Source organism: Lepisma saccharinum, chromosome 19 (genome assembly GCF_977018435.1).
Source record: "Lepisma saccharinum chromosome 19, izLepSacc3.1, whole genome shotgun sequence".
In the NCBI taxonomy this organism is placed as follows: Eukaryota; Metazoa; Arthropoda; class Insecta; order Zygentoma; family Lepismatidae; genus Lepisma; species Lepisma saccharinum.
In genome coordinates, this window is record NC_139247.1 from 28,848,058 (window position 1) to 28,920,146 (window position 72,089).

Sequence of the window (72,089 nt, forward strand, 5' to 3'; positions counted from 1 at the left end):
TTTATATACATATGGGGAGTGTTACGGTTAGGTAGAAAACAATATAGATAACATTACCTTTTCCTCCAAATCCGAATAAGAAATCGTTTTTCCCTCGCCCACTTGGCTGTTCAGCGAGTTCCAGATTGAGGTCCATCGATTCTGCGTCCTTAAGGTTCCTTGTGAGCTTCAAGGCAGCGCCCGGATATATTGCAGACAGGTCCAGCTTCATGGTGTGGGAGTCGAGGAACTTGTTGATGCTAGCAAACAGCTTGCCATTCAAGCTGCTGTCTCCACCGCCTGAACTTCTTGGGATACTAGCTTCGAAGTCCTCATCGGACATAGCACGACCACTCTCAACATCCTCGCGGTAATTGCTGTTTCGAACGAACGACAAACTATCAACCACACTCAGATCACTGGCCCTAGCGGCTCTTTCGAACACTGTAATCGCCCTGGCTTTGACGCACGATACGAAATCTGTCTGTATGCACTCGGTTAGTATGTTGTAGACAACGTTCCAGTTGCCTTCGAATGTCGATTGTTCTTCCGTCCTGTCCGACGACCGCTGCTGGTACACTGTCTCAGGGTATGCCGCTACCATGCTGGTAGTGAGGCACACCACCGCTGCCAAGCTGATGATCATAGTTGAATGCCGAAAAACCCGGTTACAGTTCACCCCCCTGCAGGTGTGATCTTTGATATAAACGCAGAACAGGGAACGAACCGTTTTTCTCAGCTCCACGATAACAAATGGCCAACTTAGACTTTCACAAAGTCTTTTTGTACCGCTCCTCGATAAGGTAGAAATTAGTACAGGCCTGAAGAGCACACACACACACATACAAACACACACGCTCGTCTTGCTATATGGGGCAGAAAGTTTTAAAGGGGGCGTGATTTCTTCTTTTTTGGAACGAACGATGAAAATTATTCTCACTTTATCCCACAAATCCCCCTGAGCGTGAAAGTCTACCGGTGTTGTCTTGTTAGATATATCATTACATCAACCACTGGAAGGCCCTCGCGGCCAGGGTTGCCAAATGCCAGAGGACAAACACGCTAGATTCCAGCTTAAAAGTCACCAGAAAAGCAAAGTTATAAAGTCACCAGAAAAGGCGCTACATCATAAAGAAGTGAATTATAGCGTAACATAATGTATTTTCCTTTATAAAGCATCATTGACATCATCATCTGACAAAGGAAACGTCTTTTTTATAAGGATCCTGGGCCGTGGATAGTTCGTTCAACAATTCCGAAACGTATGCATTGTTCCGATTGTATTCACAACTTCCTGTGATAAAGTGGAATTGTGATAAAAGCCGTAGCTACGAGTTGGGAAAGGGAGGGGGGGGGGGCGAGTGCAATAGCCCCGGGCGCCGAAGTCAAGAGGGCGCGAAAGGTACTAAAGAAAATTGGAAACAATCTAGCGGCCTAATTCTATAAAAGTAATATTAAGTGTATGTCGTCACTATGGAATAAAATAATATTTGTTATTTGAAGTACACAGTTACAAATGAATTACATTAATGTAGATTTTTAATTCCCCAGTGAAGCTATTATAACTCATTACAAATTGAATATAACGATAATAATCTTCGCACCAGAATTTACACCAGCCAAAAACACCAGAATAACAAATTGGCGGGAATAATAAAAAGTTGGTTCCAGTCCGACGTCTCAAAACACCAGATCTGGTGAAAAAATCACTAATTGACAACCTTGGTCGCGGCTGCTCGACAAAGGAACTCAACCACACAAAGCAGGAACTCTGAGGGGGAGGGGGACGAGGCATTCCGATATGATTCAGAGAGTTCGGGCTTCACGAAGGGCTGTATGTGGCGCGTGTGTAGTAGATATGCACCCAACACCAATTTCTGCTGCACGTAAGATCGTGAGGCATGGCCAGCGGCGCATGTCCACAAAACAACAATCGGAGAATATGTTACTCGGGGTTGCCGTGGTCTTCTCATTACATGTTTCCAGTCAGCTGTCGTCCCATTCGTCTCTATCGAAATGGGAGATATTACAACATTGTTTTAAATTCCAGGAAAGCAAGGGAAGTACTTACGCCGGACGTGTTCATTGTACGAAATCACTGTTTTTTCGTATATCAAGAGCGGGCCTCCATGGTGGAATGGATAGCACAGTCGAAGGGGTTTTATCCTGGGTAGTGCAAGGTCGTTTCATTTTTTTCGCTTCTCGCCCACCGTTCCGATGAAACAGAAAGAACATGGTGAATACCCCTCATCCCCCCCAAAAAAACATAGGAAGGAGACATTGGAGTCCAAGAAAAATGATGGAGAATATTACAAGTGCAGATTTTATTTAATTTCTCTTGTAACGTTTTGGTATTATCCTCCATTTCGAGACGTATTTCATGGCGTATCTTTCATTAATATATGTTAAAACTTATAACGTTTTAAACATGGGCGTAACATGGGACCTAACTTTGAGGGGGAGGGGACAGAATCGTACTTGGAGCTTAACTTAGGGTGGAAATCTAAATCCAAAGTTTTCAAGGCCATAAAAATATCATCCACAACAATTTTGATAAATAAATGTTACATTTGCAAAATCTTAAAATTTACTCGCTAATTTGCTCCTCAGGTTTCAAGAGGTTAACAAAAGTACCACTAACTTGTAAATTTACATGAACCGGAAAATTTTTGGGTGGCAACTGACAAATGCCGTTAAGTTACGGCTATGGATTGAAAGCTTATAAATTAGGCTACAGCTTTGATTCAAAACAATTTCCTGCCACTAAATTTATTCAAAAGTTACCAAAAAAAAACTTTAAATAAGCGCTAGAAAAATTACATTTTTTAATATATTTTGAAAAATTATGGCAAAACCACTGACACTATCGACAAATCAAACACATCTTTTTTGTAGCCCATCTACAGGATCAAGACTAAAAGAAGATCTGTTTTTGACCATTAGTTACGGAGATATAAGTCAGGAGTTAAGAGTCTGCGAATCTGAAGTTTCAAGGAGGATGTAACTTAGGGAAAACAACGGGGGGAAGGGCCGGGAACTTTTGGAATTTTGCACTTATTGCAGTGGTCTAACATGTGGCCAAAATTCAGCTTCTACGCAATTATACCCAGCACGCGACGTATTTTTCATACATTGAAGGGGGCTAGGAGAAAATAGGGAACAATTGCGAATATAGTTTTCCTATAATTTAATCGAGAAAACGATTAAGTGGCAGTCCTCTCATAATATTGACTGCGAAGGTTCGAGATCCATGTTGAAACTGGCATCCTTCTGCTGCAACACATTCCTGGCATCTCCGAAGGAAATTGACATTTACACGTGCAAGTTCGTCTACTGTAATTCTCCCGATTTCTCGTACAATACTCTCTTTTAACTCACGGATGGTGTGCGGATTGTCTTTGTATACTTTATTTCCCCATTTTTCGTTCCACTTTTATTCATAACTGACCCTGTTACTCTAAATTTTTTTTGCGAGGTTTAATATGAGCGACTGTCGTGGACCCGTTCACCGGGAAAGACAAGCGCTGATGCCGGGGGGGCTTGCCGCCGAGTCTCGTAGCGAATGTCAGGGAATGCTCTGTATATTTTAAATTTAAATAGTTACACGTATGAGCCAATAGATTTAGATTTCGAGAATCACAAAATAATATTATATATATATATATAACGCGGGAACACATAGAGGTCACTATGTATTTTATGACATGTGATTATATTTTGTTGTCTACCAACGAAATTCTAAATTGGGTGAAGCGTTTTTTTCAGTAGTTCTAAAATGGTTCTGTCGACGCTGGGAGAAGTATAACAATCTGTCACCAGGACCTTTCTAATTATAGCTTATCGCAATTTATGAATATTTATTTAAGAAATGTCAATTTGGTTGACTATTAAAGCTAATAAAAATTAATTTTTCTTTAACTTGACCTCATTTGTTAGCCTTATATGTTCCTATCACAACACGTGCTAAGAGGGCGGGTACCATATCAATTTCGAACCGATATAAGTACAAATAACTTGATAATTCTTCTGATCATTAGAGCGACATACGTAATTCTATTTGCATTTTGCCAAAGATTTGTGCCATAATTTGCATGTATTCTTATCGAGTTGTTTCGAGTACAATTATTCATGCAGAAGTATTAATTTGCTTCAGCCTGAATCATTACAAGAGAGCTCTTCAAATACATAGGGTGACCAGATATTTGTTGACCAAAAAGAGTATAGTCTATAGGTTGAAGGTGCGCATGCATTTTGTTCTTTCACGGGGTCCGCAAAAATCCCGCGCGACTTCTTGACAGTCTAATTATCCTGGAAATTATGCAAAATTAAAACTTCCTTTTTATTTTACACTAATTTTGCACGAAAAACTTTATTTTGTGACTATATAATATCTATTTTAATATTCTGATGCAATTCTTGAATATCCTAAAGCAAATTTCTTGGTATGTTGATGCATATAATTGGAGGAGAATATTTACACACCAATATTGATCAATATTTTGAACAAATTTTAATTATTGCAATTTTCAAATGTCGGTATCGGTATCGGTGGGAATCGGTAAGAGTATCGGCATCTGTATCGGTATCGGATCAAGTGGTATCGGCTCAGCCCTAATCATTATCATTAAATTCCAATGAATTTGAAATATGTTTTGCTTGTTGATGGCATATGAAAATTACACTTGAAATTGTTCATAGGAAATTCTTGAGTCAAGGAGTAAATACTTCAGTTTGTTGACATCTTGACGTTTTCCGTCCTGTGGATTTTAAGGCATTTTTACACGTAAAATAATGAATGAAATGAAATAGCAAGGAAAAGAGTATATTTGGGGATTTTTGCAAATTGAAAAGAGTATAGAGTATATGAACCTCTAAAAGAGTATAATACTCTTAAAAAGAGTATGTCTGGTCACCCTAGTCTAGTGTATTAAAATATAATACGTAATAATAGTATTATGAACGTCCAGTCAGCCACATACAGCACCATGTCAGAGTGCACTAGTCATAGAAAATATTTTAAAAAATAACACAATAAGCATTACATTCTCTATTACTATCCAATACAAATATTAAAGATAAAATTCCACCAAATACTTTATATTAGTATAAAAAACATGTGAGGGGAGTAGTTAGCGAATCGCGCTACTAAGCCAGAAGCCACGGGTTCGACTCCCGGCCTAGGTTGGGTGTTCTTTGCGAGTGTGCCATCATCATATCTTCGCGATTAGCAAAAAGGGACAATGGCATTAAAATGAACCAAATCAATAAAAAAAGCATGTCAGTCAAAATATGAATATGAATTAAATATTTCACATGTCTGCAGTGAATAGTTGTAAATTTGCAAGAATTATATTAGAAATTTAGCGTCCACTAAGGGAAGTTGAACTCATTTATTGCGATAAGTGATGACCATGTGCGAAAGAAGATTGCCTGCCTACAATACTGCACACAAGTTTCTGTGTCATTTTCTCATTTTACAAAATCTTTCCCTTATTGAGACTAACTAACTAACTAACTCTCTAGCCTTCTCAAACCCGAAGGTTCATGGCTGCAGCAACACAAGCCTTCCATCTGTCCCTATCTTGAGCAAGATCTATATACTCTTTTCCATCCCTACCGATTTCCTTTAGGCTCATCTCAACGTTGTCCCTCCATCTTCGTTTTGGCCTTCCTACAGGTCTCTTACCATCAGGTTTCCCAACAAGAATCCTGTAAACTCCTCTTTCCTCTCACATTCGTGCCACGTAGCCTGCCCACCTTAGTTTCCTTGTTTTAATTATTCTAATAATATTTGGACATGAATACAAATTATGTAGTTCTAAATTATGTAACCATCTCCACTCACCTGTCTCCTCATCCCTTTTAGGTCCAAAGATTTTCCTAAGGATCTTATTTTCAAATACTCTCAATTTATGTTCCTCTTTCAATGTAAGGGACCAAGTTTCACACCCATATAATACTACAGGCAAAATTACTGTTTTGTATATTTTAACATTTAGTTTCTTAGATATTAAACGAGAAGACAAAAGTTTATGAATAGAGAAGTAACATGCATTTCCTGAATTAAGCCTATTTTTTATTTCATCTTTAACGACATTTTCATTTGTTAATATTACTCCTAAGTATTTGAATTTGGAAACTGGTTCAAATGAGTTGTTATCAATAATCAGATTTTGATTATTACCTAACCCTTGGTTTCGGCCTGTAAGCATATATTTAGTTTTCTCTTTGTTAACTTCCAAACCTATTTCTTTAGCAGTTTTGAAAAATATTTTAGCATTATTCTTAATTGTATTTATATCATCCCCTAATAAGTCTACATCATTCCTTATTGAGAAATAACCAAAATATACTAACCACGTTTCATAGTTTCGATCAAAGTATTCTAGTCCAAGCGTTTTTCATAGAAGTCTTAAAAGTTACTTTTGTAGTGGCTGCAGCCTATTGATGTTAGTGGTAGTTGCTCCCGACCAAACAACTCCTGCATGGCTCAATTTTGAAACAACAATTGAAGATAAATAAGAATTATTACTTTAAAAAAAATCGAATTGCATAATAAGACACAACTGATTGCATAGCCATCAGTTACATATTCTAACAACGCATTTGATATGATAGTTTTGCATCCAAAATTACCCCAAGATGTTTAAATTCATACTGAACTTCTAAATTAAATAACGAGAAACGCTTTACTAGGTTTTGTAAATTTTTGAATTTTGTTTTATGTATGGCATTATCCTTACCATTGATATAACACCAAACGAATATTGTATCAAATTCATCTTGAAGCAGTGTTAACATCTTGATCTGACTAAATTCTTCTGAGCATTTTTATATCATCTTCATAAAGAATATGTTAGAGTTCTTACCATTATAATATCATCAATATTGGATCCAGTGAAGGTATCTGTAATACATCACTTGTAATTTCTGCTTCATTGGAAGTAGCATATATTAACATTACTCTAAACTTACTTCTTCCTTCGAACCAATTAGTTGAATATTGGTGGTAGACCCAGTTAGTCAGATTTGTAAAACAATATTTTACAGTTCACAGAATGAAATGTCTTACTTAACTCAATAAAAACTACACCAGTTTGAGACTAATAGATCTTCGACAACATAAAATAGAAGTTGTTGATCTCTTAGACATAGAACCAAGTTGACTAGTAGGAATACAAGATTTAAAAGCAAATGCTAACTCCTGACACATAATATTATAAAATTACCAAAACTTGTTGAAAAAAATTCATCCATTCTCTAGTAGTACTTACTCTAATTTGTGGGTTAAAGAGAATCGTCATACGGTCTATTCAAGTGAACACCAAATAAACCGTAAAACAAAATAAAATAAAATACTTTTCATACTCCAAGATAATTTTTTCGAAATGTTATTCCCATATTGGTGTATTTTTTAAACGAAATTCAAATTCTACCTCAGTCACAAATTTGCATGTAAAGAAATATAATTAGATAATCATGTATCTGGTAGAATTTTTAAAGATTACAAAATAAGCTATTTTTCATTCGATATTAAATTTCACGATTTTTAATATTTAACGTGTTAGGTTAGATAGTTTAACATTAAATATTTAACATTAAATGAATGAAATACTTTTTTCTAAATAGCATCAATTCGATTGTTAGGAAGTAATTTTAATACGACATATACATCTCGATCCATCCCAAACTCTACCAGACGGGGGTGAGGGGGACTTTGGAAGCCTTTGCCGTACGGAGAGGTTACATTTCGATTTTTTTAAATGAACAACTGTGTTCTAAATTTCGATTATCTAACGAAGCTTTGCAAAATTAAAAGCAAATTCGTCATGCTACTGACGTTTCATTCTTTCGTAAAATTTGTGGGTTCAATTTGATGTTTCTTACTTTCATACTAACAAGGAATTAGTGTGTATTAGCTATGTATGGATATTTTATTTGATATAGATACACCACCTTTCAATGAAGTATTAATTCATAAAAAAAACAATTATGAGTTTACGTTAGGTGGCCGCGGTGGATCAGTCGGTAACGCGTCTGACTACCATACTCAAGGTCCCGGGTTCGATCCCCGGCCGGTTCAAATCCGGGAACTTTTCTAACGGTGGAAGCGGCCCCGGCGCCTACCCAGCGTCGAATAACATGGGTACCTGGGGGAAACCCTGGGGGGTAAAGGCGGTCAGGGGCGTGATGCTGATCACATCAGCCCCACTCACGACCGGATCAAGAAAGTGTTGGGCGTTACCACCACACCCCCTATACGCCTTCATGGCGTGGTGCTATGCACAGGGGAACACTTTACACTTTTTTGAGTTTACGTCATGCATTTATATCTTTCCTCTGGCCATTTCCTCGATAATGTAAGTTATTTTATGTTTTATCTATAGCCTACTGTTTAAGAGTTTTCTAACGAATTTTGTTCCTTCGTTGGATGTGATCGTGTGTGTGTGTGTGTGTTTGTCCGGTTGCAAACATGCAACTACATATTGCTTGAAAATATATAATAATTTACTACATCCATTATGTAACTCATTCGATCATTTTGTAATGCATATGGACACGAATGTCAATTGGGCGCATCAAGCTGACAGATATTTGAATACCAATAAAGTTAACAGAATAATAATGAGTAATAAAAACTCGTTTATGAACATGCCAAGAATAATTTTAATATTAACAAGTTGTATAATGACACAATGAGAGTAAAATCAGTGAGTTTACATCTCACAAACTTTTGTTTTCATTTATAACATGTTAACATTTAGACGACTTAATGATCAAACTATGAACAACTTTCTCTGAATACCTATTATCTTATTACTTACTATCGTGATACGTATTTGATTGTTTAGGATATTAACTCCACTGAGTAACTTACTGCTGATAAGCTTGCACACTTCTTGACGGATATTACCGAAAGCTGGTATGTGAAGAATTTCAACAAATTGCTTACTATTTCTATTGGCGATGTAAGAATACTCGCATTAAACTAATTTAGTAGTTCAAAGTGTCTGGAATACATATTTATTAAATTCTAATGCTGAATTCTTACTGAATAATTTATAAAACGTATTTGTTTAGAACGGGTGGTAAGAAAGCTATAGAAATACAATAACGGTCAACAATATTTACAGGTTTCTCGTGATATAATGCATTACTACATATTGCATTGTATTTGTAATGTACAAGGGACGTTAAAGTCAAACCTGGAGTTTTGAGTTTATTAAATAAGAGAAGGAATTTGAAGGAGTAGAAACTGCATTTATATTTGACATAATCCTCTGCTACATTTATACACTTATCCCAGCGTTTAACTAATGCCTGGAAAGCTTCGGCATAGAAAGATTTGTCAGTACGCCTGCAACATCCAAGGATTCACTTCACTTCGGGATCACCACTGACGCACGTACGGCCATCTTTTAATCGTTTACACTTCTGCTGAGCGTCTCAACGCCATATTGAGCTTGAAGTCTTCTGTAGGTCTCCGCGGATTTTACGCCTTCGTTCACAAGAAACTTCATTACTACACGCTGTTCCACGCACAAACTAACATTGTTGTCTGCCATCTTGATTAATGGCCTGCAACATATGCGCTAAAAGTCCTGGTTTGACTTGAACGCCCCTCATATTGCTTGATTCCAGATTAACCTTAACGATGAGGATGAATGGTGATTTGATTGAAGATGGAACGAACTCAAGGAAGGATCGATGTTTTATTAATAGGGAACGGAATTTTAGGTAATTAAATGTTTTTCTGCGATAAGATAGAGACCCTCATTTTTGTCAAAATTCTGATCATAGCCTTATATGTCAACACAGCAAATTTTATTTTACATAAAAACACATCTTTTCTAGTTTTCCGTATGTAAATACATGTTTTGCGAATTTTATTTTAAATACATAAAATCGCTTATTGACTTCATCTACATCGAAATCCTCCAAGGGGAAATGTTTATTCTCCGCACCTCTTTCATATCGAGAGTGTTTGGACCTCGCCTACGATCCTATTGAGGGAAAATATTTTCCCCCCACCACTGGATCTAACGCACAAGTGCTAATGTCTAAATGTACAGAAATTTTTCGGATAAATAAAGATTTTCAAACTTTGTGCCAAATTGCACGTGTTTTGGAAGCTGAAGTAGAGGGAGAGGAAGCTTTGGAAAACTTCAGCGTTAGTGGCATTTCGTGCTTCAAATATGCAAGAATGGTTTCTTGTGACTTGGAGCGATCTTTCTCACAATATAAGATGCTTTTTAGAGATAATCGTCACAGATTTACAATGGAGAATTTGGAAAAAAAAAACTATGGTGATTCACTGCAACTCCTCCAAAAAATAGCTCTCTTAGAGGTAAGCATTTAGAAACTGATTTCAGGTGTTTAAAATGCATGTAATATTTTGTTTTTGTTACCATTTTTTTTGTCACATATTTTCCTGTTTTTATCACATTTTTCAACATTTATGACACATAAAGAAATAAATATTTCTGAGTTTTTTAGCACATAAAGTTCCGTTCCCTATTTATTAACGATGGTAATTCTGGATCCCTTGCGTAGCTATTAAATTAGCACTTGCAAGTATTTTTGTTCTCGGCGCTTTTTAGACGCCTTCGAGAGGAGAGAGGGTTGATGAAATGAAAAGATGCCAATAAACGGTCGTTAAAGGGAAGTGGGTGTTAATTACCATTTTTTCGTATGTTAAATGATATTGTAGATATCTGTATGGGGAGGGGAGAAAGTGGGGACCCCCTCCGTCCTCCCAAGTTAATCCGTCTGCATTCTATATGTCACAGAACCGAAAAGAAGGAACTATGACAAAACTTTTAGTTTATATAAATATGAATACCATGCCAAAACTTTTAGTTTATATAAATATGAATACCATGACAAAACATAGTCTTACCAAAAGGAACTTAATGAATAGGACTTACTGTCATTTTATTTCTGGGATAATAATTGTGATCGGAATATTTTCAAATAAATAAGCAAAATTATAGAATATTTGAAATCGATTGGTAAAAAGAAGTTTAATAAAATACAAATTAAATACCTGATATACAGGTACAGTAATACCAACAGTGACAACACCCCAAAAATGAGTTTGGAAGCATAGGAAGAGGCGGACTATTTTCTGTGGGATGGCAATCACATTTGATATTCCCCTAAATGCATAATTGGATAATAATGAATTTATTTATTTAGTGTTTTGCTTTCTGTGAGAGTTGTAGGTGGAAGAGACTGGTTTACTTTTCCGGCGTTAGTTCCTTTCGGCCTCTTTGCGTAGTTATCGAATATAAACTTAGAATAGAAACAGGAACAGGTACGGAGTTCTGGAAAGACACTAAATCTTCAATTCCACACCGCATTTTCCCCGCGGCGATCTGTAGGAAAGGTCTGTGAGCTGGATGGGTGTAGGAAGCAGAGAAAACTTATCGTTACACTTATAGTAGTATTATTTTACTTGTTCTCTTTGGAATATGAAACTTCCGGTGGTGAAGAAAAACACATGAACAAAAATAGGACAGGTTGAAAATTTTGTTTGTGGTGGGAAAAGTAGATTTGATTAACCGTAACTTGAAGTTGTTTCTCCACAAGGAATACATGGAATTCTGTAAATACTTATTTATCATATTTGCTGCACTTTTTTTTACTCTCTTTGCATTCTTACCTCCAGTTGGTTACAAAGTGCAACACCGAACCGTCTACTTTGTCGATTTGGTGTCACGTAGTGCACTTAGCTTCTACACCGTTTGCACTATGTTCTGCACTACGTGAGAAAATATTGTAAGGGGCAGTCACATTAAAACAAAAAAGTCTCCATATGATTCGTTTTAATAAAGACATTAGTTCTTTTTATTCGTGTGAAGTGCCGTAAGTTTCGTAGTGTCTAGTGGTCTATTTCAGTATTGGGAAACACTGGAAAATGGTCTAAAATTGATTTATAACTTCATAATTCATCGTCTTCCTTGAGATGAAACTAGTGATATAAATATTGAAGTTATTAGATAATAATGTAAGTGTCGAAAATAAAATGTTTCGAAGAGTTTAATTTTCTTGCAAAATAATATATGACGTGACAACGAAAGTCACTTAGTGTTGTGCAATTATCCTATTCCTATGTGTTTTGGACAACACATCGACCACCTTCGGTACGTGGCATTCCTCCTACTCAATAGCAAGGACAGCCAAATTAGACAAACTGGCATCCAGCATTCTGTTTCGAGCAAAGCTTTTCAAAGGTTTCAAACACGAAAAGGTACATTAATACTGAGAACTGTGTGTGTTACAGAGATTACAGTTAGAGCGTGAACCTCGTGAAATGCCAATTTATACTTAGCTAGGAACTTGTTCCATCGTCGTAACGTTGAAGAGTATTTAGGCAATATCTGCATTTCAACTTGAAGGGTAATGATACCACAGGAATAAAAATTTGCACATGAGTGTTATCTCATAACTCAAGAAATATTCTGAGCCTGATACACTTTTCACTCGACCAGTCAGTCATAGAACTAGTTCCATCGTTTGTTTGTGATACACAATTACAGGTATCTATGTAGTTCTCGGAAAGAAGCTATTTGATATATGCAAAGTATGTGAAGATAAATGCAAACATGTGTACATTTTGTGCCACGGAAGTTCAATATTTAGGATTTTGTCTTTCTTGTAAAGGGATAAGCTATCTGTGGAGAACTTAGAAGCAATTATAAAATGTGCTCTACCTAGTAATGTCAGTCAACTGAAGTCATTCTTGGGAGGTATTTCATTTGACCATAGTAATGTACCCAATTTGCCAATGTGTTAACCTCATTTGCATGAATGGCTGAAGAAAGTACATTAGTGGGAATGGACTGATATTCTTCAACAGGAATATGAGTTAGTAAAGGAAATGGCGCAGAAAGCAGACATCATTTGTCCTTTCGATGCGAATTTGAAAGCTGTACTAATTAAAGATGCAAGTCCTGTAGGAATAGGTTGTCAATTGTGTAACATGTACAAAGGTAATTTACGCACAGTAGCTTGTTCATCAGCAACGTAAATGACGCTCAGAAGAACTATTGTGAGTTTGAACTGGAAGCTTTAGCTGTAATACATGGCGTAAACAAATTTCACAAATATTTATATGGAAGACCATTTACCGTGTACAGTCATTCTCTTCCTGCAAAATATATTTTTGGGGAGAAAGCTAAAATTCCTGTTACGGGTAATAGTAGACTTTAAATATGAACTTTGCCCGCGTGGATTCGAATTCCATCCTCGTCGCCAAATTGCTGTATTAGTACTACCAGCCACGGTAATATAATATATTATGCTGGTTCGATTTAATATAAAATAACAATTTATTTCATAACTGAAAATATTACATGACTAACTTCCCGCTTGACAACCAAATGAACAAGAATTGAATATATACATACAAAAATATTATAACATCATAGATGTTTCACAATCTATCTACTGCACAAAGAGCGAACCTACGTACATCTAATGATTGAAGAGCAGTGAATCCTAAAAAGCGTTATTTTACTTGCCACGATACAAATATCGGACAACAACTGACACCTGTTCCTTACTCGCAACGTCTTTGGCTTATTTTGCTGAGAATAAGTGTAGCCATTACACAGATTAACTTATTTTGAATCGAATTGTGAGCATAAGTTGATTTTTAAGGTTCAAGTTCAACACATTTCCGAAAAATATCGTCGCATTTTGAAATTTTCTTCAAGAGTTCCAAGAAATTTCATCTGTTAAAGCTTGCCTCAGACTCATGATCATCTCGAAAAACAAGATCCTGAATAGTTAAGATACCACATTGCATCCACAACATCTGATACGTAGTGTTGGTTTTCTTGAACCTCCTTTGAATATCCTTCACTAATTAGCAGTGGCGTCTCGTGGCCTCAAATTTGGCCGGGGCTTATTTTTTAAAAAAATTTAAAATATAATGACAATTCACATGAATTACAAAAAAAGGTATTTTTTTCTTTTAGACTACAAAACTGGACTTACTTTTTTGAAATAATTTAAAATGTAATGACAAATTACATGAATTACAAAAAAACGGGTATTTATCATCTTCTAAACTACAAAACTTGACTTATTTTTTTAAAGAATTTAAAATATAATGATAATTCACATGATTACAAAAGAAACAGGCATTGTTGTGAAACATACCTTTCTACGAACGTTGACTTCTGTTCTTCTGCTCAGCAAATGTTGTTTTTACTTTTTCGTTGAAGCCCTCTATGTTTGAAATGTATTCTATCTCTATTGTAAGCAAGTGCCAAGGCATTTGGTCTGTCTTGTCCCATTGCATTTCTTAAGCAGGTTATAATACGTTTCAATGTGCTGAAACATCGTTCAGATTCAGCTGTTGCCACTGGAGTTATTAAAACTATGTTTGTCATTTTTGCTGTTTCTGAAAAGGTACCCTCTAAATAATTTTAAATAAAAAAATGAATGCAATCTACTGATAGAGTGTATGTTTTTCAACTCTTCACTACAATAAAGAACACGAAGTTCCCTCTTTAGTTTTCCCTCTTCTATGAAGGGATAATAAATCTGGGAAGATGCCTCTTTCATTATGTCCTCGTAGAGCAAGTTCATGTTGACCACAGAATTTTAAGCAATCGATAATGCTATTTAATATATGCCTATTTTTCCGGACAAAATAATTGTGTCTTGTAATTGACAGCCTATGTTCTTCATCAATTTGTGTTCGAACATCAACCCTGCCAAACTCACTCAAACATAGCGAATGAAAGCCACCAAAACAGTACAGAACAACACGCGAGATCGAACGCGACGCAACGGAACTAGCCCCGAATCAGCACTCAAATCCATTGCACTCTCCCCTCCTCTCTCTGCTAGCATGTGACCTTCACTGTAGCGTAGGTGGGTGTAGGCCACGCCTTCCATTGCGACGTGCCCCGGAAAACGATAATTGACATCAATGCCGCTAGGAGCGCTGTCGTATCCATTGCGACAGACGATGAATTTACGTGGGTAAAAATCGCCTTTTAAAAGACTGTGTGATAGTTATGCGTTATGGTGATTGATAATTACGTGAATACGTCCGTTTTTCTTTAGGGGCTAAGCCCCGGAAGTCCCAAGGGACGAGACGCCACGGCTAATTAGAGTTGCGATTAACGATCTACTATTAGAATGATTTGCCCGTATTACAGATGATGATTTGGGGTCCTCAGAATTTTTAAGATGTTTTAAGACCATTCCATTTAACGGTTTTTTTCCAGTTCTTAAACCTGTTTAAAACGTAGGTTAATGGCGACGATTACAGGACATAAATGAATGAGAAATGCACCGGTTAGTGCTGGAATCTTGAACGAAAGTCACACACATACATATACCAAAAAAACAAAAACAATAGTGAAGTTGGTATCAAAAGCAGGAAAGTGATGCCATGCAGAACTTATCGCCATACTCTACCCTTATTATTTGATATTTCATTAACGTCAGTTGGGAAGGGGGCGGAACCGTGGGCGACCACCCCTTTGGTGACGTCGCTTGGTGTACTGTGTGGTGTATGGTCCCGTGGTGCATGCTAACCAATGAAACGCACGTTTAAAGCACCAGCCAGACATTTCTTGAATCTACACCGCTATTCTTGCGAAAAACGTCTACTTGCTTGAAAGCACCAGCCTGGCATTAGGATGCACCTGTCCTACACCCACACCTGGTCAAAAGGTGTAAAGAAGTAGTATTTTCTACAGATCGTATCAACTTATAAAACCGCTTCACCTTGCAACATGTAGAAAATTTCATACTCTTTTGTACAATGGTTCTTTTAAGTAGCTTTGCCCCTTCCAATGGTCTTAAATTAATACATAATAAATACACACCTGGTGCGAAATTGTCACTCTTCGCCTTAAAGAGGGATTTGATTTTTAGAAAGACATATGCGATGTATGCAAAGATATGAAGCATTTACAAAGAAAATATGTCAAGCACAGGGGAAACTATTAGTGGACAGGCTATAAGAAGCGATAAGAAGATAAGAGAGACAGACATAAAATTTGAACTCTAAAATTTTGAAGAGGCAAATATGTCACTTGGTAGTAACACTGACGATGACTTGCGATATTTGTACTCAATATTTGTTTAACAAGAACATGTTGGGGCAATTAAAATCAATTTCAAGAAAAATATACAGTTTACATTGTATTAACTAATTTTATTTTATATGAAATACAAAACATTATACTTAATCATGTGTACACGAATTTACACACTAACGAACCGAAACTTATGAACTGCATACTGCAGTTATCATTCAGTCGTCTCATTGGACATTCTTCTTTAATTAATATTAATTATCTCATTTTTAAATCTTTACTCGACCTTCAAGTCTTGTTTTCTGGTGTACATTCTAATCTAAGTGCCTTATGGAATCTATGCTAATTCATCACTTTTTACCATAATTAGTTCTCTCGCTTAATTTTTTATGTAATTGCTTTACTTCAATTCACCTCATGTGCTACGATGCGATACTACCTTTTGTTGAACCTGATATCAAAGATTTTTTTATTCTTTTTAAGAGGAATGCAGATATGCGAGCTATTACGATTTAACTCACGGAGAAAACTGTTAGAAAAAATCTTTAAACTTTCTGTATTCAATTTTACCCCCTACAACGACAAATATGAATCAGAACGATTACCCAAAAGTGGCAGATAGGCGAGGCTATAGTATTACAAAATTACAAATTAAGTAAATTAATGAAATACGTACATAGAATAAGAAACTGAAATAAACTCACTTCTTGCTGCAGTGCCTGTAATTTACCACCACATAAACATAGTTATTCATTTGTTGTATTGTCGTGACCTTTGTAAGGGATTTTATTATTATCTAAAGAAACATTTACAATACCAACTAATCTAACTCTCTAGCCTTCTAAAACCCGAGAGGTTTATGGCTGCAGCAACACAAGACTTCCATCTGTCCCTATCGGGCAATATCAATTTAATCTTTTCCATCCTTACCGATTTCCTTTAGATTGATTGATTCATTTGGTGTTTTAAGTCCATGTTATGCATAGTAAGGCTAATCGGGACTGGACCTACAGTTTAAAGTGGGATCTGAACCACTATGTGCCTCCACCGGGTATCGAACCCAGTACACTTTGATTACAAGGCGACGACGCTACCACTGCGCAATCGGAGAGGCCCTGATCCCGATTTCCTTTAGGTGCATCTTAACGTTATCCCTCCATCTTCGTCTTGGCCTTCCTACTGGTCACTTACCATTAGGTAACAAGAATTCTGTAAACATTTTTTTCCTCTCACATTCGTGCCACATGGCCTGCCCACCTAACTGTAACATTTGCAATACAGGAAAATAATTTCTGATACTTTTCTTGGCAGATTAGCAATTATCCCAGATGTCTCGAGAGAGTCTCGAAATTAGATTGTTCTTTCGAAACCAGGATAATCTCACCCGGAAATGAAAATTATTTGCGAATTCCAAAATATGTAAAAATTTATAAATACAAGAATTATGTTATTTAATATTGTATTTATAAAACTTTGCTAACTTATTATGCATGTTATCAAATCATTCAGTTATGAGTTTTCTTTATATTCTAAGTCAGACCAGGATGTTTATGAAAAAAAAAATTATCGACAACAAAATAATAATACTTTTTTTATTGTCGGTTTTTCTGTCTCTTGGGTTCATTGCTACGATGAGGATGAATTATGAATTAATTAAATGGAACGCATGTTCATGCCTGGAACCTGGAACCTACGGCTTCGTAGCGTGGTACGCAAACCATAGATCCAATCAATATAACTTTCTAATAAATAAAGTGTTTTTTTTCTTATAGCTTACTTCATGGCAACTATTTAACAATGTTACAATGTATGTAACAATAATACAAACAAAAAAAAAGAGAAGATAAAACAAGTCAAAAGTTCACTTACTTTCCCCAGTTGGCAGTCGCAGAGAAGAGACCCACTACACGTTCTGGGATTTTTGCTATCTGATTGATTGATTTGGTTTGTTTTACTCCACATTTCTGCCACTTTTACCTAATCGCGAAGATGAGGATGAATTGTGAAAAGATGAAATTGATGAAAGGACCATCACAAACACACATGGAGAGCAAACAACACTGGCCCCGCAGAGAATTATATTGTCCATGAGTCAGTCCATTCAGCAGAGCCTTGTTAGTATGCAACACTGCAGTCCAGATTGTACTACATGGAAGTGAGATTAATATTTTGGTGTAGTACTATATGGAAGGATTGCCCCTACGTGCCTTGTGAATTTGTAAATTTTTTATACAATTTACTCGTTTTTACGGAATCTACGCCTTTTTATGTATTCCACGAATATTACCTGTTTTACGTCTATTCTATACGTAAACTAGAAAAAAGTTTTTTAACGAGTAAAACTCAACCCTGATTGTATACCACCATTTGGAGTTATGTCATTTCTATCGTAATTTATCTCTACAATTAAGAGTTGAATAAGCTCAAATCGAAAAGTTTTAAATTGTTCAGCCTTTAATGAGGAGACAATATTAAATTTCAAAATTTGTTTCTGTGAACTTATTCGTTCATCATATTAAATTATTTTAAATGAAACTCTGAATTCTTAATGCACAAGTGATTATTATAATTGAATATATTTTTACATTCTGTTTGTACATGTAATGAAATGAATGGTTGTTATTAAAGGTCAAGGATTTTAATATAATTTCAATTCCGATCCTGGAGAGAAAATCAGCAAGCGTAAATGTGTTCTGGACCGTAAATAACCATTTTATCTGTAAAGAATTTCAATTCGGTCCAGGAACCTTCTTTCCGGGATAATTTAAATACTGCCAGGAATTTTTCCGGATTAGTTTAAATAAGGTCCAAGTTCAGTATTGGAATGAAACAATACGCAATATGGACCGAATTTAAATTGTCCGAGAAAAAGAGGTTCCGGTCCTGTTCCGGAACCCATTAGAATGTATGGATGTTTAATAACCCTGATGAAATGTGCTATCTAACGTGAACCTCCCAACACAACCACGTATGATGTTCTGTGCTTGTACCTCGCGTTTCAAGCTTTGAAATGTCAATTATTATTGCCATACTTTCCGACACTAAAGCATCCTTAATTACAAATAACATTCCCCCACATTATGTCGCCTTGTGTACTCTGTCAGAACACATGCAAACAACACAGTAACATTATTTGTTAGTGTTCACGCACGCTTGAACATTTCTTCCCCTCCTGAAGACATGTTTCCAATTTAATTTAATGAGGAGAAGTGCTGCATCCGCAAGGGGAGAAAAGTAACAGTGTGACAATAACATGGATACCCAGGGAGCAGAAACGTCGCTATAGCAATTAAGAACAACCTGAAAAAACTTTCCCAGCTAATTGCCGAACTAAAATATATGATCAAATAGAAATTGCACTTTCTCACTCCACTTCCTTTCGTCAACAGGCTCTGGAAGAACGAATTCAATTTTCTGCATAACAGTAACAGATTATTGTTGCATTAAGAAAGTGTACTGATTTCTCTTTCGTCTGTACGTTTCATTATATCGAGACGTTATATGTAACGTCGTTACAGGGATCTGTTAATTGTTGGGGAATTATTCCGTTGGGAGGTAGTTCTTCTAAATGTTTAACACCTACAGTTTTACCAGTATGTGTCATGTAGGATGATGCAATAGGTTTTAGTGAATTTTATTAATTTTAAATTTTAGGAAATAATTTTGTTTTTGTTAATACCTAATAAACTTACTACAGTTACAACGAATTTCACTGAAAGAGTGTTACATGTGGGCATGGACGTATATATAGTTCACGTAAGGGTTCAACATTTTGTATGATTAGGGTTGCTATATTTCATAAAAAAAAATCCGGGACACACCCGACAAACATAGGCGTGCGCAGATCCTCATTTTAACTCACTCTTTTAGTTTTATTGCATTGAGGGTGTGTGCGTATGTAATATATATATAATATATATATATACATATTATATAAATAATATACATATTACTTAAATACATTACATAATCAATTCATCCTCCCCATAACAAATCAACAGCAAAAATGATATAAATTGTCTCTGAAATGTGCGCGCACCTTTTCTTCCGAACAATTGTTTCTGCATTTAAGACAAAACTGTTTAGCAACAACAGTCTGATGTTCTTAGTTGTTCTTATCTCTCTATCTCTCTAGTAATTTAGAATGCGGTATAGAAAATAATCAAATCGCGAGCCAAGCGAGCAAGAAAAATTTCTGATCCAAATTTTTGCAAACTGAAAACAATATTGATTTAATAGGGCACAAAAATTTCATGGGGCGCCATGGCATTCTCTTTACATTTTTTTTTATGTAGATTGTTTGGCGCAGAGCGCCAACTCCCAATAGAGTTTAAAATCGAGGGGCAGTTACCTCTTTGTGCCCCAATGCAGGTGCTCTTGTCTTCTTGTCCTGCTACTCTTAGATTCTGCTAGTCTTGCTTTCTTTTATATAAATGTTTGCCTCTCTGCCCCCCCCCCAAATGATTTCCATCCACTGTACTCTCTTACCCCGTAGTTGGTTTGAACTTTCATCAGCTTAAACATACTTCATATTCTTTAGAGTGTAATATCGTTTCATAACGGCGATAAGGCTCCTCCACACTAAATTGTTAGGTGAAAGTATATATAATATAGGGGAACGGACATCTGGAAGGGGGACAAGGATGGCCACATATCCCTCTTTAGAAAACGAATGTCAATATAAAAGTATATATTTCACAAGTATAATTTAATTTCAGTTACAGTAATTTGCTTTAATTATTGTAATGGGGATGTGGGAATGAGAAAATATCAAATTCAAGTGGTGTTTTTTGAGGGAAACTATTCGGGACACCAGGAAAAATGATATCATTCCAAGATTATCCGGGAAAATCCGAAACGTAAATCAGGCCTAGGTATGATCAAGCTATAAAAGTCAAATGAAAACAGCAATTATTTTTTTCCCACTATTTTAATGCAGGGATAATGTTTGATTGTACATTATTTTTCTATATAGCACCCTCCCAGTTCAATGCACTTACGCCATCGGATAGGTAGTGCTTCGATACCGCGTGAGAAAAATTCTTTCGGTTGACTGTGTAGCCACTCGTGCACCGCCGATTGGACGTCTTCATCAGACTTGAACGTCTGCCCTCCAAGGTGCTCCTTTAATGGATCAAAGATGTGGAAATCAGATGATGCCAAATCTGGTGAGTATGGCGGACGTGGTAGGCACTTGAAGCGTAGGTCATCGATGGTTTTCATGGTTGCACGACCAGAATGAGGACGGGCGTTATCATGTTGAAGCAATACACCTGCACTCAGCAATCCTCTTCGCTTTGTGCGTATAGCTGGCCTCAAATGGTTCTTGAGAAGGTCGGTGTAGGTGGCACTAGTCACTGTCGTACGTGGGGGCATGTAGTGTTCCAGAATAGGACCTTTCATATCCCAGAATAATGTCAACATGACTTTCCCTGCAGAGGGCTGGCTGCGAAACTTCTTTGATTTCGGCAAAGACTAATGCCGCCATTCTTTCCTTGCACGTTTCGTCTCCGGTCGAAAATGGTGCACCCAACTTTCATCCCCGGTGAGAATGTGAGCTAGAAAATCCTCACATGCGTCAACCCGACGGACTTTCAGTTCCTGTGTCAGCTGTCGAAGAACCCACCTGGCGGATACTTTTCTGTAGCGGAGTTCGTCATGCACTATGTGTTGTACTGAACCGAAGCTCATATTCAGCAAGGAATCCTTTTCAGCCAGGGTGACACGCCGGATTTCCTGAATAAGCCGATCTGCTGCGGCTATGGACTCCTCTGTCACAACTCGATGAGCCTGACCCGGACGGGAGCATCAGTCAATAAAGTCGTACCTTCTGCGAATTTCTTGCACCAATCGTAGACTTGCCGCTGTGACAGACAGACGTCCCCATACTTCGTCTGCATTCTCCGATGAATATCAACCGGTTTCACACCTTCACTCCATAAAAATCTAATAACTCCACTATGTTCCTGCTTGGTGCAACTGCGTAGTGGTGTCGCCATCTTTAATCAGCTGTTACTCACATCCAACCCCACCTACCGGCACTGCTTCGTACTACCAGCTCGGAAAGACGTCAAGGACTATCTGCAAATTTTAAAAAGCCTAGCAAGAAAAAGAGATTTTTAAAGGCACTTTTGCGGTTTTCATTTGATTCTCCGTATCAACCAGGCCATCAAACATTTTGACCCACTGTTCCTATGAATGAGGGTTAGCCATTTCACATTTTTGGAATAAGTTGTTTCAATTTTGAAATGAGTTTTCAAAGTATTCCAAAATTGGACAAAGAAGGTTTACCTTGTAATATTCTTTTGTGCTCTCAACTGGTGCATTGTTCCCTCAGATTTAGCGGCTGGGTGTTCTAGGTCTCTTCATTTCTTCATCAGAAGTAGTTTCTGCTTTAGAATAAATTTCATTAAAGTTCTCAGAACTCTCTCTTAGTTTTTTAAATATCTCTATGTTCACAGTACTGAAGAGTCCACCTTTTGAAGTGCCCAACATAATCTTACGCTGCATGAAAACAATTTGTTTAGAACAAGTGAAGATGTTTCAAACTCCCCGCAGGTTACACAGTGAAGAAACTGAAGAGCATGCTGAAATATTTCTCTTCTACTAGGAAATTGTAAAGTGTGTAAAGTATTAGTAAAAACAATTCCACAAGACACGCTACATAGTATTGATACTTTTCTGTTCATCTTGTGTCTAACAACTTGAGAATGTTACGGTGTTTCCTTGGTTTTCTTGCACTGCGTTTTAAAAACGAAATTCCTTTAAGAAGACTCGAAGGAAAAAAAATATAACTGATTTGACAGTCCCGATGCAGTTTCTTATCGCAGAAATTCCGAAACTATCAGGAAATTGCAGACATTTGGCCGACAGTCCCATCTGGTGTGTGGAATTGCGTAATTTTCTTCCCATCCGTATCCCGTCCTATACGTCTCAAATTTAGGAGAATATAATAAGTCCGAAGAAATTTTTATGAACAAGCGGATAGAACAGGAAATCTGGTAGTTTTACTGAACCAAAAGTGGGGGGGAGGGTTTGAACCCGTTGAACCCACCCTAAATACGCCCCTGCATGTAAAATTGACCCTGAACCTCGATTTTGAATATTAAATGCAATACTGAAACTTTATTCTATCTTGTGAGTGAATAATCTAAAATTGTCATTTGGCTAAAATTTCATGTAATATACATAATTAAGTTAGAAGTTTATTTTATTTCTTTTATTTGTTTTTGCTTTTTTTGATTGATTGATTTGGTGTTTTAAGTCCACTTTATGCACTGTAAGGCTAATCGGGACTGGACCTACAGTTTAAAGTGGGATCCGAACCACTATGTGCCTCCACCGGGTATCGAACCCGGGACCCCTTGATTACAAGGCGACGACGTGTTTTTGCTTTCTATTGTCCCATCCGTTATACAAAAAAACAATCAATTTCTTCTTTAACGCTTAGATTTGTCCTTCAACTTCATTACATTATTCAAAGGTCAATTATCTTCTCTTTCTCTTAAACGATTATTAATTAATTATTTAATAATTTATTATTATCTCTTAACTATGAGAAATGTTGCTTAACTGTTAGTAGAATTGTTCATTTAATATAAAAAATGTAGCCTATGAGCCCGTGCAATAAAATTACCATATGCATTTATGCATTTTCTGATTACAATGACCAGATTTAATGTAAATTAATCACAATCGAACCATAAAAGCAAAATCGAATAAAGTATCAGAAAAGATAGTCCTTCTTGTTTGTTTTTCATGTATTCCATCTTTAATTGCACTGTCGCAAATAAAGTATACATAGGAAATTAAAACAAAAAAAGGACATTCTGTTGGTTCATGTATGTCTAGTGTTTGAAACATAGTTTCAATGCCATTATTTATTACAGGTTTTGAAATTACTGGATTACACATAAAACTCAACATAAAACTTCAATAATATTAGGCTTCTTAGCGATAATATACAGGGTGACTGGTAATTAGATGTATTCCCTGAAAGGGGTTAAAGTAGAGACAATTTGCAATAAATTTGACCATATGATACCCCGTCCGAAAATTAGTAGTTTTCGAGATAATCGAGTTTCTATTGTTTTTTCTAAAAATGACAATTTTCCACATAAAAAGATGAATTGAGAAAAAACTGATAATTGTAGGGAACTTATTTAAGAGTTTTCTGATAGCTAACAAACAAGTGGTTCGTTTTAAAAAAAGTTTTTTCCAAATAACAATCACATGTAAGTACCGGGTGGGTCTAAACTTACAAGTGATGATAAAAAATTGCACTCTTAGTTTGCTTGGCAACGTATTAATAACAAAAATGGTATGACACGAACCGTACAAATTACTTAAATTACTTCCTTGAGTCATCAGCTATCCAACAAGGTACAAATGTTGCTAACATTTACATTTGTGTACAAGAAATAATACTTCATTCATCTTCATGTGTATGGAATCAATGAACAATACAATTAAAGAACATTACACGTCTTGCTCAAAGTGGGCACCTCCGTTACGAATGCAGGCACGTAAGTTTTTACGGACATTTGTTCTCTTAACTCGTGATGTGATGGTGGCCTTGACGTGTTAACCAGCTGTTAAGATCCTCTCCCTGAGCTCTTCTTGCGAGTTTACCGGTGCCTTGTCATGTGGCTCCAAATGTAAAAGTCGCAAGGCGTCAAATCGGGGGATCGAGCCGGCCAGGGAATCGGTCCGCCTCGGCCAATCCATTTCTTTGGGTACTTTTCATCCAGCCAATGTCGCACGACCAGGCAGAAGTATGGATGGGCATAATCAACAATCATTTCATCGAGCCATTTTTCCTGCCCCAAATCTTAAATGGCATCACTTATGAACATTTTTTGCGGAACGGGATGGCAATGTTGTTGGAGGATGTGCCTATAGCTACAAGACGTGACATGATTTATCAGCATGATGACTGCCCAGCTCGATCCCCCGATCAATTTGACGCCTTGCGACTTTTACATTTGGAGCCACATGACAAGGCACCGGTAAACTCGCAAGAAGAGCTCAGGGAGAGGATTTTAACAGCTGGTCAACACGTCAAGGCCACCATCACATCACGAGTTAAGAGACCAAATGACCCATAAAAACCTGCGTGCCTGCATTCGTAACGGAGGTGCCCACTTTGAGCAAGACGTGTAATGTTCTTTAATTGTATTGTTCATTGATTCCATACACATGAAGATGAATGAAGTATTATTTCTTGTACACAAATGTAAATGTTAGCAACATTTGTACCTTATTGGATAGCTGATGACTCAAGGAAGTAATTTAAGTAATTTGTACGGTTCGTGTCATACCATTTTTGTTATTAATACGTTGCCAAGTAAACTAAGAGTGCATTTTTTTATCATCACTTGTAAGTTTAGACCCACCCGGTACTTACATGTGATTGTTATTTGAAAAAAACTTTTTTTTAAACGAACCACTTGTTTGTTACCTATCAGAAAACGCTTAAATAAGTTCCCTACAATTATCAGTTTTTTCTCAATTCATCTTTTTATGTGGAAAATTGTCATTTTTAGAAAAAACAATAGAAACTCGATTATCTCGAAAACTACTAATTTTCGGACGGGGTATCATATGGTCAAATTTATTGCAAATTGTCTCTACTTTAACCCCTTTCAGGGAATACATCTAATTACCAGTCACCCTGTATATCTATGTATAATGCCAATTTATTACACTAGTAGGCTAACTTGATATATTAAGTGAATATTGGATGGACGATTAACAGAGTTTCATATGTATCATGCTGTTTGCAATTGTACTACTTTCTCATAATTAAATACAAGAATTGAAGATAATTAATTATAAATGATAAGAACCTATATTATCATCGAATATTCTTTGAGTATAATATTCCATAGTACATATTAACATAAATACATTATCTACAAGTAATATATGTATAAATTTTGTGAACTTTCAATTCTGTAGTGGCCATAAATTTTGTATTGTATAAACGTATGATTTGTATAGTGCTTTTAATGTAAAATTATTACGTTTAAAATAAATTTTCACAGGCTAAACTTAATAATTACAAAACTCATTTCATGTTTTTAACATTCAAATACAAATACGCTACATGTACATGTACTGACCATACTAAGTAACACAAATTAAAAATAAAACTGTTCATTGTTATAATTTGCTTTATTATTTGATATCACATACAGTCAGCATTACGTCTACTTGAGTACATTTTATGAAATTTGTAATCTGTCTGTTAATATAGAAATAATTTTCTGTTACGCGATTATGATTTCTTGCTAGTTAACATTTTGTTTATAATACAAGTATTATCGTATCCTCCCATGTACTGCAATGTATTGTATCATCATATGAATTAATTCAAAAATTATAATTTTACATTAGAATAGTTTATGTCAGCCAACAAATGCTCCCATAGAAAATCCCACAACAAGTAATTTCCCCAAGAACAGATTTTGATGTAAACAAAAGGAAATAGCGACAAAAACACATTTGCAAATATGAAGTTATCACGAAGTTACATAGAAATATCATTTTACTAATTTCAAATAGGTCCCAAGACTATCCTTAAAGTAACAGATATTTACACACTGGAATAGTATATTCTTAATGTTATTAATTAATCATCGTCGTCAGTTAATTAGAAGTAAAACAACTTATTATGACATACGTACACTCACCTCACATAGTACTCCGGCAGTTTGTTCCCATATACAACATATTTGCAGAATATACAATTATACCTACAAGTGTATCAATATACGCTGTATAAAACACGCCTTATTACTAACTACGTTCTCGGTGCAGGTAAAATAATTCTTGCAAAATAATACCCTTTCAAATACAACAGTGTTATAGGTTTCCCCCTTCTATTAATCTATATATATTTTCTGAATAACTATATGTATTGTTATAAGCGCATATGGAACAATATTTCCAGATAGCCTACATGTCTAAGTAACTAATTTGCAAATCTGTTCCTTTAAAGAAAGATTTGCCGAAAAACAAACATACCAAAATAGAACATTTGTTGGCCAGCAAAAACAAATAATATCTCACCAAACAATTTCTGCTAATCCTAATACTCTACGAGAGGAGATTCACTCAGGTAGCCACGGTAAGCCAGCTTCGGGGTGTCGTCTCCAGGTGTCAGGACATAGAATCGGTCGTGAGGGTCGACGACGATGTTCCTGTCGTAATCCGACTTCTTCTTGTACCACACCAGGGCGATGAGGATGAGGGCCAGCTTGCTCATGACGATCGCCTTCTTGAACATGAGCTTCGTCATGCCGTAGCAGAGGACCATGATGGTGGCGAGTTTAGCCTTCATGGCGATGACGATAGTCTTCATTCCTTTAATCCCCTTCTTTCCTCCACCGAACCCAAAGCCTCCTTTGCCACGCGAGCTGTCTGAAAGCACAGATTTACATTAATGGAAATATGATTTATAGAAGGTACATGAACCCAATATGGCCTAGTACCCAATATGGCCTATTTGCTGTTTGCAAGTAGTTACAAGGTTAACTCAACAGATGGTGTTAGTATGTCATTTAGACTGTGCGAATGACATGATTGAACCTGTTGGTTGTACCTGTAGTGTTGCAACTTGAGCACAAAGAAGCGAAATAGCTTGACCTTGCGATTGTGTTCTACATGATCAAATATCACATAGGTAACTTATTACTTACTACATCTCCAAGTGATAGGTGTTTATTATATCTAGTCCGTATTATGATAGCTCATAATTTGTACTTTAAAACAATGTTCTTAGTTTAGACTTTAATCTAAAACCTGTTTATAACGAAGGATAAAATAAGATTATGTAAGGTAGACTCAATATGGCCTACATAGGAATAATTATATCCCCTCCAGGGAACACCGCCTTAAAGTAGCACTGACCGTGCGGGCGGAGGGGTTTGTGTGCTTTGTTGAAGCTGAGAGCTATGCCAGCGGTAGAATCTACCGGCAGGGTCACCCATGCTGGACAGGTCTCAGAAGAGAAGCCAGACTAAGGTGTTCTACAACGTCCCATCTTTACCATATCGTATCCTAATATTCCTTCCTAGTCCCAAATACTGCTGCCTTGTAGTCATAGAGGGATCTATAAAGGCTAAGGGAAGAAAACCCTAACAGAAAATTACCTGGTCCTCCAGGTTGGGGGTCGGCGTGAGGCTGACAACCTTATCCGGAAAAAATCAATCGTTCAGAAACCACAACTTGTTCCTAGGAAAGTGGATAAACATGATGACGGACCAGCTAAACGGATAACGGACATGAATATGGCCACGTGGAATATAAAGACAATGCTAGCCCCAGGAAAGATGCAGGAGGTAGCGCAAGAAATAGAAAAAAAATGGTATACAGATAGCAGCAGTACAGGAAATTAGATGGGTTGGAACGGGCAGAATAGACAAAAAAAATTCACAATGTTTTATAGTGGAACAGAACAAAGGACAGGGCAGAGAGGTACAGGCTTCATAATAACTAAGGAAGCAAGAAAAAGTATACTGCAGTTTGTGCCAGTATGTGATAGAATAAGCAAGCTCAGAGTTAAAGGATCATTCAGAAACATAACAATTATAACAGTGTATGCACCTACAGAAGACAAAGGTGATCAAGAGAAAAAAGAATTTTATGATAAGCTGGAGGAAACATTAGAAGAAACACCTAGATATGATTCAATTATTATCATGGGAGATTTTAATGCACAAATTGGCAGGGAGGATAGGAGAAAAGGAATAAGTGGAGTCTATACCTTACATAGAGAAAGCAATAATAATGGCAATCTACTCTATCAGTTTGCAATTAGAAACAAAATGATAATAAAAAGCACGTGTTTCCCACATAAAGATATACATTTGGGGACCTGGAGATCCCCAGATGGAACAACAACAAACCAAATCGACCATGTTTTGGTAGGTCACAGATATTCCTCCTCAATCACAGATATTAGAAGTTGCAGAGGACCTAACTGTGACTCTGACCACTTTCTTTTGAAAGTAAAAGTTCGAGAGAGAATAAGAACAACACAACAGACAGAATAAAATGGAATATGCAGAAATGGAAAAAAGAAGAAATCAGACAAAGATACCAAGATGCAATAGCTCAAAAAACACAAAGTTGGACAGCAGAGGAGAGGAGCTCAACCGAAAAACATTGGGAGAAAATACAAGGAACTCTAAAAGAAGTAGCAGAAGAAATAATAGGAGAAGATAAACAAGTAGGGGAAAAAATGTGGTTCGATGAGGATTGTGAGAAAGTAATAAAGGAAAAGAACGAAGCTAGACAAAAAATGATACAAAGAAAAACGAGAGGAAATGTCGAAAGGTATCAAGAAAAAAGGAATATAGCTAATAAAACATGCAAACAGAAAAAGAAGGAGATAATGAGGAAACAGCTGATGGAGATAGATGACTTGAGTAGACAAAATGAAACAAGAAAAGTACATACCGCAATCAAAAAAGTAAATAAAGGATACCAACCAAAGGAAATTGGCTATAAGGATAAAAACGGAGCAGTGATAGGAGATCAGTTTAGAAAATTAGAGAGATGGGCAGAATATTATCAAGAACAACTAGGAAAAGAAGAGGAAGTAGTGGGAACAACAGGAATAGATGGATACAATGAGGGAAACATTGAAGACCCACCAACAATGGAGGAGATAGAAATAGCAATTAGAAAAGCGAAAAATAACAAAGCACCAGGAGAAGACGGTATAATAATAGAAATGCTAAAGATGGCAGGACTGACAATGAAAATTGAAATCCATAAACTCCTGGAACGGATCTGGAAAGAAGAACAAATGCCGGAAGGATGGAAAGTTGGAATAATATGCCCAATACACAAAAAAGGGGATCGAACGGAATGTAGTAACTATAGACCAATAATGCTGCTAAATTTGGTGTACAAAGTCCTTACCAGTATTATTAAAGAAAGACTGAAGAAATACACTGAAGCTATAGTAGGAGAATATGAATGTGGATTTAGAGCAGGCAGGGGTACAACAGATCAATTATTCGTTATACAACAGATAATTGAAAAACACTATGAATATGCAATATACCTCCTAATTCTATTCATTGACTACAAAAGAGCATTTGATAGTATAAGGAGACCCGAACTGAGTAGAGCTATGCAAGAATTAAAAATCCCCATCAAGTTAATAAATTTAATAGAAATGACAATGAAACAGACCAGAGCAAAAGTGAAAATAGGAAATGAAACAAGTAGAGAATTTCCATATTACAGAGGAGTCAAACAAGGAGATGGACTGTCAACTACACTCTTCATACTATCATTACACGTGGCCGTTCAAAAGGTAGATAAGAGAGGATCAATTTTTACAAAGAGCACTCAAATATGCGCATATGCAGATGACATTGCAATAATAGCACGAACAGGAAACGATTTAAAGAAGACATACCAGAGATTAGAAGAAACTGCAAACATTAGGACTAGAAACAAATGTCAATAAAACAAAGTACATGATTGTTACCCAAAAACCTGACAAATATAGAGAGGAAAGAATAGAAATAAATGGGAAGGAATTTGAAAGAGTCAGGTCATTCCAATACTTAGGGCTGATCATAAATGAACAAAATAAAAAAGATAGCACGATAAAAGAAAGGATATACATGGGGAATAGAGCATATTATGCAAACATGCAATTATTAAAGAGCAAATTAATAAACAGGAATCTCAAAATTACCATATACAAAACGTTAATAAGACCTATAATAACATATGGTTCAGAAACATGGGTAATGAATAAGATAGAAGAGGAAGCATTGCGCAGATTTGAGAGAAGGGTGATACGCAAAATATATGGACCGGTTAATGAAAATAATTTCTGGAGAATAAGAACTAATGAAGAAATTAACCATATACTAGGGAAAGAGGATATTGTGAGATTTATTAAATCACAAAGAATGCGGTGGCTGGGTCACGTACAGAGAATGGGAAAGGATAGAATGCAAAGGAAAGTGATGCAAGAAAAAATCTATTCAACAAGAAGAAGAGGAAGACCAATGACAAGATGGCTAGATGGTGTCCTGGAAGATTTGCGTCACATGAAGGTGAAAAGATGGTGGGAGATTGCAGAGGACAGGAATAGATGGAGGCACATAGTTGAGGAGGCCAAAGCCCATGAGGAGCTGTAGCGCCATGTGGTAAGGTAAGGAATAATTATATCGTGAAGAACACGCAAATGTGACATCTGTTACTTTTATGTTCACGTAGAGTGTGTATGAATCAGAAAGGATGATGAAGAACCTTTTATTTGCCCAGACTGTGATGTGTAATACATGGTCTTCTGGTGACAAGTTACGACACGTCACTTCCTTGTTTATTGCTTTGTAAACGATGTTATTTCTCTCTGAAATCTCATTATGTCGTTAAATAAATAAAATATAAGTGTATCAATGAACTTATCTATCTATAATAATAACATTATGGTACTTTCTTTACAATTTCTGTTGCATTTTTTTAAATGTGAAATAACAAAATATATTACTACGCCATATTGGGCCTAAATACGGCCTAAACGTTATTTTGTAACACAATCTTCACTGAACCAGTGTCATTATTTGGAACTGACTCTAATTTTCAGTAAACGTCCAGGAATGCCCCTGTTTTGAATCACAAACCTTAGATAGGCCATATTGAGTTCAGGTACCCTATCTATGTACAGTCACCGGCAAATCCAGATCCTGAAACACTCGCATCTCTGAAAGGCGTTATGTGTGTTGCCAAATCTACGGAGATAAAAGGATTTTAATAGGAAATTTTCAATGAAAACTTTTATCACCAACGTAGAGTTAGGCAACACACAAAACACTTTGCTGGGAAGCTTGTATTTCAGGTTCTAGGTGTTCCATTTTTATTGCGGGTGTAGGTACATTTTACTCTGTACTTCTATTAATCATAAATGTCAATCATTTTTACATTTTATTATAAGTCCTTCATTTAATTTTATTGAAATAAATATTCAAATATTTATAAAATTTAAGGGATGAATTTTAAAAATGCTTTTGGTAGTGTCCTTTTTTTATTCTTTTTTACACACCATATATCCTATTAACTATTCTTGTATTTTTGTTTACAAGAATCCAACCAACTTAGTAGTGTATATTCAAAGTTCACACCAGTTATATGTATTCTGCTAAGTTTTAATAACTGCATTATAATACTGTAGCATAATATAATAGCATGCAAGCAAGCACTCTAACTTTGATAATATATAATAATAATAATAATAATAAGTGCATTGTTACTAAATGCTCAGAACAGTAATGGTCAAATTCAGAATGACGTCCAATATTTATAAAATTAGTTCAAGCACCTAATCGCTTAAATTATCTCTAAGAGTTTTTTGTCAGTCCACAACAATGTTACTATTGACTAATATATTGCGTGTATTAGAGGTATGTTTTACCTACGTCAAAAGCTTTTGAATTGTGGCTTCGGCCAGTTCTTGTAATCATATTGAATGTAAGCAGGCTGGCGGGAGATACTAACATAGACATTCGTGATTTTATACAAGCATGCAGTTCGCTCAGATGCAACAAACGCTACGTGATGGATATTTTCTTGCAAACGAAATGTATTTGGCCGCAAACATGGCAGCTGTGCGCATCCTGACGTCACACGAAACTCACCTATATTTAGGAACCTTGTAAGCAATATCTCTCGAGAAATAGTATCAAACTTCGATAAGATAATTTAATGTATCAATACACTCATTTCGTTACCTTGATTTAAATGAAGTGTTTGTAGATTACCAACAACTTCTCATATTTAAATGCTACATAATAGTTGGAAATTTCATACACAGTAAACTGACAAATACAGAATGTATCAAAACTTCCGTAACCCAAGCTTTGATCGTTTAGAATGTGAAAACCGCAAGAGATATTCACACCAAGTTTTCTGCATTATTAGAGCCTCATTAATTGAGATATTCTTTACTTAACATTATCACTTTGCTCCATTCATGATTTTCTATAAATTAATCAATGGTTGAAATCAGCTTTAATTTTATTTCAGAATGCTACTTTTGGTTGAGAAACATAATGTCAGATATTATCGAAGGTTTATAATTATACATCTGACGACTGACGTCATGTTAATCTAGAATAATGTGGGCCATGCGCAAGGTACCTTTATTAGGTAGGCCATTCCCGAGGTTCCGAGATTTTTTCCCATGATTCTGTGCGCGCTATGACGTCATTAAGAGGACAGAATGGAACTTACTTCGTTAGAGTATACGGAAGCTTGAGATAAATGGGTCGATTATTTACTTATACACACCTTTTCTTGAATGCCGGTAGAATGAGAACAAATCACCCTGTTTGTGCTCTTGCCACGTGCAATAATAGAAGTGATCATCGCTTCCCAAAAGACAAGTTGCTGTAGCAGGATTGATTCAATTTGTTCCTCCAAATTTCGGACTTAACTCAGGGGCCAACCACAGGGGGGGAGGGGCATTGCCCCCCAACCTTCGACGGAAGTCAATTCTAGGAGGGGTAAACATTGATGGCCAAAGGCACCTGCAGAGGGCATAGAGGAGCAATTGCACCCTTCTATTTCAAATTTTATACAAATAAAAATACATTTAGTAAAATTTTCTTGCTCGCTTCGCTTGCAGTGCCTGCTTTTCTCAGAGACGTAGCTAGGGGGCGGCGGGAGTCGGGTATTGGCGCCAAATAATCTAAATTTTAAAAATAAAAGTTGTGAAAGAGAGAATGCCTTGGCGCCATGTGATATTATTTGTTCCCTATTAAATCAATATTGTTTTAAATTGCAAGAATTGGATCTAAAAATTTTCTTTCTCGCTTCGCTCGCAATATAATTGTTTTTTGTAATGTGATGTATTTAAATAATATGTTTAGTATATACGTAATGAATAAACTTTGAATACGTACATAATTTAGTGTTAGCATCTTGCATATGTATTTTCTTATTTTATGTCGCTCCATGTTCCATATGTGTAAAACATACTAGAGTTATACATGTTATATGTACAAAAATATATCTTCGGCATGCATTTATCATTCATTTTCTGCCATTCAAAAATACAATTTGTGTGTTTGTTTTCAATTATTAACTATTGTAAAATTTCTGGTGTTGAAAAAATATTTCAAATAGTTTGTTCCAAATAAATGCTTTAGCACAGACAGCTACCTCCCTTTTGCGTAATTTATGAGAATAATAACGTATTTGATACTACTACTACTACTACCACTAGTAAAAAATAATGCCATTATTAATATTATTATTACTATTATTATTATTGGTACGTTAATACTAGTACTTGTTCCCTCCAGACAAAAATTCGTGGTTGCGCATCTGGCCTTACTTCCACACTCGCCTTCCGTATCATCACGTATGCAACTTTCGAAAACCATTACACAATCCGAACTCAGTTTCTAAGTATTGCTTCATTGAATATTGAGTGCAAGATAAGATTTATTAGCTTTGAAGTTGAAACATCGCCCTCGAAAATAATACTTTGAACATCTCGTAAGTAGCCAAAACTAATTAACAATTGCACTGTGCGTTTGTTGAGAAAATATAATGTACAACTTACAGGACAGACGTTTCTCCCCTGCACATTCTTTCAATCTTCTTGTCAATCAAGGAGAACAGGTGTCATGTAAATAATACCCAAAGAAGCTATTCAATGTAAAGTATACTTATCAAAGAAAGGGTCCCAGGTTCGAATCCCGGCCTGGGTATGGATGTTTGTGAGTGTCCATTCATCAATTTGATCATCATGACTCATCCCTATCTTTGCAATTAGTCAAAAGTGGCAGAAAAGTGAAGTAAAATAAACCAAATAAAAAAAACTAGATTTAATATTTCATATTTGTGTTGCTTGATTGAATTGGTGTTGTAAGTCTGCTTCTTGCACAGAAAGGATAATTTGGACTGGACCTACAGTGTAAAGTGGGATCCAAACCACTATGTGCCTACACCGGGTATCGATCCCGGGACTCCTTGACTACAATGCAACGGCGCTACCGCTAGGCAATCGGGGAGACCATATTTGTGTTGCTTCACAAGACTTATTTTCTAATTGCGCACTGTATTATTAGTAAAACACATTTTATGTGTGTGTTGGATATGGTATGAGATTTAATTAGGAAAAGCGATGGATAATGTAATATTTATACAAAGTAAATTAATGTATTATGTTCTTACAACAAATGTAACTATTACAGAATATAAAGCCAGTGCCGAAATTAGCCGTAAGTTGTTATTTTTAATTCCTCGCAGTAGTAAATATTGTTACAAATAAAATCTAAAAATTTAGATTCTCAACTCAGATGGATAAAATACCAAATTATAATTCTCAGCTTGATTTACCTCCGATTATTAGAAGTATCATTCGACCGGAAAGGAATCTCTGAATGTTGCGACGTGCCTAAAATACAGGAAAACGTAACAGCATAATCGTTCCATTAATTTTGTTTTGTATTTGTATTGCTTTTGTTTTAATTCAAGTATAATTTACCCCTTGGCTAATCGCAAAGATGAAAATGAATGGTGAGTAGATGAAATGGATGAAGGGATGATCACAAATCCATGTGGATCACAAACAGTACAGAGTAATAACACAGATTATTGGCCCACATGCCAGAGCCTAGTAAGCCCGCAAGAATGAAGTTCCTTGGATATATTACCTGGAAGAAATATTGCTATTTGAATATTTCCCGAAAAGACACCCTTTATTCAATAGCCATAATCTAATTCATTCGCCGGCTCGGTAGCCGAGGGCGTTAAGTGGTCGACTTTCGATTTCGCCTCCGAAGTTCCCGGTTCAAGTCCCAGCATGGTGATAGGTGTTCTCCGCGAGTCAGGCACGTATCCAGGAATTCCTTTCGTGGGGGACTAAACATCATATTTTTAAGGGGATAGAACCTCACAATTGTATGTTTAAGGCCAGTGGTGGCAATTAGGTTCAAAACGGAAGTGGGGGGTGCAAGAAAAGTTTACTTTCTCTTCTCTTGGTATACAATGGTTAGCATAAAGAGGCCATAGTGTGAAGGCAAAAAAAAGAAGAAAAAAAAAGGAGACCAATTATCCCCAAAATCGTCGTCACTGTTCAAGGCTGCCAAATTATTCAGAACGTGAAATCGGAACATTTTTTTACCACTCAACTCCATTGTTTCCATGCATTAGCATTGTGTGCCGGAAGCATCTCAGTATGTGTGTTTGTCCATTTCTTCTCATCAGGCATCAAAACATCTATAGCGTCTTTGAGTGTTTTTCCAAAGCTGTTTTACACGCACGGGATGGACAATCCACGCAACAACGCGAGACTCAAACTGTGGGCTGCGAACTGGACGCAGAAAGTTCTCGAATATTTTTCTCTGATTCGAGCCTGAACACCACTACTGTGTCTTGTCCTCCCATGTTTGCAGCTCTTTTAAAAGCCGAAACCCACCAAATTATTCATATTGAGGCGTAAGCACTCGCAAGTGTTCACAATTGTCTGTCACAGCTTCCGCAGTCTTGTCATATATTGACACGAAACAAAGTAAGTCTTCTCGAATACAGTTCGAAACAATTAATTCACAATGAAAACCCTTGCGATCACAACACATCTAGTGTTTCTTCCCAAAATATGATTAAATGCTTACTCATTTATCTCCAGTGACGTGCCCAAGGGAGGGTTGGTGAGGTCATAACCCAATTCGACCAAGTATTCCCTAAAAAAAAAGAACGTCAAAGAGAGCAAAAGATGGCAAAATGAGAACTGACCACCAAAAATAGTATGCATAACCATCCTCTTCTAAAATCCTGGGAAAATTTGGTCCGGGCACAACTACCTCATCACTGGAAACTTTGATTTGATTGTGCAGCTTATTTCTTTTTTAATTAACCGCTCCAATAGCAGTTACTGCTTAAATATTCACTTTAAAGAGAGACCTTCGATCTCTTCGGCCCTCGACCCGAACTAGGCTCCGGAAATTCCGCTATCGTTAATGACTTCAGCTTTGGACCCGAACTGGAACTACTAGTAGACTTCGTTACTTTATGGTATTTAGTCCTTTTCATCTTCAAATCACTAGATCTTATAAAGCCACCAATGGACACTGACTGATCACTAATCGACTGTATGAACTGTCACACTTATCTTTGAATTCTCATTAACGGATTCTGTTGTACAGATCAACCTGGAAATTGAAGCAGCCTATTTTAACCACATTATATTCTAGAACGTTCCGCAGATGAAACTATTCGTTAATGTTGCCAGTAGTTCGACTCCTTCTCTTATTCAAGAACGTTCCCTCTCGCGCTTTCCAGAGATTAAAAATTACAATGAATCGTCCTACGTGTGGCGCTACGTTTGCAGCTTCCAAATGCTGACAAGTCTTTGCATAGTGCTGCGGCAACACCGAAAGCGCAAGAAAAGTTTTAATGCAATATTATCAACAACAGGGTTATAGAACATTCTCCGTGTTGCCTTGGTAAGTATTTCTCTCCTTATATTATCGGCACACTATTCAAGAAAACAAAAACCTAATTTTAGTGTAAACTGAAAAAAATTAAGGGGGACTCCAGCCCCCTGATCCCATTTTGGATACGCGCTATTAATAATAACAGGGTTATAGAACATTCTATGTCTTCCCTCGATAATTATTTGTCTCAAATTATCATCACATTATTCAAGAAGCCATGAACCTAATTTTATGTAGCGTAATTTTCTAAGGGGGTGCTGGAGCCCTCTGATTCCCACCTTGGATACGTGCGCGACTCGATTGTAAACCGCAAACTTTCGGGGGGGGGTGCTCGAGCCCCCTAAGCTCCCCCTTGGATACGTGCCTGTTGCGAGTGTCCCTTCATCAATTTAAACTAAACATCACTCATCCTGTTCGTCGCGATTAGCCAAAAGTGGAAAAAGACGCTAAATAACAAAACCAAATTTATCCTCATCGTGGCGATCAACTGGATAATCTGAAAAGTAGCGTAAAAATATTAAAGGGAAATTCTAGGATATTCAGTAAAAAGTCATATCGGAATATGCCCGGACAAGAACTTTCCTTAGAATTAGACATTTAAAATTAATGCAATAGGTTAGCTGGAAAGAAAATCCGGCAGTGGACTACAGCCTACAGGGAGGGACAAGATATCACTCATAATAATGTCTGAAAAATAAACTATGCATTGTCTCGGAATAAATGTATTCTTCTATCGCGTATTTGATCTCTTGTTGTCAAATTAAATTAACATCTTTGGTGTATAATATCAAAAGATGCATGAAAACACATCGTTTCATGGGCCATCTGCTACATTCTACGCATAGCTTTCTTCCGCTCGTGTCCTCTTGGTGACGTCACAAGCTCTAGCCAATAACGTGCAAGTCGCGGAGTGGGCCCCTCTGGGCCATGCGCAGCATTTGATGGGTTTGGGATTGTCGATTATATGGTTACAGTGAAGAGTGCCATTTTAGGGGCATATCACTTAGCTGGCAACATTAGCAGGTAGGAATTTGGTTACCAGACGCAGGCAACATGTGCCTAAGCATTGGCCGTAAATTTACATGAAAAACCATCAGTTTCCTGTGTATCTGTTATCTTCCCCAGGTAGTAAAGCAAAATGGAACACGAAAAATACAAAAAAATCCAAGATAATTCTTTGAACGTAGCCTATCATCCGTGTATATGAAAATTGTTGCATATTTTTGTTCTACACTTCAAGACCACCTGTGCATATCACATGGTCTGAGCATCATATTTCATCATGGAAATATAAACAATCTTGATTTATCCCAGTCAAAAATACACCACTATTCCAATAATAAAGCTAAATATTGGGCCAATTCTACGCATATTGCAACATAAATATATTTCACATATGTTTCTTATACCAAGAAACAACATAACAAAATCTAGGAAAATGTCGGTAGAACACCACGAAAACGATGGATTTACTACGGTAGCTCCTAACTAATATACGTGAAACCCTTATTTTTTTAACTGCAATGGGTGCATTTTTGGAAGATTCCGCCATTAATTTATATTTAAAGGTTGGAATTAGATTGCAATTATTTATAATTAGAATTATATTTTTAATTAAAAGTTACTCTTGAGCAGTATTACAAGGCTGCTACGCAATATTTATTATCATTATATGTATAGCACATGCATTATTTGGGAAACGTTGTTTTGTTAAACATACTTTTGTATTATCAGTTCTCTGCATGCCATAACAATTATGCTCAAGATATCTCATAGTAATGCATTGTAAATTTATCAGTAGAAAAGGGAATTGAATGTTGCCAAATCTACATTTCGAAATTTTTGCCACAGGACAGTTTTGTTTTAATAGTCATTCATAAGAGACATTGATATTTCTATAAGTTAATATTTTGTGGAAATTAAATTTTGAATGTGAAATATTTGCAGACATATACTCTAAAGAGGTAAGCTAGGTTGGCATATTTGAGGGGGCATGATACGGATATTTCTACGTATCGTTTCAATTGCAGTATGCAGAAGGCGAAGGCAAACAGCCACCGGTTCGCCACTAGGGCTATAACGTTGGGCAATTGGGACCAAAACACTAAAATCTTATAGTCTGTGTCTGAGCGAAGTATCACGAATTTCGACTACTACAGAATCGAACTCAGGACCTTTAGAAATACAGAAATATTAGGTTCGAATACTGGCCATATCGTTTCTATCGTTTCAATAATCATACTTTTTCATCATCGTCGCAACCAACCTGCACATATCCAAACGACGTTCAAATAATCATAATTCAGTGAACAATCAATCCATCAACTGCATATTGTAACCTAAATGAATGATTTTGAACATATCTTGGGATTTCTTTGATTTGACACGGATTGTGATTAGGTTTGTTTTACTTCGCTTTTCTTCTACTTTTGGCTAGTAGGAAGGATGAGGTTGAGTAACGATCTGATGAAATTGATGAGGGACCCCCATTGCCTCATGGCCAGGCCGGGATTCGAACCCGGGAGCCTTGGCGTCGTAGCGTGCTCTGCTAACTACTGAGCCGCCGAGGTCGGCGTTTTGGCATGGACTTGGAAGATACAAAGATGTAAGTTTGTGCTAATACGTTGTATTCAGCAAACAACTTCCCCCTACAATTCCCCAGGCCCGTACCCAGGGAGGGGCCATGAGGGCCATCCCCCCTCGAACCTATAAAAAGCTACGACAATAACATTGCAAAAATTTCAATTTTGTCCTTGCATAAAAGAATATGTTTGTTGTGAAGAGAGATAGACTCCAGAAGTCTGCAGTCTGCAATATTGGGTAGTTTCAATTTTATAACTATTGATGCAAGACTACCACAGACGCAAATATTTCGTTTCTTCGTTAACATATTCCTTATTGTAATAATAATTGCTAATACGTATAATTTTATTTATAAATATATTATTTTTCTAAACATAGAATTATCATAGCTGCTCAATGGTGCTGGTACAAGAAAATTACAGGGAATTTGAAAACGTTGTTAATTTGCGGAACACAGAACTGTTCGAATACTTCTGAGAATTGAATGTAAACAATAAGCACTAAGCTAGACCATGTATCAGCCTCTGTGAGCGAGTGTGTGGCTGATTCTTGAGATGGAAGGGGGGGGGACGTATTGGTGAGTTGATTTTTTTCCAGTTACCTTGAACCATAGTGTTTACACTCTACTATTATTCGTTTAGGTCAAGCTGTAATATTATCATAGCATTGGTGGTCACATCACACCTGAGCGTAGGTGTTCTTTGTGTGTTCCTTCATCAATTTAATCATAACATCGCTCATCCTCATAGTCGCGATTAGACAAACTTGGCAGAAAAGCAACGCAAAATAACCTAATTCAATCGAACTCAAGCATTTCTGATCTCTTTGTTCCATATTTTTGGATCAACTTTAAAAAATGCTGAGTAAAAGACGAATGCAAGACTAATAAATGTGTGAAATCTCATTGATCATTATTCATAGAAAGCATGGGGGTTAGAGGGGGTGAAAAATGACCTACATTAGTGTCGAATCCATAATATTCGGAGTCGCTAAGCTGGTTCGTGACATTCACAATGAAATAAAATTAGTTACATTTTACACTACGTATAGTTAGAAATCATTATTTTTTTGTCTAATAGAAGATCAGTATTAATAAATACCAGGGCAACGCCGATTAATCAGCTAGTATACGTATATACATACGCATATATATATATATATATATATATACACACACACACACACACACACACACACACATCTATATACATGTATACATACATACATACACGCGCGCGCCAGCGCGCACGCACACACACAAAAAAATATTCGAATCTGGCCCCTCCCTCAAAAAATCCTGAGTACGGGACACTGCATTGCGCCATATTTCAGAAAAACTGATGTGATCCTGCGTTGAAAACATACCGCATAAGCATTGTTGATATGATCTTTGCCGAAGGGATTCAGGATATGATTATCGTGAGGAATGCGCACTTCTTACCTTTACCGAACCCCTACGGAGTGGGGAAATGCAACATTTCTCGCTGTAAGAAGTCTTCATATGCTTTCCTTACACTCGCGAATCTGTTTGCTCGTTTTCTTCCCAGAGTTCACTGCGTGATGGCATCAAGTTGAATATCGTCCATTTTATTTGCTGCAATTACTAATAACTGTATTGATTGCTAAGTAGAATTGTGTTGAAAATTCTTTAAAATGCGAAAAATCAAAATGTGAATTGTGATACCAGTATATTTTTTGGGAACTGTAGGTGAGTTTCATGTAACGTCATGATGCGCACAGTCGCCATGTTTGCGGATAATTTTATTTGTTGTTTGCAAGGAAATATTCAACATGAAGAGTTCGTTGCACCCGCAGCAAATGCACGTTTGATTTAAATCACGAATCTCTGTGTTAGTATCTCCCGCCCGCCTGCTTCAATTCCGTGTGCTTACAAGAGCTGACCTCAATCATGGCTGCTCGAAGCCAAAATTCAACAGTCTGTAACGTAGGTAAATCACACCTACGTACATTGCAACATATGTGTAACAGGTAACTATGTACACGATTTGCTTTGCTTGATTTGCTTTATTTTACTTCGCTTTTGTGCCACTTTTGGCTAATTTGCGAAGATGTGGATGAGTGATGATTTGATGAAATTAATTAATGGACACTCACAAACATCCAGGCTGGGATTCGAACCCATGACCCCTGACGTCGTAGCGTGATGTGCTAACCACTCTGCCACGGGGGCTGGCGCTATGCAGTTCCTCACCTACAATACTCAAGAAATCCGATTTAGGAGAATAATATAACCAAAATTGATTTCGGCCTTTAACTTTCGATCTTGGCGGAAAAGAAGCATATAAGGATGATATATGTAAATATATAATTAACACTCGATTAAGTTGATTCGATAAGATGCTACATCAATTATGAATTTATAATTAATGTTTCACCTACGTCACAAACTGTTGCATTGTGGCTTCGAGCAGCCACGATTGAGGCCAGTTCTTGTAAGTATACGGAATTCAAGTGGGCGAGCGGGCGATAGTAACACAGACATTTGTGATTTAAAATAAACGTGCAGTTGGTGTAGATGTAACGAACGCTAAGTGGTGGATATTTCCTTGCAAATGATAAATAAAATTTCTCATTCTGACGTCACATGAAACCCAGCTATATCTTAATAGAAAATTAAAGATATTTTCACTCTAATTTATCTACAACTATGTCTAAGTTCAGTTTATATAATTATAAATTTACCTTTTTCACCACTGGCATCATCTTTTATCACGAAATTAATATCTACAAATTTTTTATTTCTTTTATTCCTGGAAACCTCTAGCTGTAATCCTGGGTAAATATATCCTAAGCCAATTTCAAGGTCGTGTGTACCAAACAGGCTTGCCAACTTGCCCAAGAATGAATCGTCTTCTTCAATTGTCTCCGTTGGGTGAAGCACTAAGCTTGTGTTGGACTCCACTTCGTTGTCTTCCACTTCCTCGTCGTCAGCGAATTGTCTGCCTTCCACCGTTGGTTCACTCTCATTATCCTTTCGCACCAAATACACATCGCTGGTGAACGAGAGGAGGTCCATCTTCTTGGCCCTGTTTACAAAGGTATTGGCAGTCTTTCGGACGCACGTAAAAGCATCAAGGTTGCTACACTTGTCCAACAGTTTATAGAACAGTCTGAATCCAGTACCGAAAAAGGTATCGGCAAAGGTTTCGAACACCTTACGTCGACTAAGGGCAGATTCATCGGTAGGGAAAGACACCACAGTTAAAACCAAGGGAATAACAAGAACTGACACTGACCAAAAGTTATATCTCAGCATGGTAATCACCACACAATCCTCCGTACAGCACTAGAGTGCCTGCACAAGGCACGATTATCCATCAAAAAACTTGGTAGATTCGTTTCACGAGAAGAACTGACTCAAATTGTTACATTGCTACCTCTTTTCCTGGTCAAGTACCGCAAACTCACGGTAGGCGACAACTGTTTATTTCCACGGCGCTTCATCTCAAGCAAGCATGACATCAAGGGTGACACTGGTAACAACGGAATCGCAATGAAGGTTGCGCTCCTCGAGCAAGGAGGGAGAATATCGCCGGAGATCAAGACTACAGATGGAAGATGAAAATGGTCTCGCTTATAGACAGGGAAACAGAGTTGCAAGCGGCATATGTTTACTTCACAATGATTTCAACTCGAATGTTATTACCGGGATTCCCGGCCTGCTTATGTGTGTTCTTTGTGTGTCCCATCCTCAATTTCATCACATCATCACTCATGGTCATCTTTGTGATTATCCAAAAGTGGAAGAAAAGAAAAGTAAAATAAACCAATTCAAGATCATCGAGATTCGTTTCACTGTAGATACACAAGTGGACTGACTAAACAGGCACGTATGTCTCTTGGGGAGGGAGGGGGGAGGGGTTCGAACTAAGTGTCACAGAAAAATAATAATAATGTTTAAATTAAAACAATTACATTATAATTAAATTAAATATTAATTTGAACATGTAACTTTATTAATACTGCATTTTTTATTATTACATGAATACTTAATAAGATGGTGTAAGAATATAAATAATCTTAAGAGACTGTGTGAAATTACAACAGTTAAGACCACTTGCATTGCTGAATAGCCACGATAATTTAAAAATAAAACATTCAATGTGCTGTAAGCAGATACTCCGTATAAATTTTATCTATTATAATGTCACATATTCTCAGCGTGTCCTCTAGGAATTAGTTTCTTAAATTATTTTTCCATTGTGAACATATATATTCTTGTAACAAGGAATTGTTTATTAAATAAAGAACGACATAATACACCACTACTCTAAGACTTTATGGTTAAGAAAATACTGTATGTATAATACTCGTAATATAATCTTTTAATTTTTCTCCTCTAATCTCCTTTCTTTCAAATATACCATTTTTACTTCTTGAAGTAATTGTGGATTGAAGTAGATATGATTAGCGAAATAAGGTAACAAAAATGCAATAACTGCAATTACATAATGTATTATTAACAAATAGAATACACTTATGTAGTTATTGCCTATGTGTTTGAAACATAATGAGTGGTACTCGTTACGTATGTTACCGAGAGGACACAAGTCTCGATCTTGCAAAAATTGAAACGAGAGAGAGAGAGAGAGAGAGAGAGAGAGAGAGAGAGAGGGAACAGATCCTTCGAGACTTGTTCAGACGAGACCAAGAACAAGACAGACCTTTGCAAAATGGAGACGAGAGAGAGAGAGACTTAGTATCCGAGATTCTTGATCTCCTTCCAGACTTCGGTATAATATTGAAAACTTTACCTGTATCAAACTTAATATATAATGTGACTTGTTCAGACATACAAGCCAGGCAAACCATTTCCATATTACAGTAAGTGCTGTATAAAGTCAATACATAAATGGCAAATGTGAACCTGTGGTACGTACTTACATATGTACTCATGTTAAAGTTTCATTTTTCGAGGAGTTGTAACGTCTAAACGAGACACCAAACAGAAAAAAAACTTCATTATTTTCTTTTCGTATCTGTCAAAGTGTGTGCGGTGACAAACCGGGTTGTTTATGCTATACAGCAAGCAGGGCCGTATCAAGGTTTGTGGAGGCTCCTGGACAAGATGTTGTGTGTCCCCTCATTTCTTCATTATTTTTTACTAGGAGCTTTATTAGCTCAATATGTTAACCACCAATTTTCAGCAATTGAAATTGTAGACCTACCTCATTTTAGAATCAGTAGTCATTCACAATCGATCATATCGCAGATAGGTTTGCAGGGAGAATAGCGCAGTAAAAGAAAGTTACAGGACGAAAATTGTAACGTTATGGCAGTAGTAAAATTCTGCACCTACATGTCTACAGTATATTATGAAGAGTGAACACCGTAACTGCAATATATATTAAATACTAAGGGGATTCAGGCGGAAACAGAGAACTGAGCAGTAGACTGTACTTACGCACATAATTTATTATAAATAATATTATTTACAATTAAGAGTAAATATGTCGCTACATATGCACGGTCCATCTACTGGACAATTACCGACAGGTTCATTGTGGAAATAATTGTAGTAACTACACTTTCTTCAAGAAAATTCCCAAAGGCTTAACACTTATAGTAGGCACACTTTTCTTGCCATTTTCGCCGAAAATTCATCTACTATATCATCGAAGTCCAATTCACGAAGAAATTCATGTTCAGTGCTTAATAAACAAAGATAGAATAAGCGATCCTGTCCCATGGCAGCATGAAGCCTGTTTTTCACTAATTTCATTTTAGAGAAAGATCTTTCTCCGCTGCAGTTTGTTACCATTACGACCAAATACATTCTAAAGAGAATTGCGACATTGGGAAATGTACTGCGGAACGGGTCCTTACAATATTATACATAGACAGTTCCATTAGAATGTATTCCTGATGTTTGACATTGCTACTGCTTACTAGGTGTTCAAACTGTATCAGTTCATTCTCTAGCGAGGGTTCCAGATCTTCCCCGTAGATGCTCACAAGCTCGCGAGCTGCAGATGTAATTTTTGATGGAGTTGCCACTGCGAGTTCATTTAGAATACTGAACCTCTTTGCGACAGTTTCGTAGGGAAAAATCCTGTCTGCGAGCGATGAGGTGATTTGATCAATCACTGGTAGAAAACTATCCAGTCTGAAATGTTCACTAGGCGAGAGGTGGATTTGAGGTTCATTTTCATAGTCAAGAGGATTCAGTCGGATGTTTCTCACCCTCTGACGTGAGTTTTCCTTATTGTACTCTTCTGTGCCACTTTTCATTCTGGCTATCTCCGCATATTCAGAAAACAAGTTCCTTTTTGATTCTACGAACTTCTTTAAAGATCTCAAAATGTCAATGGCAGACTGAAGAACTAACCTTGGATCCTGGAGTGTTTTGTTCGTAGCATCAAATCTCTCTAAGTTGATTATTTGAATTGATTGAGAATTGATTGTTTGAATAAGTGTGCGTTATTTCCACACCACAGCCAAATCAATCCATGGTATAAAGTATACTGAGCTTCTGATATCTACAAACAGATCGACTGAGAGCTGTGCAACAATTGGATCCAGAAGAGTGTAGACAGACATACGACAATGTTAAAGATTTTTTGATTTTTCAAATATAACTTCTTATGTAATTTTTCACAGGCATAGCCAGCTGGTTAAAATATTTTTTGGTGGAGGCCCTTCACAGCTTCCTTTTGGTGGGGGCCCCGGGGCAATTGCCCCAATTGCCAATAGGTTAATCCGGCCCTGACAGCAATGGTTCTCAAAGGTTATCTCTGAATAGTGAGTTTTGGAGAATGTTTTTGACCTTTTTTGTTGGAGGCGTGATAAGCAATAGAGCAAAATGGGATTTGGGCTTTATGTGGAAAGATGGTAAACAAATAAACATTACAATCATAGGGTAAGGACGGGGCAAACGGACACCCTAAGCACAATTTTCAAAATAACTGTGAAGCATTTTATAGAAGAATGAAAATAACTATTGGCATAAAAGGTGTGAACCTTCAGTTAACACATGATAGCACATAGTATGCAAGCAAATGAACATCTGTCTCAAAATAGTCTGATCAATCCCAGTGTCCATTTACCCCGTACGTTCGGGGCAGAAGGACATTTGATCGGGGCAGATAGACACGTGATGATTTATGAACTATCATCACTCTCACAATAACAACACACATAGTATGGGTCATTTCCCTTTGCAACACAATTTACATGGAACCAGAGAGAACACTCTAAGCACTGCACCCACTTTTGACCCTGATTGTACACATCTTTGCATTTACGGCACTCATCACTTGTGGTGCGTTTAAACTTCTTTCATTTTTTGTTGCAGCTTTCAGTTTTTTGTACTAGAGTCAAGCGACCAGTTTTGCGTTTCCTGCTGCAGGTCCCAGAAGTTGATGGCAAAGGGATTTGCTCCTCAAAACTTCCACGAGATGACACATCCTCTTCTCTTGCTGTACGCTCTGATGACCGCTCATCTTGAACATGGACAGTTGCAGGATCAAAGACATGACCAGGCAGTCGTTGTGGACTAACGGGATATATTCCTTAAGCATTAAAAGTATTTACAGCATTGTTCGTTCTCGATGTCTCACCATCCTGTAACAAGAGCACATTGTGTTAGAAACACAAACATTTGAAGGGTACAAAATGCATTCTATACAATTCACACTTGCCATTTCCATTACTGAGTCAAATATACATTAGCATCTCAATCAAAAAGTACCTAACAATATTTAAATGCAATACAATTAATCTATGTCCGTTTGCCCCAACGGCAACCTGTCCATCTGCCCCACTTGTAGCCTTTGACTTTACATTCCGAAAAAGTCCACCAGATGACAGCAAAATGTTGTGAACACGTGTGTATATATAAAGGCATCACTGCCTTCACCACACTTCAAATCACAACTTCGGCGGGACCATAGTAACCTATTCAATCCTTGTGTTCGCAACACATTTTTTTAGTATTCAAGGTTTTGCACCTGCTTACGTGGTCAGGTTTTTATGCTGGATTCGCGTTTGTTCTTTACGATTTCTTCCGATGCTCAACACAACTGCTCCCAAACGTTCAGATTTGTACACAACTCCAACTGCTGCACTGTTGCTAACTTCAAACCGAAAATATTCGTACTTTTCTTAGGGGATGTCCGTTTGCCCCGTCCTTACCCTACGTTTATTATTTTATTGGGTGTTGCTATGTTTACAATATTTTTGATTAGTTGAAAAAATAAAAAATGTAAGACACATATATGCTAAGAAGTATGTAAAATACTTTAATTTTTACATATTTTTTCCACAGTTATCGAAAAAAGAAAAGAACAACTTGAGCACTTGAAACTTTCAAACTGAGATTCGTCTTTAAATTCAGCAAAAATATTGTCGTGTGGGTATTCTCGACATTTCTCTTCCGAGCTGATCGCGTACTACCCTTCAAGTCGTTCATATACCCCTGGGGGTACGCGTACCACAGTTTGAGAACCTCTGCTACAGAGTATTTCAAGACCATAGACGAGAAGAAGGCGAGAACGAAATGGACTTTTATCAGTCTAGACGAGGCGGAGAATGAGGCAGTGCCAAGTCTCGTCCCGGTATCATCTCAAGCAGCTCCAGAAAATTTTGACCGGGTGGGCAGGAACCAAATATTGATAAATTTGGGGTGGGCAGATATAAAATTTATGATTTTTTCAAACACGTACTCTTTCGTATTCTCATGCATTCTATTGTATTTCTCTCGCCTTTTCTCTTTGCTGTTGTTATGTCTTATCATTTTCCATCATTTTCCTTTCCTTGTATTACACCCCCCTTTTTTGCTTTCACATTGCACGGGTAATCCGTTTGCCAAATTTTCTGATTAAATTTTCCTCTGTCCACTCCAATCTTGGAAAGATTAGGAAGTGACTCCATGTCGTCACCTGTTGTAAAGCCGCTTGGTTATCATTCCTATCTTCCTGTGCCAATCTTGATATAACCTTCATGCACATCGCACTATGACGACAGAGGTTCTGGGTTCGAATCCAGACCTGGGCATGAATGTTTGTGAATGTCCATTCATCAATTTCATCATATCATCACTCATCCACATCTTATCAAATTAGCCAAAAGTGGCACAAAAAGCGAAGTAAAAAATAAAGCAAATCAATCAATCGATATAACCTTCGTTATTTCTCTCATTTAAGTGTCCCTTCCCTTCATTGTGTCTCCCTGCCCATGACTTTCAACTGCTCATTGTGTACTTTGCTTTGTATTATCCCTTTCAATTAAGAAGGAATTTAACATACTAAATTAGCTGAACGAAGCAAATAAGAATAATTGATTTGTTTTATTTGACTTCAGTTTTCTTCCACTTTTGGCTGAGGATGAATTGTGATAAGATGAAGTAGATGAAAGGACAAAAGGACAATCACACACACATGGACAGATCACAAAACAAGGTCCACAGAGGATTGTAGAGTAAGGTGGGGTAAGACTGCGCGGCGGGTAAGACTGCCCACCGGTTTTTCGAGGTCATAATCACACACAGTTGGCACCACCGTTACTTCGTTCAAGATGGTAGCTAGCTGTGGACAGTGGTGAAGATACTTTTGAAATTCGTTGTGCTGAGAGAGGTAAGTGAAAAGATTTTGAGGGTGTTTGCTATTTATTTTGGTACTACGTGTTTTTAGTACTACGTCACTGTGAATGTATACAATATTACGATGTTGATGGATAGAGGAAACTGTGTTAATGCCGAGTCCACCTGTGTATTAGTTCCCATTGCTTTGTGCAATGGCTGGGCAGCATCACGTGATTTGTTCAGGAATACAGCACGGGGCACGACTGCGCACGTGCGCAGTTTTACCCCACAAGTGTGTGGCTTGCAGGTGCGCGCCCAAGATAACTGTTAGATTTGAAACAACGATTTGAAAACAACAAATATTTCCATTTATGACCACCTCAAAAACATTGATGCTATGGTTTATGGACTGACAATGAAAGACTTCCATGCCTTGACATACCAGTTCCCCGAGGAAAACATTTCTCATCGGTTTGATTCCAGCAAGCAGATGGCAGGGAAAGATTGGGTATAGCCTATGGGTTTTTGAAACGCCACTCTGAACTCTCTCTGCGTCAGCCAACAGCTACAGGAATTGGACGTGCAGTAGGATTCAATAAAGTCCAAGTGATATTTTACAAATTTGCGACAATTATTGGACAGATATAAATTTCCACCTTGCCGTATATTTAACATGGATGAAACTAGTGTCAGCACAGTCCCTCCTAATCTTCCAAAGGTGATAAGTGTGAGAGGTAAAAGATCGGTTAACAAAGTTGTTAGTAGGGAACGTGGACAAACCATCACTGCGGTGTGTTGTAAGAACGCATCAGGAAGTTTCATTCCTCCTGCATTCATCTTTCCGCGGAAGAGACTGAAAGCAGAGCTACTTGATGGGGCACCGCCATCTGGCATTGGAATGGTGTCCGATTCAGGATATACAAACGCAGAGCTCTTCACACAGTGGCTTCATCATTTCCAAGAAAATGTACGAAGTTGTGCTGAAAGTCCTTGTTTGTTGGTGCTTGACAGTCACGCATCACACTCAACCGAAAACTATAGGCTATAGTTATACCAGTAGAAACCCATAATAAAATAAAATTTCCCTCGATGCTATAGAGTTCTGCAGATCGAATCACATCCACAGGCTGTCGTTACCACCTCACAGTAGCCACAAGGCCCAGCCATTAGATAGATCATTTTTTGGTCTGCTGAAGTCGTTTTATTCATCTGAGTGTGATAAGTGGATGAGTAACCATCCGGGTCGCCCAATCACAGTTTTCCAAGTGGCATCCATTTTTACAAAGGCATATGGAAAGACAGCTACAGTTGCGAATGCCATGAAGGGCTTTGAAGTGACTGGATTATGCCCTTTCAATCAAGACAGCTTCACTGAGGACGACTTTCTTCCCTCTACTGTGACAAATGTATCAGCTGAAACTCCAGGTGAGCAGCCTTGAACAAGAGGGGTTAACAATACTGGATCATACGGGCACATTTCCGTTAACCAGATATCACCACTTCCACGTGCAGAGCATATTCAGCACCGCCGACGAAAGAGAAGGCAGTCTCAGGTGTTAACTGGATCTCCATTCAAAGTCAACTTGGAAGCCTCGTTGGCTTAGAAGAGTAAGAAGAAAGCTCAGGGGAAAGATAAACTGAACTCAGTTGTTGAAGAAGATGTAGCAAGCAGAAAACGAAAGAAGAAAGAATACAATTGCCCAGGTTGTAATCAGAAGTACAGCGATCCTCCAGTAGAGGATTGGATCCAGTGTTCCACATGTGACGAGTGGTGGCATGAAAATTGCACCTCCTATGAAACAGGAACCTTTTTTTGTGATTTATGTTAGCGATTCCTAACCAAAGTGCAGGACGGGATTCACTGTGCCTAATGTGAGAATGCCACGAGAAATGTATCCCATATGATAGAAGAACATTTTAATTTGATTTGTGTTTCTTTTTATACAAATGTGACTATGTGTAGAAAGTGCGCATTCTTTCCCGAACTTGATCGCAGTCTTACCCCGCGGTGCGGGTAAGACTACGCATTTGCATGGTCACGGTTTTGTAATTGTTTCATGCAGAAATATTGTTCATTCAGCTTTCGGAAATTTACTGTGAGTTAGCAAAGGATAGTGCAATGTGTATTGCTTTTTTCATATGTTTCTGTAGTTTCATAGCTTGAATATAAAATTATGAACTCAAACTGCACAGTCTTGCCCCACCTTACTCTACTAGATGTGAGTACAGACGCCAGAGCCTTTGCAAAATACAGTTCAGAGTGTAACGTGGAAGAAAGGTTGACATTTAGGTGTCATATTAGATTATATTGCTTAATTTGTGCGACAATCACGAAAAATATGGAACAAATTCTTTACAAATCCAAGAGGCACCGAAGGCTACAAGAAGTGAAATTAGCGCCGTCCCTTGGAGAGTGACAAGTCCTAATGCTTCATGGAGTGAAGCAACCTACTAGCAAAACTACTGTATTTGAAATGTAATTTTAGAGTTTTAGATTAGGAAAGCAAGATATGAAAAAATTCGACATTTACAGTTGCGCAAGTTTGAACTGTCCGCCTTTATTTGCTACTACCGACGTACTTTCGAAAACGAAATAACTTTTTTCCCTTGCGATATAATGTTGTATGCCACATACACTAAACATTTAAGGATGAGGACAGAAGGTATGATAAACCCCGACTATAAGGGAGAAATACTTTTTTCCCCCATAATTCAAATGAATAATTTTGAATATACAATTTTAATAATATTAGGAGTTTTTAACTGACAAGGGCATTGCTTCTTTCGTTGAGGCTTATTGAATTGTCCTTTTACTTGGCTCATAGGGGTGTTCCAATTTAATATATGTAGCAGCCTGTATGAAACTTCATATTTAATTAATGTCTGTTAGAAAAGTTTTAAAGTACTTTTGTTCATTGTGCATTAAACTTTTCTCGTAGAAAACGTGAATTTTCACACACACAGGGAAACTAAAAAACTAAAAATTGCAAAAAGAAATGAATATATGGAAGATGAACATCGAAAAATCGATGTCATCACTTGCTGTAGTAAATCGTGACTTGACTGATGCAGGAAAAAAGAGATGCTCGATGTGGCTCAATAGAAATGCCTAGAGATTGAGAAAAACAATAAGTAAAAACGATGAAATTTGATCATTGTAGCTATGTTGCAATTCTTCTCCTGTTCACACCTTACCTTTATACAAATGGAGTTCCTCTTGTTCAAAACGCTTTGAAACTCTTGGAAATAGTTTCTTACTGGCAATTGCCACACGAGCGATAAAAGTCACTCACCCATTACCCAAAACTCTACGTGAGAGAAGCCAAAACGCACAGCCATGAAAATAGGCAGCTGGACAGAATTTTCCACATATGGGGAAAAGCAAAGAGAGAGCGGTACAAAAGTCGCTGGTTCCCGCGCACTGTGTGTCAGCCTGTGCTCCGACGTGGCAACAGTGGGTTTGGTCATGAATCGAAGTTCTTTGCATAGTATGGAAGTAATGTGAAGATGTTTTAATTTTTTTTCTGGATATTTGTCCTGTACGATTTTGTACTCCCACCTTGGGAAAAGTGCACTTTGGCTCTAGATATTGTAATACTCGTACATATTTGTACTCACAGAAGTGTTAATTCGATCACAAGTTTTATGCTTCAAGTTTAAAATATGGAATATAATTAATTATAAATAATAGGTATTATCCCTCATCATATTTGGCTACGATTTTCTCTATCTTATTCTGTGAATTATTGAAAATCCAAAGGCAGCGAAACTTCATATAGGATGATAATTTGTGAGCCTTTCTCATATCGACAATATTCGTAAGAAAAATATGCACGGAGTCAAGGAAGAATATATATTTTTATTGAAGCATTCGTATTTTTCTAAATATTTATTAATACTTCTTGAATTTGTTTGGGTGGGCAATCGGGTGAGTACAGGAATTTTTGGGTGGGCGCTTGCCCACCCGCACCCACCCTTCGCAAATGCTTCGAATGTCACTGATCTCAAGCAATCGTTTAAAATCGATCTGAAAATGTTGATTCGTCCCGTTATTGTTTAAAATCACTTGATGGTTGCTCCACCTTTCGGCAAATTCAACATGTTTGTTTTTATGTCCATCCACTCTTCTACTTTTCCCATGAATATCTTAATGGCCTGGCAACACTGTACTTCATAAGAAAAAGTGGCTCGCCCATCATTACTAATGCACATCTTGAAATACCGTTATGTACAGAGCCGCTGATATGCCCCGCTACCTACGTTAGTTAGCTACTAATCACGACATTACTGAGATATGACACGGCAATCCTTTTTAAAATAGAGGTTGTTACTGTGGTCTGGGTTTCTTGAAGCTCAAAATTTAAAAATGGAATGTATTGTATCCTAAATGGTGCTGGATTGTTAATAAAATGTTTAAATTCATATTTACCCAGGGTTCCTCACGGTAGGTCATTATCACCTCACTGTATCATCTTTTTCAAACATTTCAAACATTGCTTTATATGATCTGCTTTTTATTTTTAAATGTATGGTTTTATAATTGTAATAATTAGCCGGTCTCCGTGGCGGAGTGGTCAGCACAGGGCCTTACAACGCCTAAGAATGCTCAATTTTATTGTATGCTGATGACTGTAAGTTATTTAGACACATCGCTTCAGTTGAAGACACTTGTTCCATGCAAGACAATCTCACACACATTGAACGCTGGTGCCAAGACTGGAATCTGAAAATAAATCCCGAGAAATCTGTTTTTATGAGGTTTACCCTAAAATCCAATTTTACAGCACCATCCTATAGATTATGCAACAAAATCATCCCGTTCGTACAACAGCACAAAGATCTTGGAGTCATTTTCGACAGCAAACTCACTTTCAGCCACCACATACATTACATAACTTCGAGAGCCATGAAAACCCTTGGGCTAATTTACAGATTTACAGATATCACACATGTTTCTGCCCTCAAAACCTAATTTACAACGTGCGTTGTACCTATTCTTGAATATGGTTCCTGTATTTGGTCAATGGCCTGATAGCAATATAAAGAGAAAAAACAAAGTGGTAAATTTCTTTATCAGAATAGTCGAGCCCTTGCAAACTTTTCCAAACATTAAATTCTATCCACTCTTCAAATTCACGATCCGTCCCTTCGCCGTCAAGTTTTAGATCTAACATTTCTTTTCAAAATCATGAATGGACAAATTTTCACTAACGAACTCTTGCCACATCTTCACATCCGGATCCCACGTACCAACAGCAAATGCAACAACTTCTTTTACACCAAAGCCTCAAGGCTATCCCTAGAACAAAGGTCATTTCTCTATAAGCTACAAACAAGGTACAATACACTAAATGATCCTCCAGGATTCAATCTATCCGAGCAGGCTTTCAGAAATGCGTGCATCAAGCAGCTGAAGAGAAATTAATATTTGTTATACCCTTGTTGTTGTTTTATTATTGTTGTTTAATTTTTGTTATTTTTATTTTATTATTCTTGTTACATACGTGTGCGTGCTTCTCATTTGTTAATTTATATTTTTCTCGCTGTTGATATCCTGATATAAAATGGATTCTCTCTGTATTCAGGATTTCTCAAAAAAATAAATAAAAAAAAGGCCCTGTGTTCGAATCCCGATGAATGCCCCTTCGTCAATTTCATCTTATCATCACTCATCCTCATATTCGCGATTAGCCAAAAGTGGCAGGAAAGGGAAATAAAATAAACCAAATAAAATTGAAATAATTATTATGTAGGTGCTTCCTCGGGAGCAGTGTCTCATCTAAAGTCACAAATATTTTGTGAAGTAGCCTATGCTGGAAATTAGCTTAGCCTATTTCATATCAATCAACTGAAATATGAAATATTACTGAAATAAACGCATAAGAGCTGAAAGTCTGTAGCAAATCCAAGCACGTATGATTATATAAATTTATAATTTAAATGTTAAACTAATTCATTCTAATTATTTTATTATTTATTTTATATTTTCATTTTTAATTATAATTTTATTCATTATAAAATTCAAATGTCCGTGTTAATTGTTAGATTTATAAACATCTAGAAGTCGGAATGGATTTTGAGGTTGGTTTCATGTGACGTCAGGATGCGCACAGCCGCCATATTTGCGGCCAATTTTATTTGTCGTTTGCAAGGAAATATCCAACACGTAGCGTTCGTCACATCTGCACCAACTGAATATTTCTTTAAAATCACGAATGTCTGTGTCAGTATCTCCCTCCCGCCTGCTGGAATTCCGAATGTTTACAAGAACTGGCTTCAATCATGGCTGCTTGAAGCTTCAACACACCTTATATTCATTTATAGCACATCCATTAATTACCCTATGGCAACTTCTTGTAGAGAAGGCAACATTTACAAGTTACTTTGGAACAATTCATGGTATTTAATGATATTATAACGTGCCTTACTCTAAAAACTTGCTACAACATTATGAATCTGTTTATTCAGAATTTGTAATTCTATAAGTTCATTACGAATAAATATTGCAACTTTATAACAGAAAGTACGTGTTTAATATCCTTGTTAACAGGCTCCTTTAAGTTTTTCCAATACCAATAACATATAATTCGTTTCCGCTCTAGAAAATAGATGGAAAAAACTACAAATATTTCCATTTTTCTGAATTTCATTTTGTAAACTAGATTTATAAGAGGTGTGCAATTCATAATGATGGTTTTAAAAAGATGTATTATCCGATAAAAAACTTGTGTAAACATCAAATTGTCCACCTGAAAAGCAGATGCTTTCGGGAGCATTGCAAACTAGGAATGTTTGATGATGCAAATTTAAAACATATTTACCAGTAGTGAAAGCACTTCAGCAATGAAAATATGAAAAAATGCATTTAGTTATAATTTTTCCAATGGGTGAAATGTACAGTTCTTTGATAGAATGTCAGGGACGTCGTTAGGGAGGGGCACGGCGGGGCACCGGCAAACGTTCACGTGGCCCCGGCAAACTGTTCTACATTTGCTAAAAATTTTACATTCATGACAAATATTGCAAAATAGTGTTTCAGTACATTTTGCTTTCAGTTTGAAACACTGTTCTTGAATTTGAGTGGCACGAGCCTCAAACATTACATTTCTTTCTCGTTTTCCTGGTTCTAGCTATAGTGGATGTCAGTGTAGGAACCTAGCACTTCGATGTTTCTCTGAATTTTGAAGGAGCGGTCTTTCCACCCCTCAACAACAGGCAGGGTTGGGCGTTGGATGTTGCCGTTGCTTCCAAACAATGTTTCGAGCTTGAGTAGTTTGTGACCAGATTGAAGAACAACCGCCTGGCAGCTGTAAAGCATATGTATGCAAACAGTTACAAGTGGTCCCGAATCAGAGCGAAATACAAGCTAAAATAAGTACCATAATGATGGCAGGATGCATATGTAGATTATCATATCTTCGGGTAAGTAGTATTCGCATCAAATAACTATTCTACTATTGGGACAGTCTAAAACACGCAACGTGTTAAAAGTAATTATCTTCACAAACTGTACGATTTCTTGAGTCGCATATTTTTCTCGATTTCGTGAAGACCAATTTTGAGAATCCTCCTTAATTGATTGATTTAGTTTATTTTACTTCGCGTTTTGTGCCTCTTGGCTAATTTGCGAAGATGGGGATGAGTGATGAAATGATGAAATTGATGAATGGACATTCACAAACAACCAAGCCCGAGCGGGATTCGAACCCGGGACCCTTGGCGTCGCAGCGCGATGTGCTAACCATTCGGCCACAGGGTCCGGCGAGAATCCTCTTTAACAAACGATGCCTCCCCGATGGCGCAGTGATGTCGTCATTGCCTTGTGATCGAGGGTTCCCGGGTTCGATACATGGGTGGAGGCACATAGTGGTCCGGATCTTACTTCAAACTGTAGGTCCAGTCCCGATTAGCCTCATTTTGTATAAAGTGGACTTAAAACACCAACTCAACTCAACTCCTTAACAAACGTTTCGAAGAATAAAAAATTTAAACAAGAACAAGTAAATACATTTTTTTTATATTTGATGTAAATTATTATTATTATTGTGGCTATTTTTGTTCGTATGAATCTGCCTCACACAGTAAGTTTATTTCATTGAGTCAAGTACAATACCCAACCCTTGCAATAAGTCACTGCAAAGACATGTGTGGTTGCACTTATATTTAAGCATCTATAAATAAATAATTACCCATGGTTCGACAGCCCTGGAAGAGCCTTGGCCTATCTTCCGACTGCCAGTCTCCCTCCCACAATCCTACGTAGAGGTGTGGAGGTCTTTAACCAGTAATGGGGTGACGTGGGGTCAGCACGTCGAACCCCCAACCGTTATAGGGGATATCCGTAAAGAATAATTATATTCTTGTGGTAAGGAGTCATTGTAATTTAACAAACTTTATTGATTTATTCCATTAGCATTATTTAAAAGAAAGTGCCATACTAAACTTACCAACTTGGCAAAGGCACATTGATTGCTTAATGAGACATTTTCCTTATGTTGCAGAGCAGGTTCAGTTTTTGTAGTATTGCAATGTTTTACACAGTCCGTTCGAAGAATTTTGAGAACATTGATGTTTTGTCAGAGGGACCACAGCCGAATAAATATCTTTGGATGTTTTACAGGTTTCATCGTATTTAAGAAGGTAATTTTCGGGTGCAACTTTCCTCCGTACAACATGTATTTTGCCACTCAGGCTGAAGAACCGATTCATAGGTGGAACGAACTTGGCGATTGGCTCCATGTTGAAAACTGACTCAAGAAGTACCGCAACCGACAAAACTCGAAGAGCTCGGATCCTACTGTGACATACACTTTGGTTGAACACAAACAGATGTGTTGGTAGGAAATGCGGTGATTTTATGGGCCCTCCGTTTCTGGGAAGTCGGGGACATTTTGAAAATATACTTTCCCTTCATGCACACCAGAGGCCTAAACCAGGTCACCCCCTCCCACAAAATCTTCTCTTCATCTGGCTCTGTTTATCGGCTGCGCACAAACAAGAAGATTTAGCTGCAGGTAGCTAGGACATTTCTGGGTTAATTACTTTATGGTTCAGGATGGACATATGCTTTTCAATTTGCAAGAGACAAATTTCTATTGTTTGTCCCTTTTCTGGCGGGAGATGAATGACAAAGATGTCGCGGTTCCCTCAGGTTCCCACACTCAACCCTTGTGCTCATAACCTGCAATGAACCATAATAAGCCTTTGTATTATACCGACTCCCTTGGTAACTTTCCACGCATTTTCAAGAAACATCGCCCTACTGTGTTGATTGGTAGACAATTGATGATTGTCAGATAGTTCGAAGTACAGTTTCATCCGAGAAGTGGTTCCATAGTTAGCTTCTGTAAACGCGAGATTCCGGTAGGATCACGGAGTGAGTGCTTGTGATCTCGTTTTCATACATTGCGAGTGAAATTTTGATTGATTTGGTTCATTTTACGTCGCTTTTCTGCCTCATTTGGCTCATTGCGAAGATGGGGATTAGTGACGATATGATGAAATTGATCGATGGACAATCACAAACACCCATGCCCAGTCCGGGATTCGAACCCGGGACACCTGGCATCGTAGCACGATGCTAACCACTACGCCACGGGGGCCGGCGACGTGAAATCTCGAGTGTGAAGCTGCCAGCTTGTTGTCCTCCCGAAAAAAATGATCGACCAAATGTCCAACATATTGACGTTCTAAATTGGTGTCAGGCTACCACACAGGAACAGGGGTTTGACTCCCAGGGCAGTTGATGGCACATGTGATGAAGAATAAGTCACGTTTCATTTATGGAAGGAAACGAGGTATGAAGTAAACTTTTTATAGTAGTGTGTATGCTATAAAAATATTACGTTTAAAAATTCTGCATATTTTTATGACTTTTTGTGATTTTTCTTAATTTAGACCAGGGTTGTCAAAGGTCCAGGAAGCCATAAGTTGTAATAGATTTTATTGGGTTCCGTTGCAGGACCGGAACCATTTTTCTCGCACAATTTAAATTCGGTCCTAGTACTGTATTGTTTCATTAAGAAAAGGTTACTGGATCGTATTTAAATTGATCCGTAAAAATATTCCTGCACCGTGTTTAAATTCAGCCGCAAACGAGATTCCTGGACCGTATTTAAATTCAACCGGAAAAAGAGTTCCTACACCGTATTTAAATTCATACGGAAAACAAGTTCTTGGACCGAATTGAGGCCTAGAACCCATTTACACTTGCTGATTTTTTTCTCCCGGATGGGAAATGAATTAATTTATTTACAATTCCTGGACCATTAACAACCCTGGAATTGTTAAAGATCAAGGAACGCATACATTCTAATTTGTTCTATAGGGTTCCGTAACAGGACCGGAACAATTTAAATTCGTACCAAATTGCGAATTGTTTCATTCCAATACGGAACTTGGACCCTATTTAAACTGATCCGGAAAAAAAATGTTCGTTGACCGTATTTAAATTTATCAGGAAATAAGGTTCCTGTACCGAATTTAAATTCATCTGGAAAAATATTCCTGGACCGAATTGAAAACTTTACAGATGAGAAGGTTCCTTACGGTCCAGAACTCATTTACGCTTGCTGATTTTCTCTCCTGGACGGGAATTGAATTTATTTAAAATTCCTGAACCTTTAACAACTCTGGCCTCCACCCGCAAATGCAGACGCTGTGGCTGCTGCTTAGGCGGGAAAGTTGACTACACATACAAATAGAATTAATCCGAAGTTATATAACAAATAATTGTTACTTACATAATAATATCATGAAATATGGAGAGCCAAAATACTTATCAAGCATTTCCTGTTATTTACCTCTAGTGGGAGCGAAAATCTTTTGCCCTTCGTGATGAACTCGGTTCCTGCAAATTCAAGACGGCATTTTCTAATTTTCATTTCTATTTGGGCCGATAACTCCGTGGTGGAGTGGTTAGCAGGTTACGCTACGAAGCAGTGTGTCCCGGGTTCGAATCCCGGCCTGGGCATGTGTCTTCTTTGTGATGGTCCTTTCATCAATTTAATCTTAACTCATTCTCATCTTCACGATTAGCCAAAAAGTGTCAGAAAAGTGAAGTAAAATGAACCAAGTCAATCAATAATTTCTATTTCGTTATTTTACGCCGCTTTTCTACCTCTTGGGTTAAATGCGACGATGAGATTGAATGATGATCCGAAGGAATAGCGATGCGAGAGACATGTTGCAACCACACCTGTCCAAGGTCCGAAACTAGGACCTGTGGTTTCGTAGAGCTTCATGCTCATGCTTTGGGAGTGGATTCCTTTGAATGAAAAACTATAAAAGTAGGGTGAAAGAAAACAACATTGTACTGTGCAAAAAAGCCATGTTTAGGTCCTCTAAAGAAAACTACAATTATTCAGTAAAATTAATTTTGAAGGACAAAGCCTCCGAAGTGTTTTTCCATTCGGTGACGCGTGGTCATCATATCGAGTCCCATCTAGTTTTGAGAGTGGAATTCGCTTACATATTGATTTCAAGTAGCTTCCCAATTGTCCTCACGATGTTTGGCCATCACATAAATTTTGGAGTTCCTACCAGGGATCGAACCTTGAACCTGTGTTACCAAAGACGAGAGCGCAATAAAGTGTGCATAAAATTTCTTATATATCGTCATCATTTTCCAATGTGTACAGTACGACGCCACTAAAGACTCGGGCATGTCCCATAGAATAGTGGTTAACCGTGTCGCCTTGCACTAAAGGATGCCGGATTCGATTCTGGTATAAACAATATACATGGAACGCCTATCTTGAACTCATTACACAAACATTTCATTTTCGCACCGTTGTCACACTTGTACACCTGATTCCAGCACCCTTTTATATCTAAACCAACGGAAGAGGGTTTTCTACTTCTCAATTTTCTTCGAGCAAATTTAAAAATCTAAGGAGTAAGGACTAATGACATTGTTCTTGGTGACTCAAATCTGACATAAGAGAAAATACATGGATTTTTAAAGACTGTCTAGATGCCATTAAGTTAATGAGTTCATTCTGCATTTAGATTCCCGAATAATGGCCATGGATTTCGCGAGTCTATATTCGTAAATTTTTACGGAGACTGTTTTGGTACCTCTGCAGAAGAAAAGCAATGCCAGAAAATGTTCTGAGTACAGGACAATCAGCTTGATATCTCACTCGGCAAAAATTCTTCTAAGAATTCTGAACAGACGCCTATACTCGAAGGTCAGTGGTGAGTTAGAGGAAGAACAGTTTGGTTTCAGGAAAGGGAGAGGTACAAGGGATGCAATTGGTTTACTGAGGACCATTAGGGAAAGATATTTAGAGAAAGGAAAGGAGGTGTTTGTAGTATTTGTAGACCTGGAGAAAGCCTTTGATAGAGTGAATTGGGTTAAACTCGCAGAAATTCTGAAGAAAATTAGGGTAGATTGGAAAGAGAGGAGACTTCTAAGCAACTTATATATGAATCAACGAGTTAAAGTGAGAACAGAAGACGAAATGACAGAAGGCTGTGAAATTGGAAGAGGAGTACGACAAGGATGCTGCCTATCGCCTACTTTGTTTAATATCTATTTAGAAGATATAGTGAAAAATTGTTTCCAGGGAACAGGAGGTGTCAAATTGGGAGGAAGAAGAATAAACTGCATAAGATTTGCTGATGACATGGCATTATTCGCTGAGGATGAAATAACCATAAATAGTATGTTAGAAGAGTTAAACAGCAGCTGTGAGCAGTATGGGATGAAGATTAATGTAAAGAAGACAAAGACAATGCTTATAGGACGGAAACCAAGGAATATTAATGTCAGAGCAAACAGTGAAAGAATCCAGCAAGTGGATAGCTTCAAGTACCTAGGATGCACTATAAGCAGTGACATGAGCTGCAAACAAGAAGTGCAAATGAGAATCGAAATAGCAAAAGAAGCTTTTAATAGAAGAAAAAATGTTTTTTGTGGACCCATGGACATAGGTCTAAGGAAGAGATTAGTGAAATGTTTTGTGTGGAGTGTAGCACTATATGGTGCAGAAACCTGGACGTTGAGAAGAAATGAAGAGAAACGACTTGAAGCTTTTGAAATGTGGACATGGCGAAAAATGGAGCATGTAAAATGGACGGACAAGGTAAGAAACGAAACCGTATGAAAAGAGTTGGTGAAAAAAGATCTATACTGGAGACCATCAAGAAGAGGAAAAGAAACTGGTTAGGACACTGTCTAAGAAGGAACTGCCTGCTAAGGGATGCCTTGGAGGGAATGGTTGAAGGAGGAAAAGTCCGTGGAAGAAAGAGATATCAGCTTATGGATGATATTAAATTAACTGGGTCGTATGCTATTACGAAGCGTACGGCGGAGAATAGGGAAAGCTGGAGATTGCAGTGAAAAACCTGCCAATTAGGCAGAAAACAATGAATGAATGAATGAAAAACAAGATAAAATAATGTTCTCTTCCAAATAGGCTATATATATATATATATATATATATATATATATATATATATATATATATATATATATATATATATATATATATATATATATATATATATATATAAGGCACACACACATACTGTACTTATATGTACTTATATGTAGGCCTATATGGTATATTAATAGTTTGTTAGTTTTTAAAGGTCTGATAGAAAAATCTTAAGTTTTGGGGCCCCCCAAACTGATCAACCTAGCTACGTCCCTGTAGAATGTTATGAAACACGTTTTATTTTTCTCTTCATAAAGTTTTATCTTCTCGTATAATATCTAAGTAACTAAATGCTAAAATTTAAAATCAGATATTTTCCTTGTAGTATTATATGAATTTGAAACTTGGTTTCTTACATTAAAAGAGGAACATAAATTAAGAGTATTGGAAAATATAATCCTTAGAAAAATATTTGGACCTAAATGGGATCAGGAGACAGGCAAGTTCAAGAAGGTTACATAATTTAGAACTGCATAATATGTATTAGAATAATTAAATCAAGAAGACTTAGATGGCACGAATGGGAGAGGGACAGCGTGTAAATTAACGGGGGAGGTGGTGCCATGGATTACCCCCCCACACACACAAAAGAGTTTATCTCCGGCAAAATACAATTATTTTTATCCTTTCAGGGATGTTTTTATGCCCCTCGAAGAAAAGTGAATTGAAAGCATACATTATACCATCTCCTAACTATGTAACACAATTGAGAAATCATTCGTGCCCATTAATGGTCCAGCCATCATAGCCTGTCGAAAAGAATGCAGTCTTGTGAATTAAATAAAGACACCATTCTGCAACTGAAGAATTCACCGAGCCGATACAGCAGCAGACTCGCTTCCACTTGTGTTTTTCATTCATGGCATGGTGCTGATATACACATATTACACAAGTATGCGACCAATTTGCTTCAGCGAAAGTAATTACATTTTCAGAAAGCTTACCATCAGTGATGACAGAAATGACATTTCGTTCCTTCTCATCACGTCAGGATTTTTTTTTACGCTTTTTCAATTGCTAATGAAACCGCCTTTTTGCTAGTATAAGACAATTAGTTAGGATATATCTACTTAAGGAATTTGCAGTTAATTTCAATTTTGTTTTAAGAAACGTGGCATCCAACAATGGCCTGATATTGACTTTCAATAATGCCCTGATATTGGCTTCCAACAATGTCCGAGTATTGCTGATACAACAATGTCTACCTATTGTTTCAAAATGCACGTGAAGAAAATACTAATTTCTTCACTGGCGTTTATTAGTTTCATTTGAGAAAATGCTACTCACTTCTTGAACTGTGTTTCTGTCTTGGATTTAACTGCTTTCAGGTGGTCTATATGTGTTTGTGTGTGAGCTTATCGAGGAATCCTAGTTGAGATTGTAGTGTGAAGTGGTGCTGAAAAATGTCTCACCGGGCATGCAGAAATCATCCCGATAGTTTCTGTTACACTTGTGGAAGTTATATGTTGCCAACACAGAGGAGAAAATATTACTTCTTTCTACAAAAAGTCTACTTGGCATATTTTGGTGTTCGCCTAGGCGATCAAGACAAAGCCTGGGCACCTCATAACATATGTAGTACGTGTTCAGTGCACATGAATCAGTGGGTGAAAGGAAAACGCGCTTCACTGCAGTTTGGTTGTCCATTGGTGTGGTTGAAACCTCGAGATCACACAATTGATGGTTACTTCTGTTTATGTAACGTGCAAGGCATAAACAAGAAGAACAAGAAAATCCGTGAAATATCCCAATCTTAGATCAGCCATCCGCCCCTTCCACACAGTGATGAACTGCCAATCCCTGCACCTACGCAGCTGGAGGATAACAGTGGTGAATCAGAAGATACCTCTGAACACGAACATGATCCTTCATTTCAAACAAGTGAACCTTCTTCTCCTCGTCTGTTCACACAAAGTGAGTTAAACGATTTAGTTAGAGACCTGTATTTACCCAAAATTAGTGCTGAACTTCTTGGATCGCGACTCAAAGAAAATAATTTACTTGCTCCGGGAACTACGTTTGCTTGGTACAGACATAGAGAAAATAAACTTGTACATTTTTTTCAAAGGTGGATAAACTGGTGTACTGCAATAACGTAGTAGGTTTGTTTGAAGCCCTTGGAGTCGAGTATAATGCTGCTGATTGGAGGTTATTTGTTGCCAGTTCGGTGAGGAGCATGAAAGCAGTACTGCTTCATAACGGCAACTTGCTGCCCTCAATACCACTAGGATATTCAGTAGTTTTGAAGGAAACGTACATAAACTTGAGGTTCATGTTGGAAAAGATAAAATACAATGAGCATAACTGGATTGTTTGCAAGTGTTAACAATTGGTCAACAAACTGGTTTTACTAAGTATCCCTGTTTTGTGTGTTTCTGGGATAGCAGAGCACGAAATGAACACAGGATGAGAAGACACTGGCCAAAACGTACTGATCTTATACCAGGACAGAAAAATGTTGTGAGTGAATCTTTGATTCCTAGAGATAAAGCTGTCCTTCCTCCACTCCATATTAAGTTAGGCATCATGAAGCAATTCATAACAAGTCTAAGCCAGGAAAGCAATGTCCTTCAATATCTGAGGTCAAAGTTTCAAAATAAATCTGAAACCAAAATTCAGGCAGGTGTATTTGATGGCCCACAGATACGCATTCTTATGAAAGACCAACATTTCCCTAACTGCATGAATGAAGTGGAAAAATCAGCGTGAATGTCATTCAAAAGTGTATGTGAAAACTTTCTGGGCAACAAGAAATCAGAAAACTATGAACAGATTGTTGACAAAATGCTACAAAAGTTGAAATTGTTAGGGTGCAGAATGAGTGTTAAGTTGAGTTTCTTGAATAGCCATATTGATTACTTCCTTGAGAATCTTGGTGCAAAAAGTGATGAGCAAGGTGAAAGATTCCACAGATATCAGAACCATGGAAACAAGATATCAAGGGCGGTGGAATGAGGCCATGATGGCTGATTACTGCTGGTGCCTTAAGAGAAGAGATATACTTCTGTCAATTACAGTCGAAGCTTAGTGAAACGGCGCAAAATATCTTCTGTTTGATCTGTTAGTGTTCACTCACACTCTATGAACTTCTCTTTATGATGGTGCACTGACATAAATGACAAAACTTGTATAAAATATTAATTCCTATGACTTGTTGTAATACTTCAGTTTCATTGAAAATACTCCAAACTTGATTAATGTACATTAATTTTAAAACGATATTACAAAAGAAAATGACGTGATAGGAGAAAACTGAAAGCAGATCTGAATTCAGCACACATAATAAGTTTATGTAAATCAGTTCTTACTTGCAGTGAAGCAGATAAAAAGTTTCAAAATGCATACTTGTGTTATTTAACATTATTATATGTTCACAAGAAACTTGTTGATAAGTTAAATTGGACATTAAGTTTGAACTTGGCAATAGGAATTTGATCAAGTTTTCGGTGTTACTACTTCGATATGTTTTCTTGTGTATGCGTTTTACTTTTCTTAGAATGTATATATACTGTTACTAATTACGTGTAAATGTTATCAAGAGATTTAATGACCCAGGTTACGAGGGCCACTATTTATATTTTGAGCCTTGGCAACACTGAGTTAAGTTAGGCGCGATTTGACCTTTGCACGGAATCGTCTGGCATTATTGACCATAACGTACTTCAAATGTTTTGTCAATAGCTTGATTTGTGTTGTTTATGTTGCCTTGGAGATTGCGTGACAACAATAAAATGGAATTAACTCGTGAAGATTTTCGTGCGATGATTTTTTACGATTTTCGACGTGGATTATCAAGACAAGAGTGCATCGATCAACTTACTTCCACATTTGGCGATGAAGCCCCATCCTTTGCCACTGTGAAACGCTGGTATAACGAATTTAATTTAATCGTGGCCGCCATTCGCTCACAGACGAGATTCGCGAAGGTCGTCCAAAATCAGTTGTTGTTCAAGAAAACATTGATGCTGTGCAAAACCTAATGCTGCAAGATCGTCATGTGACATAATGTGAGATTGAGGCAACATAGGCATTAGTTCCACCAGCATATATAAAATATTACATGATCATTTAGCTGTGAGAAAGGTTTGTTCTCGTTGGATCCCACACAATTTGACAAAAACTCAAAAAGACGCTAGCGTCAATTGGTGCAAACAAATGCTCAATAAATACAATCGTGTGCTTCAAAAGACGTATATAAGATTGTAACAGGTGACAAATCATGGATATATGCATATGAGCCGGAACGTAAACAGCAGTCGACTGTATGGTGTTTCAAGATGAACCCAATCCAAAAAAAGTTGTTCGCGCTCGAAGCACATCGAAACAAATGGTCGCCTGTTTTTTCGGGAAAACTGGTCTGTGGCAAGTGTGCCTTTAGAGGAACGTAGAACGGTCAAGTCTAAATGGTACACAACAATTTGTTTGCCAGAGGTCTTCGGTCAAATACGGAAAACAAACAAACGCCGTCGGATCATTCTTCATCAAGACAATGCCAGCTGTCAAACATCTCGTCTAACAACCGACTTTATGAACAGTCAAAAAATCGAATTGATGGGTCATCCGCCGTACAGTCCTGATTTCGCACCCAATGACTTCTTCTTGTTCCCGAATGTCAAGAATAAATTGCGTGGTCAACGATTTTCGTCGGCGGAAGACGCCGTTGATGCGTTCAAAAACCATATTATGGAGGTGTCTCAAGAAGATTGGAAAAACTGCTTTGACAAATGGTTCGAACGAATGCAAAAGTGTATTGACCATAAAGGAGAATACTTCGAAAAACAATAAAGCACTTTTTAATACCAAATTCCTGTTTTTTCATTGTTAGGCTCAAAATATAAATAGTGACCCTCGTACAACCACTGTTTAAAGGTAATTAGGACTGTAAGGTAATAGTTTAGTTTACTGACTGGTAACATATGCAGATTTGCAAACCCAAAATGAAATCACAAGTACGCCACTGAGTGTGCACCCCCCCCCCCAAAGCAAGAAACTTAATTCGAACAGTAGGATGGAATCGGCAAGGATGGAAAATATTCATTGATCTTGTTCAGGATAAGAGACAGATGGAAGGCTTGTGTTGATGTAGTCATAAACCTTCTGGTTTAAGAAAGCTAGAGAGTTAGTTAATTAGCGTAGATGAATTTATAAAGAACCAGCGACAAACATTAACAAGACTACGTCCTTCCTTATGGAACTACGGAAGGACAATATGGCGTCCTTAGTAACTGTTCAGCATGCGCAAGACCTTATTTTACTCAAATAGCCCAGCTATCATATTTCCCCCACTCTACCCTACAATTTGTAATAAGTTACATTGATGATTGCTTTTCTTACAACGTATTCCAAAATGTGAAATATGAACAACGTATACATTAATTGTTGTTATTATTTTTCTCATGCAACACTTTCAAACCTGGCGAAGTGGTTAGCATACAATGCTACGACGACTAGGGTCCAGGATTCGAATCCCGACCTTGGTGTTCTTTGTGAGTTACTTTCATCAGTTTTATCATATCATCACTTATCCTCATCTTCGCGATTACACGAAAAGTGGCAGAAATGCGAAGTAAAAATAAACCAAATGAATCAATGAGTAACACTTTCAACGTGCAACCCAAGCCAAATTTTAACTCCTGCCTCACATTTGTCGCTTGTGAACATCTGAGAATAAAAGTGTTTCTTGACCGCTTCACAAAATTGCAGCAGTAAAAATCGACACGCCAGTTTTTATTAGTTGCATGCTTTGAAAGCGAAGAACTTTCCACGAAACCGAAGACCTCGGTGTAAAAAATAATTGCGTTATTTTTTGAGTGGATGCATTGGACACGTTCGTTCCGTGCAGTTGGTGAAATGTAACGCCGCAACATATTCCAGGTGTGAAAGTTAGCGCCGAAAATCGGTCGATAAGAACAAAGCGACAAGATTGACCTTGAAAGAGAGCTTCTGCATGGGAAGCCGAAGAGAAATTTATTAAGTCGGCCAATGTTGATTTGCGGTCGCCTGCACACTTTTCACTTTGGCTTCCACAAGTTACGGAGATGTGTGGAATACTGTTGCTTCTTCAGGCATGAGTCAAATACTCAGAAAGAACGAAGAAATTATATTAGTTGTAACCATAATTTATGGAATGCACTACTTGTATCCATCTAGTTTGAATGGATCTTATAATAATAATAATAATAATACTAATACTAATAATATGACCTCCCGATGGCGAAATGGTAGTGTCGTCGTCTTGTAATAAAGGGGTCCCTGGTTCGATACCCAGTAGGGCACGTAGTGATTAAGATCCCACTTCAAACCACGGTTGTTAAAGGTCCAAGAATTTTAAATTAATTCAATTCCAGTGTCCGGTGTCCAGGAAATTCTTTTTGGATGAATTTAAATATGGTTCAGGAACCTTTCTTCAGAATCGATTTAAATTCGGTCCATGAACAATTTCCAGGATCAATTTAAATTCGGTCCAGGAACCTTTTTCTCCGAATCACTTTAAATAGGCTCCAAGTTCCGTATTGAAATGAAACAATACGCAACTTGGATCGAATTTTAAATCGTGCGACAAAAAAAGTTCCAGTCCTATTGAAGAACCCAAATGAATATATGTGTTCTCGGACCTTCAACAACCCTCCTTCACATACGGAACTGACGAAAAACAATTATCCACTTGTGAGCATGAAAGACTAATGCAGGTGCTGGCTGTCTCGAGAATCTAAGGAACAAGGCCGTGCATAACGATAGAAATGGTCGAAACGCAAACACTGCAGTCACGTTACCCCTCTCCATGTAGCCCCCATTCTTTCGCGTGTGTTTCTTCCCTTGGTTGAGAACTCTCAAGTCACTACTTGCGCAGAGAGTTGTTTTCTTTCGCTTGCATGGTGCCTTCGTTGAAAAGGACGTTAGAGTAGCCATCCCATCCCACTGCAAGGTAAGCTTAGGGCTACCAAGTAACGAACGAAATTCTTTACGGATACGACAGGGGTGACGTCGGGACCGGCAAAGTTTGGCCATCAACAGCTCCACTTGGTTCGAATTTACTTGCATAAAGGTCAATTTCTTTTGATGTAGCAATACTGCTCGTTCCTGTTGCAACGTCCACCCGTGCTCACAACAACACAGCGCAGGAGTACAGGCACTGGCTGCGTTCAACACACTAAACCGTGCAATTAGGTGGACGGCAAAAGTCTACCCCTATGTGCTAACTTCTTGTCAGCCGCAGAACATGGACTCAGAATTATCTCAGGGCTTGCTGGGTGTAAAGAAAGGTTATACCAGCTTTATATATATTTATATATGTTTATTATAATCTTAATAAAAGAATGTCTGTTAGCACACGTGTCTTTACCTGTAACACCTACGTGCATTTACTTGTACCACACACGTGCTCTCATCTGTACCACCTTTGGTCTCGAAGAGATAAGGTGGGGGCAGGGAACATCCAATTTATTCCTCGCAGTGAGGCGCCAGGGGGAGTATGGGGACCTAATTTTATTTAGGGCCTTGGTTGCCGCTGACGTCACGGGTTCCCCTGTAAGAGAGAGTAGGTTGTGCGTTGTACCCCCAACCACAGCCGGGAATTGGCCGAAACCAATCGGTACCCCCGAATAGCGGGCGCTGGGTAAAAGGGTTAAAGGATGCCGCGACACCCCCCTGCGTTAGCGGGGAATTGGCGAGTCAACCGGTGTCTCCTATGCAGGAACGGCAGGTTAGAAAGGAAGGTCCGGGTACTCCCAGTAGAACCTGAGCACCTATCAGCCGAAGCGAGCGGACCAGGTAGGTAGGTTGCTGCTAGGCTCTTCTTTCTTCTTCCCTTCAGGCTGGGAGGCCAGTTAACCCTGGATGTTTGGCTGTTGACATCAGGGAGCCACATAGACACTACTACAAGATGTTACAGCTGCGGGTTAAAAATGGTTGACAGTATGGCGGCACTGGAAGGTCGTTTCCTCGCGACCACCTACGGCAGCACCGTCGGGGAAAAAACAGAAGACGAACGTTATGCGCAAGAACTCGCAGATTGCTCGAAACGACAAAACACTATTGTGTGCCGTATCATTCGCTTTCCGATACTTTCTAACTGCGTTCAGTTGATTTACGCGTATAATAAATTATACGTGCAAATTGACTAAACGTAGTTAAAAGTGGCGAAAATTAATTATATGCAATGCTTTCGTTTAATTACAAACTTTTCGCATTAAAATTGATTTCTATCACAAAAATAAAAGTATACAAAAACTATATGGAAAACGTTCTATTACCAAAACTTCCTGAAATTGCACTATAGGTTTGTGCGGAAATACATAATTTCCTCTAAAGGCATTCTTCATCATACGAAAATGACCGTCTTAAAATATGTGACTTTTTTTTCTTGGGTGGAGAAATGGAATGAAATAAGTATACAAGAATTCAGAACGATTTATGTCATGCTAATCCATATTTGCAAAAATATGTTTTTCCTGATTGATCCTTCGGCTATACAGGATTGTATTGCAAGATTTTACACCGATCAATAAAAAATATTTTGTTTGCCACATATTAAAACGGAAAAAATGACTGCGTACAGCAATTACGCTCCATTCAATAATAAAAATTTCAAAACTGTCGGGGATCAGTTCACATACCTTATGGCACTGATTAGAAATAGGTTAGTCTGCACAGAAAAAATATAATAATTACCAAGAGAATGCTCGGAAGTTTTCTCAAAAATCAAATAAATAAAAAGTACTAGGTTGAATGCTACAAAAAGGTTCAGCCTTTAACACAAATTTACTGTCATGACACTGACCATTAAGTTGAAGTGAAATTTCATACCTTATTGTAGCAAGTGCAGCAGCACCTACTATACATATATGCTTTTTACACTGAAAGAAAAGTATGAAAACATACTTTGGAAAATTAATAGTTGTTCCTTGAAGACTTCTTTCAGCATTTAAAGCAATTGAGAGAATGAAAACCCCTAATATTTAAAATTAATATTTCTACTTTAAAAATACACAGAAAATAG

At 37.4% G+C, this 72,089-nt stretch overlaps 2 protein-coding genes across 2 annotated transcripts in view; both read right to left on the bottom strand.

The window, feature by feature from the left end:
• The window catches only part of LOC146003092 (uncharacterized), a 19,127-nt gene extending 18,356 nt beyond the window's left edge, over positions 1–771 (bottom strand). Inside the window, exon 1 of the mRNA XM_083141264.1 lies at positions 58–771. Within this exon, the coding sequence (XP_082997390.1) occupies positions 58–625 (568 nt within the window). The 5' untranslated portion in view covers positions 626–771. The remainder of the gene's footprint in view (positions 1–57) is intronic.
• Positions 772–26,292: 25,521 nt separating this feature from the next.
• On the bottom strand, positions 26,293–43,463 carry LOC146003093 (uncharacterized). Its single transcript, XM_083141265.1, has 2 exons — positions 42,812–43,463; positions 26,293–27,470 (listed from the first exon to the last, which is right to left on the bottom strand). The coding sequence occupies exons 1-2, from the start codon at positions 43,383–43,385 to the stop codon at positions 27,139–27,141; spliced, it is 906 nt and encodes a 301-aa protein (XP_082997391.1). The 5' UTR covers positions 43,386–43,463; the 3' UTR covers positions 26,293–27,138.
• Between the last annotated feature and the right edge of the window lie 28,626 nt (positions 43,464–72,089).

Bases quoted from the DNA above. Each gene is read 5' to 3' on its own strand.
- LOC146003093 (XM_083141265.1), bottom strand. From the start codon at position 43,385: ATGCTGAGATATAACTTTTGGTCAGTGTCAGTTCTTGTTATTCCCTTG. The intron at 27,471-42,811 runs GTAAATTTATAA...CTGTGCTTTCAG, and splicing joins TGATGCCAGTGGTGAAAAAG to ACAGCTCGCGTGGCAAAGGA.